Source organism: Chanodichthys erythropterus, chromosome 19 (assembly GCF_024489055.1).
Source record: "Chanodichthys erythropterus isolate Z2021 chromosome 19, ASM2448905v1, whole genome shotgun sequence".
In the NCBI taxonomy this organism is placed as follows: domain Eukaryota; kingdom Metazoa; phylum Chordata; class Actinopteri; order Cypriniformes; family Xenocyprididae; genus Chanodichthys; species Chanodichthys erythropterus.
Window position 1 is genome coordinate 11,435,883 of NC_090239.1, and position 63,774 is coordinate 11,499,656.

General features: G+C 36.3%; 4 protein-coding genes and 1 long non-coding RNA gene across 9 annotated transcripts in view; 4 read left to right on the forward strand and 1 right to left on the reverse strand.

Annotated features, from left to right (window-relative positions):
- adgra1a (adhesion G protein-coupled receptor A1a) overlaps positions 1–9,818 on the forward strand; it is a 15,150-nt gene extending 5,332 nt beyond the window's left edge. Inside the window, exons 2-6 of the mRNA XM_067370102.1 lie at positions 1,543–1,670; positions 3,551–3,674; positions 6,901–7,052; positions 8,048–8,143; positions 8,348–9,818. Of these exons, the coding sequence (XP_067226203.1) occupies positions 1,543–1,670; positions 3,551–3,674; positions 6,901–7,052; positions 8,048–8,143; positions 8,348–9,818 (1,971 nt within the window). The remainder of the gene's footprint in view (positions 1–1,542; positions 1,671–3,550; positions 3,675–6,900; positions 7,053–8,047; positions 8,144–8,347) is intronic.
- Positions 9,819–18,441: 8,623 nt separating this feature from the next.
- LOC137008227 (uncharacterized) lies at positions 18,442–25,978 on the forward strand. Of its 5 annotated transcripts, none has more exons than XR_010892773.1 (8): positions 18,442–19,491; positions 19,872–19,944; positions 20,079–20,230; positions 24,088–24,396; positions 24,525–24,582; positions 24,680–24,758; positions 24,969–25,021; positions 25,148–25,978. It is a non-coding gene; the product is annotated as an uncharacterized lncRNA (long non-coding RNA). The 5 variants fall into 5 exon arrangements; XR_010892774.1 differs by having other exon boundaries at positions 24,088–24,141; positions 24,232–24,582; XR_010892776.1 differs by having other exon boundaries at positions 19,872–19,966; positions 24,088–24,582.
- An 833-nt stretch (positions 25,979–26,811) lies between these two features.
- si:ch211-214e3.5 (zinc finger protein 518A) lies at positions 26,812–37,137 on the reverse strand. The gene is made up of 2 exons (XM_067369893.1): positions 36,341–37,137; positions 26,812–33,731 (listed from the first exon to the last, which is right to left on the reverse strand). The coding sequence occupies exon 2, from the start codon at positions 33,711–33,713 to the stop codon at positions 29,277–29,279; it is 4,437 nt and encodes a 1,478-aa protein (XP_067225994.1). The 5' UTR covers positions 33,714–33,731; positions 36,341–37,137; the 3' UTR covers positions 26,812–29,276.
- Positions 37,138–39,711: 2,574 nt separating this feature from the next.
- Positions 39,712–41,093, forward strand: mxtx2 (mix-type homeobox gene 2). The gene is made up of 4 exons (XM_067370295.1): positions 39,712–39,721; positions 39,915–39,959; positions 40,079–40,251; positions 40,389–41,093. Exons 1-4 carry the CDS (start codon positions 39,712–39,714, stop codon positions 41,091–41,093), a joined length of 933 nt encoding a protein of 310 aa, XP_067226396.1.
- Positions 41,094–43,019: 1,926 nt separating this feature from the next.
- bms1 (BMS1 ribosome biogenesis factor) lies at positions 43,020–60,579 on the forward strand. The gene is made up of 23 exons (XM_067369424.1): positions 43,020–43,149; positions 43,676–43,852; positions 44,014–44,204; positions 44,446–44,525; positions 45,304–45,492; positions 45,570–45,712; positions 45,815–45,936; positions 46,460–46,653; positions 46,886–47,025; positions 47,153–47,754; positions 50,127–50,228; positions 50,642–50,796; positions 50,874–50,955; positions 51,264–51,343; positions 51,450–51,662; positions 52,057–52,245; positions 52,406–52,586; positions 54,405–54,463; positions 54,600–54,722; positions 54,870–55,017; positions 57,480–57,655; positions 57,748–57,909; positions 59,626–60,579. Exons 2-23 carry the CDS (start codon positions 43,683–43,685, stop codon positions 59,851–59,853), a joined length of 3,729 nt encoding a protein of 1,242 aa, XP_067225525.1. The 5' UTR covers positions 43,020–43,149; positions 43,676–43,682; the 3' UTR covers positions 59,854–60,579.
- The last annotated feature ends 3,195 nt before the right edge of the window (positions 60,580–63,774 follow it).

Genomic DNA, 63,774 nt, shown 5'->3' on the forward strand with positions numbered 1-63,774 from the left:
TGGCTGTACTCCCAGAGAAGATTGAAGGAGGTATTGAATGAGGTCTGCATATGATTCACACATTTAAAGATAGAAACTAAGGGAAAGTGGCTGTTTTAATGTTGAGCGTAGAGTGTATTCAGTCTGTTGGAGTTTAAAGACATGCATGTACATCTGTGGTGCTGATTTCCAGAGGGGAAGGAGCCCTTCAGGCATACAACAAAGGAGCTCTTCGGGCTGGGTGATAAAATAGACATGCTGAAAGAGATTGATGTGTATGGGGGCGTAGTCTTTGACTCACAGGGACAACGCTCTCCTCTTCTATTGTTTGTCTTTCTTCTAGTCTCCCCCTCCCACTCACCCCCGTTTTCTTCCTCTTATTTCACATTTAAATAGATGTAACTTTTTTTACTGGTCAGTTTCTTAAAGGTGCCCTAGAATTAAAAATTGAATTTATCTTGGCATAGTTAAATAACAAGAGTTCAGTACATATAAACTTATATAAATCTCATTTGTTTAAAAGACCTTACGTAACAGTCGGGGTGTACGCCCCCAATATTTGCATATGCCAGCCCATGTTCAAGGCATTAAACAAGGGCAGCCAGTATTAACGTCTGGATCTGTGCACAGCTGAATCATCAGACTAGGTAAGCAAGCAAGGATGACAGCGAAAAATGGCAGATGGAGCAATAATAACTGATATGATCCATGATATCATGATATTTTTAGTGATATTTGTAAATTGTCTTTCTAAATGTTTCGTTAACATGTTGCTAATGTACTGTTAAATGTGGTTAAAGTTACCATCGTTTCTTACTGTATTCACGGAGACAAGAGCTGTTGCTATTTTCATTTTTTAAACATTTGCAGTCTGTATAATTCATAAACACAACTTCATTCTTTATAAATCTCTCCAACAGTGTGTAATGTTAGCTTTAGCCACAGAGCACTATCAAACTCATTCAGAATCAAATGTAAACATCCAAATAAATACCATACTTACGCGATTAGACATGCTGCATGACGAACACTTTGTAAAGATCCATTTTGAGGGTTATATTAGCTGTGTGAACTTTGTTTATGCTGTTAAAGGTAAGCGCGAGCTCCGTGGGTGGGGAGCGTGAGCATTTAAAGGGGCCGCAGCCTAAATCGGCTCATATTTAATGATGCCCCAAAATAGGCAGTTAAAAAAATTTATAAAAAAAAATCTATGGGGTATTTTGAGCTGAAACTTCACAGACACATTCAGGAGACACCTTAGACTTATATTACATCTTTTAAAAAAGATGTTCTACGGCAACTTTAAATCCAGCAACTTTATTCATGTTGTTTATCACCATCACTTTATCACCAAGAGACTAATTTTTTCAAGCACTACATGAACAAAATGGTATGAAGAGTCAGATAAAAGTCTGCAACCAAAGATGAACACTAACAATATTCATTCATTAATATATAGAAACAAATTAGCAGGCTGCCACCATTAGGGAGATTCACATATACAATATAAAGACTATTGCATTTTTATCATGTGACAATCACTTATTCTGATTTTATTGACAGGATTTAAAGAGGGTGCTGTCCTTTCCTCCATATCCAGGGGATTATCTGCACCCAGTGGTGTACGCCTGCACTGCAGTGATGTTGCTTTGCCTGCTGATTTCTATCATGACATACATTGTACACCACAGGTATGTACTTTAATTAAGCTGCACCATAAATTATAATATACAGCATAGATCTGGAAAAAAGTAAATTAGAGTTGAGCATGCACTGATGGTGAAATTCTTGCTGATATTATATCATATACACTACAGTTCAAAAGTTTGGGGTCAGTAAGATCTTTTGAAAGAAGTCTCTTATGCTCAGCAAATCTGAATTTGATCAAACTAACAGTAAAAACTGTAAGTTACCTTTACCATATACGTTGAAAAACTGTAAATGGTTTAACATCGCATTATATGTAATTTTGCTGTAAAAAACTGTCAAATTTATATTTTCTGCAAGTAAAAACTATGTATTACCATATAATTTATGGTAAAAAAAAACTTTGTATATATGACCCTGTGCACCATCTATATACAAAAATGAAGTATTGAGCATGTTTTATAACAGGCTTACAATGAACTGAACTTTGATTCATTATGTGGCTTTCTATTGTGCCACCTGTATTATTGTGGTGGTTATTAGTACATTTTAAGTTAAAAAGGCAGATTTTTGTTTAGTAGTTAAGTAGGTGTATTAACATTATATCATTTAACAAAATCTATGATTATAAGTTGTAAAATATAAAGGCATCGTGTAAAACTGGAAACATTGTCACAATATTTTTTATGGTGAATTTCTGGCAACCACAGTTGCCAGGTTTTTTTTACCATAAATTTAACAGGGAATTTTTATACAGTGTGTAGAATGACAGATGGATCAATATTACTTTTGAAATCTTCTATAGAAAACATTGTTTGAATGAGAAAAACAAGATTTATAATAGAGGTAGGATTTTTGGGATGCTTGCTTGGCTGTCCTTAAAAAGACTTTGGTTGTTATATAATAGTGTTTGTGTGTGAAATGTGTGTATAAACTCAAAGGCTTGATGCAGGACACAGTATGAATAATTACACTTATAAATGGATAAATAAACAAGGATAATTTGGAGCTGAGATGAGTTTGAAATGAATCCACAGTTAAATAAACGTTCGCCAATAAATCTCTATAGGCCTTCTGGTACTGATAAATAAAAATGATTACATCCAATACAGAATCCAATACAGTCATAATTAGGGCAGACCGATATATCACATGCCATTGTCACGCACATTTCGTCAGACTGACGCTAAATCGCCATCACCTGCTTTCAAATGGAGCGGCAGAATCGCCTTCGATAATGAACGCGATATTGCGTAACTTGTCAGTGATCTACGGCTCTGTCTATTAAATGCCGCTCCATTTGAAAGCAGATGATGGCGATTTAGCGGTAATCAGGGAACCGGCTTTACTGACGAAATGCGTGTGACAATCGCGTGCGATATATCGGTCAGCCCTAGTCATAATATATTTGTGTATTTCTGCTGTCGAATTTCAGCAATGAAGTTTACTAGCAAAAAGTTACGTTTTACATGGTGCCTCTTTGTATTGTTGAACCATATGCTTCAGTCAAAAATAGTCTAAAGCTTTCCTCCACTGAAAACATACAGCAGTCATTTGTAGCACCAGTACTAACACTGGAAGGTCACATTAGGGATTGTTTTTGGGACAGACTGCAACAATGGTGCTGTGTTCCTGAGTCAGACCGCCAATATTTATAGTATCATCACCCCTGACTGTCACAGTTATTTTCAGTGAGTAATGCTTGCTCTGTGGAGAGGGGACTACTTCTAACCTTAGAGGGTTGGTGCCAAATTTAGTAAGCCACTCTACTTTAAGACAATCTGCAGACGGGGTCAACAAGATTCTGTAGTCATAGCATTGTGCTTCAAAGGCAGTTACTTGTTCCCTTCAGTAGTTAGCTGTTGATGCATTACTCATGGCGCAACTGTCTCTTCATCTGATATGAGTGTGTGTGTCTCTGTAGCATAATCCGAATCAGCAGGAAAGGATGGCACATGCTCCTCAACTTCCTCTTCCACACTGCCATGACGTTTGGGGTGTTTGCAGGAGGCATCAACCAGATCAAGTACCCTGTGATCTGTCAAGTGGTAAGTCTCCCAGTTCTCTACCCTGTTTCTTTGGCCTGAGTGAACCACATTATTCATGCCCTGTGTCTGTGGCTCTCAGCTTAGAGTCACTAGCATATGGCCTCTTTGACTCTTGAATTAGCATGGTCGCCATTTACTAAGGCACAGAGGGCTTTGTTTGGCAGGGCTGCTCAGTGTTGAGAGGCTAATGCACCAGGGCTCTAGGATTGCCATAGCCTTTCAAAGTGTAGCACTTATTCCTTCATCACAGACCATTTCCAGCCAGAATCAGTGAGTTAGATTAATTTGATTATGTTTGCTGCTTCCTTATTAAACATATTTTACTTAATGACAGCAGTTGATTCACTGTCAGTAAAGCTCTAGGTTTAAAAGCATCAGGTTTATGACTGGACACATAATGAATATGCATTTGAGATGCAGCCTGTTCACAGTATATATGAACCAGGGCGGTGATGACTGTCAGATTCCTCCTCTTTCACATTAAAAATATAATTTGTAAAATGTATCAAAAACATGGAAATATCAGGGTTGTGAGTTGAATTTGAATAGGAATGACAGGAAGAGAAATTTACTGGATTGCAATTCACAGAAATTCAACACAGAATTCTGGGTAATAAAGTGTTCATCAGTACATTTATCAAATCTGATTAAATATATAAAATAAATCCATCCATCCATCCCACATCTGTAAGACCTTCATTCACGTTGAAACACAAATTAAGATATTTTTGATGAAATCTGAGAGGTTTTTATTTATCACACATAGACAGCAATTTAAATGATTTGTTCACTTTCAAATGACAATTAGCCCAAGCTTTACTCATCCTCAAGCCATCCTAGGTGTAAATTACTTTCTTCTTTCTGATAAACATAATGGGACCAATGAGTATGAGCTAAAGAAAGTGCTTCCACCCACACCCATCCATCATAAAAGTGTATTCCACACAGCTCCGGGGGGTTAAAAAAGGCCTTCTGAAGCAAAGCGATGCATTTGTGTAAAAAAATATCCATATTTATACAAGTTATGAAATAAAATATCTAGCTTCCATCAGACTGCCTTCAGTATTCAAGGTACGAAGAAAGTGTAAAACTCTTGAAGAAAACTCTAGCTTACGCTACATCCTACGCCTTCCCTGTTCAACTTACAGAAGAGTAACTGACACAATGCCAGTTTACACTTTCTTCATAATGTGAATACTGAAGGCGGTTGAATACTGAGCCAGCATTTTAACAATGTCTTTAGTACCTTTCTGGACCTTGAAAATGGTGGTTAAATTGCTGTCTATAGGGGATTAAAAAAAAAAAAAATCAAGGATTTCTTCAAGAATATCTTAATTTGTGTTCCGAAGATGAACGAAGGACTTACGGGTGTGGAATGACATGAGGGTGAGTAATAAATGACATAATTTTTGGGTGAACTAACCATTTAAATTCTAAATTTCATGATCAGTAATGTATGTAATCATGGCTGACAGAGGAAGTTTGATTGGAGGAACCTGTAATTGCGTCACACAATACAAAATGTAGTGTTTCATTGCTGGATGATGTCAAAGGAAGACTTGTGCCAGGTGAAGACAGAGAGCAAATGATGTGAAATATGCCAACATTTGGCCAGTTGAATGGGACACTGCCATGCATTTTCCCCCCAGGAATATGAATAGTCAGAGATGGACAAACAGTGTGATGTAGATGAGCACTTGTGGCCAAATGTTGCTGATTTGACTAGCATTGTGTGTTCATATCTGTGCTAATTGTGTATGGATGTATTTTATGGATAAATGTAGATTCTTAATTTTTGTTGTACAGTGCAGTGCAATGCAGTGCAAAGAAGGTGGTGGGCATCAGAGGGAAGGATGCGGAGGGCACGCCATAAAGTGCATGTCATCTTTGTCTGATAAACAGGAGTCATGACAGATGCAGAAAAATTAGCTTATCCAAGTCTGTAAATGTTGTTGTGTTTCCGTGATCAAATGTTCTCATTTCACAAAATATGAATAATGATTCATGTTAAAGGAAACATTTAAAACATTTGTTGAACATTTGAGGTTTATTCCATATATGATCCAGTGCTAGATTGTAAAAAATCTGAAATACATGATACACTGCCATTTATATAGTTTTTTTTTTTTAAAGAAATGTATACTTTTATTTAGCAAGTATGCATGAAATTGATCAAAAGTGACAGTAAAGACATTTACAGTATATGTTACAAAAGATTTCTATTTCAAATAAATGCTGTTCTTTTAGACTTTCTATTTGTCAAAAAATCTTATCATGGTTTTCAAAGAAATACTAAGCAGCACAACACTGTTTGTTTCTTGAGCACCAATTCAGCATAATAGAATGATTTCTAAAGGATCGTGTGACACTGAAGACTGGAATAATGGCTGCTGAATAGAGTAAAACGGTTAATTAAAATAGTTATATTTCATAATATTACAGTTTTTACTCTATTTTGTAATCAAATAAACGCAGCCTTGGTGAGCATAAGAGACTTCTTTCAAAAACATTTAAAAAAATCTTCCAAGACTTTTAAACAGTAGTGTGCCTGAAATAGTCTTGTACTTCTACTAGGTTTAAGTGTTTTAAGGTTGAAGTGTTTTAGGTGTGAATGTCTGCTTTTATGGTAGATTGAGTTGATTTTGAGATCTGTATGAAGTGTTTTGGTGCTTAACCGCTGTGTAAAGCTGTATGTTGAAAAAGAAAACTGTTTAAGAGTTTGGAAAAAGTGTTCTTCGTATTGAGTACACCTGTCTGGTTTCTGGAAGCATTCCTGCTAGATCATTCCATTCACATTGCTTAGGAATCATTTGCATAATATAAATATTTAGTTTAATATTAAAAAAGTATTTCATATATTTACGTGACAGTATTTACATTTTCCTAGATGTAAACAAAAAGGGAATTTCACATTCATTTTTTTGTATACATTTACACAATTTATTGAAAAAACATGACAGATACTCACAGCACATAATAATTTACATCCAGTTCCCCATTTCATATATGAACGGATGGGTAGGTTTCTTGGATGCAGTAAGTGCATTGGAGCAAAGAGGACAACAGCATGACCTCACTGTCTGAGGAGGATTACCTCAAACTCCCCCTCAGTGCATCCTTCCTCACACACCAAGGCGGCTACACACACACTTCTGTTTAGGTTTTCTGTGCCAGTCTGCTCTGAGTGAGCTTTCAATGTTTAATGTTTCATCTTGTCCGTTGACAGGTTGGCATTATCTTGCACTACTCCTCCCTCTCTAGCATGCTTTGGCTGCTCTTCACTGCCAGGAATATCTGCAAGGAGGTGTCCAAGGCTCCGCCCATACCTCAGGACAGGGACCCTCCCACACAACCACGCCCTAAAGCCACCATTTTCAGGTATGGAGAATGAATGCCCTTGAATTGACTAATGATTGAGAATTCTAGTTAAGAACTGGGTTTATTTTTCAAAACATTCAGGAGTATTTAGTATGTCATATCTCTAATTTTTTCACAGGCGGCATTTAAAAAAAAATCTAAATTACAAAAAAACTGTAATATTGTGATATATTATTACAATTTAAGATGACCGTTTTCTATTTTAATAAATATTAAAATGAAATGCATTCCTTTTATGGCAAAGCTATTACTCCAGTGTTTAGTGTCACATAATCCTTCAGAAATTATTCAAATATGCTGATTTGGTGCTCTAGAAACGTTTCTTATTATTACAACACAGTTGTGCAGCTTAATATTTTTGTGAAAACTGATTCATTTGTTATTCAGGACTCAAAAGAACAGCGTTTATTTTAACTAGAAATTCCTTTCTGCATGAAAGTATTTAAAAATTCTACTGACCCCAGTCTTTTGAACAGTAGTGTGTATTTTTTTCTTTTAAGAATGTGGTTTGATCTTAATGTTCAGTCAAATAAAAGGGATTTTATAATTAATAATGATTCATTATTGATGTTAAACTAGAGGAGTAAAGTTTGTGAACAAACTTTGATGTTGGCTTGAGGAAGCCCAAATAGAAAGTTAGTATTATAGTTTGTAGATAGATAGATAGATAGGTAGATAGATAGATAGATAGATAGATAGATAGATAGATAGATAGATAGATAGATAGATAGATAGATAGATAGATAGATAGATAGATAGATAGATAGATAGATAGATAGATAGATAGATAGATAGATAGATAGATAGATAGATAGATAGATAGATAGATAGATAGATAGATCAAAAATATATAATAATTTTTCCTCAAAAAGCACAAACCATTAGGGTACCAAGATACTTTACAACTGCCATCCCTAGACAAGTATCATTTTCATCAGATATGAAATTCCTTATAAAAATGAAAATCTGTTTCACCTCTTTGACCTCTTTGTCAGGTTTTATCTGGTCAGTGGTGGGGTACCCCTAATAATAGTGGGTGTTACAGCGGCTGTTAGCTTGGAAAACTACGGCAGCAGAGATGACGCTCCTTAGTAAGTATCATATTTACTGGTAGTGCCCAGTTAGCTGTCAATTTTAATATGTTTACTCCATTTTTTGTATGCCAGTTAAAATCACAAATGTCACTAATTCCGGGAGATGTCTTAATTAATGCTACAAATTAACATGAGGTCTGTAATTAGATGTGGGTGGTAACAACACTGTCAGTTAAATCATTGTCACTGTCTGTGCTGCAGCTGTTGGATGGCCTGGGAACCCAGTCTGGGTGGCTTCTACGGACCCACTGCCTTCTTGGTCTTGGTAATGTGCATCTACTTTCTATGCACATTCGTGCAGCTAAAGCGGCACCCGGAGCGCAAGTACGAGCTCAAGGCCATGACCGAAGAACAGCAGCGTCTAGCCGCGGCTGAAATCGGCCACTGCCATGCCGTCAGTGGAGAGCCAGGTGAGCACGGTGATCACACAGGCTGCACAGCCATCACAGCCTCTATGTTGGCCAACGAGCACTCTTTCAAAGCTCAGCTGAGGGCCACTGCCTTTACGCTCTTCCTCTTCCTGGCCACCTGGGTTTTTGGAGCACTGGCTGTATCACAGGGCCATTTTCTAGACATGATCTTCAGCTGCCTGTACGGAGCATTTTCAGTCACATTGGGGCTTTTTCTGCTGATTCAGCACTGTGCAAAACGTGATGACGTGTGGCACCGGTGGTGGGCCTGTTGCCCCAACAAACCAAAGGTGGAAGTCAATGGGGAAGCGGCGGGGAACGCTGTCCCCGCCACCCAAAGTCACAGCCATACCCCATCCCATGGGCAGAACCAAATCCACTGCCAGGTCGACTCGTCCTGCCTGGGAAAACCTCTGCTCTCCCCGCACCTCCACTCCCCATCGCCGCACTGTAAGTTGGGTACTCTGCCTTCCACCCAAAACCACACGAGCACCTGCTGTGCCACGCTTCACAGTCCCTCCTCCTTGATCGGGAATGTGACCCGTCCGCAGTCCCTCCCTGATGACCTGCCCCGGCCAACCCTTCCCCTGCAAAGCTGCCTAAAAGACAGGTCTAAGACTCGCTCCTTCAACCGACCTCGGCCCTGCCTCAGGGACTATTCTTACCACATGACCTCCACCAGCATGGATGGCAGTATGCACAGCTCCCATTTGGACAGCCCCCACAGCGTACACCTGGACAACCCTCTCACCTGCCACACGTCACACTTGGATACTCAACTCTCTTGTCACAGCCCCCATCCGGACAACCAGCTACGCTGCCCCAGTCCTAGTCCTCACCTCGAGAGTCTGGCCTCGCACAGCCTTCACGATAGTCTCTCCTGCCATAGTGGGCACTTGGACAGTCAGCTCTCCTGCCACAGACACATGTGCTGTGCCAAAGCAGACCCGTTCTCGAGCATATGCTGCCCTAAAGCTGAACCGTTTGTCAGCCCTTGCCAGGCGGAGGATCCTGACATGGGTCCGCTGATGTACAGTTGCGCAAAAATGGTAGATAAACAGGACGAAGCCATGCTGCACTTGGATATAACACCTCCGCGGGCACCTCTGTCGTGCTCCCAGGCCACGCTTGGCAGGAAAGGCACCCTCAGCCGGAGAGGGACACTGAGTCGGAACAGTAGTCAGCAGGAGGACTACCTACTTACCTCTGATTCCACAGGTAACATTAGGACTGGACCTTGGAAAAACGAGACAACCGTGTAGGCTTGTGAATGATGTGCAAACCTGTTTCTCTCGCCTGAGCTAAACTACTGTGTAGTCCCAGGGCTGTTACCCAAAGGCCCTCTCTTCTCTGAGCTAAGCTACTGTGTAGTCCCTCTGCTGTGACTTCCCTTTCTCACCCACCCCATATACCTTCTCTTCCCCTTTAAAGAGGTTTGAACCTCTGCTTACCTCTTCTCAGACTTCATTTCATGTCTCATCCCTGCTCCATTCGGTTGGTTCTCTTGCCATTTTGATATGGCAGCAAAGATCACATGCCATACATTTTAATTTGGATGGTATTTTATAATCAAACTGATTTTTGTACATGTGTTTTTGGGTATGGTAACATAATGTGCAATTATGTTGTTGTGGATGTGTGTGTGTGTGTGTGTGTGTGTGTTTAGCAGGTAAGAAAGAAGCGAGTGCATGTGTTTGTGTCTATTTGCATGTGACAACATGCTTGTGTGTATATACCAGATAGCAAGATTTCCATTCGTGCAAGATGAGTCCTCTCTTTTAGAGACAAAATCTCCCACATTTCCATTTTGTATTATAGTAAAAAACTCTAAATGATTGCCAAGTGTAAAAAACACCAGCACTTAATTAGATTTTCACTTCTAAAGAAAACTGTGAATTATCACTAAGGAAATTAAGATTAATCAATGAGCATATAGTATGTGAGTTATATGTGCCAAATAGTACAATAATTAAAATAAGACTTTTAAAACTGAGATCTACCCCAAAGTACCAAGCAATCTGTGATATGTGGATAATGGTGTGTGGTTGTCAAAACGAAGCTGTCATTTTTTTTCTTCTACAGACATAAAAACAGCAAACAAATAGTCTCCCTGTGTTTCCATGGTGACAAATAATGAAGAGAGGTACCCAGTCAGAATGCATTTTGAACTGCACATGTGATGTATGCACATACAGTATTTAGTTACTGGCACTGAGGTGCAATCAGTTCAAGTCAATGGCCTTACAGAACCCGTCAGTTTTGCATTGATCAAAAGTCTTACGTTGCACTAAAGCATGTTCACTATAATCTAGGAAGCAATCATTTACACATCTAATGAGCTACATACATTCATGTGATTGACAGGAAAGCATCTTAGCTTACTGGAAACACTCATGGTATTTATTCTGAGCCAAATATCGAGGGCTTCACTTTCTACGTTAGAAGAAATGAGACTCATTAACAGCTTATATCACTGTGCCAACTCACTTTGCTCATAAAAATTGTCTGATTTTAACATAATTTACCCACTGCTCGTTTGACCGATGAGCTTCCATTAAGAAAAAAAAATAAAAAATCTGCGGCAACTCATATTGTAAGTTATTATCGGCAGGGCTTGACATTAACACTCGCCAACCCACCAAATCCGGGTGGATTTCAGCAGTGGCGTGGGTTGAATTTATATATATATATGTATATATATATATATATATATATATATATATATATATATAAATTCAACCCACGCCACTGCTGAAATCCACCCGGATTTGGTGGGTTTTTTGGCGTGGGATTGCACGTATTGTGCATAATTTTAATCATTCCTGCAGATTTTGTATTTGCAACCAAATTACGCTCACATAAAACCACCTCAGTACTAAATTGAGCTATTTTTCATTGCTTATTGTGCTTAAACAGTGAAATACATACAAAATAATGTCAAAATACAACTATTCACGTCAGTTATGCTTTAACATAAACAGTTCAGAAAGAAATCGCATGTGTAACAGTAGCATCAGGTCTTCAAGTGACAGCAGCCTAATATACCTGATGCCAAATTATAAGATAATGTTAAAAATATCTATATGGCAGTTTTTCCCCATGGCATCAATGTCAAAATTGTGGCCAGTTTAAATGCTGAGAGGCTAATAACTTTGGAAAACCACTAGTCACAGTGGCTGGTGAGCAAAAAACTTAATGTCAAGCCCTGATTATCGAGCACATTGATTAAAGCTAGTGAGTCATATAATAAGTTCATTGAAACATTAGGCGTGCAATATTTAAATGTTTTACAGAATTTTGATTCAAGAAATGAATCAAATTTACATAATGCAACTAAAAAGTAAGTCACTAAAGCATTCCAGTAAAACTGTTGATCATTAGTTTTTGCTTTCTTGGTTTCATTTAACTTGATATGTAATTTGGTTATTGAATGTTAATTATTCTTGATTTATTTTTATTTTTTTTTTTTTCATTTTGAAGCAACACCTGATTTATAATATATATGTTGGCGCAGATGCAACTTTGTCTTTTCATTCAATTTAATATGTGATTTGGTGAGCATATTCTATGTTATTTTTGATTTAAATTAAGGCAAACACATGACCACCGAAATTAGCAAATAGCTACTTGTTTCTGTGCACATTTAAGGGGTATATATCTTTTTTTTTTTTTCAATACCATGTGGTCGTATTTGTCTCATTTTGTTTTGAATACTCTGTGCCATTATTTAGTCAGAATGCCAACAGAAGGGTCTTGTGGAACATCTGGAAAATTCTTTGTTGTGTTTCTTTGTGAGCTCAGGGATCATGTTACATTTTTCACAAGTACAACCACACAAGATATAAATTTGCATGGAATTAATATTGGCTATTGCCCCCCAGAGTGTGTCACCAAATAATAATAAAATAATTTTTTAACTTGAAATGCCCCTCACCAGCCAACCCATGCTTCTGCAGATGTGTAGCAAATGGATACTATTAAGCCTTCCCTTGAATTCCTGGAGAAAATGAATTTTGTCTAGCTGCCTGATTTGCCATGTGTTGTGCTTTATCTTCACCCACATGACCCACCTGTCATTTATAGCATATGAAAGAACTGCAGTGATTTTTTTTTTTTTTTTTTTTTGAGTACATGTGATTTGTGCTCTGACCTGACCCAAAGCCTTTTTTTCTTCTTCTTTTTTTTACGTCACAATTTCCAATAAATGTATTTTATCACCTGATGCTGTGTTCCTGTTCTCTCTCTCTCTTTCTAGAGGCTTCAAAGTATTGTGTGAAAATGCAATGCATAATGCCCAAAGTTGCCTGAGTGCTTCCCTAACTAGATCTATTTCTCATTCCGCCCATTCGCAGTGTTGTGTGAAGGCCAGTGCGCTTTGTCAAAATCATTCCTGAATTCGGCAGGAAGAAAAGGCATCGCCTTTGCCTTGAGTTGGGCGTGTGCTTATCGTGGCTGTGTCTCAGCTCTTGCTGACAGTCTTCAGAGCTGCAGGGCCTGGACGATTGTTTATTCATCAGTCCTCCCCGTTCTGCAGCTGATCCCTGCTCACGCATTCTGTTGTCAAGGTCTCTGACATCAGCTCGGAACTGTAGGAACCAAGAGATGATGAAGAACTGCCAGCTTATCCTTACTGAACCTCTATAGGAGTTTTTAGCCTGAAACTCAACAGCTCTGAGAGATTACCACTGGTACATGCTTGGGAACTTCAGAGTTTTATGCTGAACATTTGCTACAACACTTAGTTGCCCACAAGGCTTCTTGAGGTCCTGACTAGTAGACTTCTTGAAACACAAAAAAGCCCTATATTTAATTGAAGAGGCCTTAAGTCTACGTTAGAATTCAGATCAAAAAGAATGCAAATGCAAGGGGCAAACAGGTTATTTGTTGAAGTGGAAGACAAACAGCAAAATGCATTCGAGCCACACAACTAATTCACACGGCTAAATGCGTATAAGCAATGTCGTGTTCACTGAGTAACCCATTGGGTGTTGTCGTTAAAATGTTCTGTGGAGATGAGCGCCTTCGCTTCCAATCGCGTCAGAACTGCAGGGGAGCTGCTCCTCACTTCCATCTGCTGGTGGATTTCAACACTGTCCGACGGAATGTAGGCTTGACAGGCTCAGGTCAGGGAGTTATTGGGCTAGTGTCATGGGATGACTTGCTTGAGCTGATGGGTTTGAGTCCATATTTGGTCCTAAGACTGTGGCAGAGTTAATCTCTTCAACAAAATTACTAACAAATTGTTCATTATCAAAGGATTCTTTGATTTCATAATGATAGCAAGGACGAAAAATGTGCACTGTGGCAATAGTTAAATTGAACTAAAAGATTCTGTTTTACAAACATATCTACACTATAATAATAATAATAAACAGCTAAAACCATCCTAAGCTGGTTGGCTGGTCTGAAGATGATCTTCTAGCATGGTCATATCTGGTTTTAGAAGGGTTTTGACTTCTTTAGTTGGTCCCGCTGGCCTTAGTTGGTCAGGCTGGTCACCCCCCGAAATTACTTAACCCCACTTTTTGATGAAAAACACGTAAACCAAAGGCTGCTTGCTTTGGCAGTTGACGGAACTAATGTGCAAATGCTAACCCCACAGACTTGTATTCACCATTCACCATTTCAAATGTATCTGAGCAGCTGACTATATGCAATCTATGAGCAAAAACTTTGACTATAACAAGTTAAAGGGTTAGTTCACCCAAAAATGAAAATTCTGTAATTTATTACTCACCCTCATGTCGTTCCACTCCTGTAAGACCGATGGCTCAGTGAGACCTGCATTCACAGAAATTATATTTCCTCTCTCAAGATCCATAAAGGTACTAAAAACATATTTAAAACAGTTCATGCGAGTTCAGTGGTTCTACTTTAATATTATAAAGCGCTGAATATTTTTGTGCGCCAAAAAAACAAAACAATGACTTTTCAACAATATAGTGATTGGCCGATTTCAAAACACTGCTTTGGAGCTTTGCAAATCGAATCAGTGACTCAGAGACAAAGTCACGTGATTTCAGCAGTTTAGCCGTCCGATCCGAGTCGCTGATTCGAGCTCCGAAGCAGCGTTTTGAAATCGGCCAATCACTATATTGTTGAAAAGTCGTTATTTGTTTTTTGAATGAAGATGAATGAAGGCCTTACAGGTGTAGAATGACATGAGGGTGAGTAATAAATAACATTATTTTCATTTTTGGGTAAACTAACCCTTTAATGTTGTTAAATAGATTAAAAAAAAAAAAAAAAAACATTTAACATTTAAAGGGATAGTTCACCCAAAAATGAAAATTCTGTCTTTTACTCTCCCTCATGTTGTTCCAAAACTGTATGAGTTTCATTCTTCTATAAAAAACAAACATAGATGTTTTAAAGAATCTTGGTAATCATACAGTTGATGGCACCCATTGACTTAATTTTTATTTCCTACTATGGAAGTCAATGGGTGCTGTCATCTGTCCGGTTACCAACATTCTTTAAAATATCTTCTTTTTTGTTCAACAGAAGAAAGAAACTCGTACAGGTTTGGGGTGAGTAAGTAAAGACAAAATTTTCATTTTTGGGTGAACTATCCCTTTAAGAAACTTTTAACGTATTCCTAATGCCGGACCTTATGATTTTTAGTCTTTTTCACAGAAACCCTGAATGACCAATCAAGTTCCACCACCAGCCCATAGTTCTATAAGTTCTGTTTGATGTCCAAAATATGCATTTTAATGTATGACATAGCTGCAAAAAATGTTTTAGTTTTCATTTTTAAGTTCTATTAATTAAAAAAAAAAAATGCTTGATTAACTGACGTTTCTTAAATGTTATGTTGTGCTTTGAAATATTCATAGGAAGCCTTTTAAAACTACTCAGTGAGATCCCTGACAGCAACATAGTGTCGGCCCAGATCCGGTCCACATCTGATCCGCGTGTAATCCATATGTACCAGGTGTGGGCCAGATCTGGGCCACAGTATGTTGCTGTCTGGGATTTAAGTCATGCAGCGTACCCAACTCAACTATTCAGATCATTCCTATGCTCCTTGCTTATTATAGATTATTTTGATTATAAACATTAAAAAATGAATTTAATTTTGCACTTTTTCATAGTATATCCCCCCAATGGCCACAAGTTTCAGTCCCTCCCCTCAAGCATTCTGTCACTCCACAACTGTTTGCAAACTTGCATTCAGATCTACCTCCATCTAGTTTGCAGCTTTCACTTTCTAATATCCAATCAATTCCTGATTAACTAAATTAAGTCTTGCCCTAATTTTTTTTTTCTCTCTCTTTCTTTTTGATAAGCCTTTTCACAATTTCCAATTCATGCTGACACTGCTTAGTGGTTATATGACAGTCCACACCCAGAATCACACAGTATTTGAGTAGCACTAAAACATTACAATTACTTCACCCTTTGACATTACTTATTTAGAGTTTCATGGGACTGTGTGACCTATTTTTATTTTATTTTTTTTGTATGTGTGTGTGCCTTATATAGATGCGGGCATGCGGTTACTCTGATGTTCTAGTTTTGGTTTGAGTGGTAATGGACAGATCGTACAACTGAAAGTCAGATGACAAACTATCAGAGAAAGAGAGAGTAGGAGGAAGCAGTGAAAATGAGGTACCGAAGAGGAAGGAGGATAAATAGATCCATAGGCGGGGGATGGCACAGGATAGGAATAGAACAGTGTGGTGAGCTGGAGAAGTGGACAGGTATCTTATAAATAGCCTCCTTTGTTAAAAATGTAAGGATGGTTCTTTTTTTAAACATTTTGGAATTCTTGACTATATGATGTCAAATGTATCACATCACCAGTTATTGATTTATTTATTGAACATTTATTGATTAGTTGGGTTCTTATTAATCTTGACTTCATCTGAACTGCAGTATTTGTGAGATTTTTCCATCTTACCATTTTCTTCAACATTGAAAAATGACACATGAGGTAATACTTCTGCAGTCACTTACTAAATATCCTAGTTAATTTGTTTAAATGGAAGTTACAGCAGAATTTGTCTTTATTTGTTTCATCGAGCAATGAAACAAAATGGTGACTGTATAACAATAGCTTAATCAGTGAAGTCTGTTCTCTTTTTCCTTGCTTTTCTTATCTTTGTGTGTTAATGCTTCATTTCTCGTTGAATGGGCTGCCATCCTTCCTTACCGCAGGCCATTCCATGGCCTGAACCACTTCAATGGCAGGAAGTCAGAGGCAGTCTGCAGACAGCTCTGGTACAAGCCTGACCTATTTAAATCCTGTCAAAGCGAGCCGACCTGTCTCTCACTTTCCTGCTCAGTGATGGTCCACAGGTTTTCTGAAGCCCAGCACTGAATGCCAGCACATACAATCAATCAGATGATCCCAGACTAAACAGTCAGTCTCAGATCTGTGATCCTTTTGATTGTGGGTGTCATGTGATCCGCTCATGAGGCTCTCCTGATAGAACGCCCCATTTACGCATTTCAAATATCCTCATCATGACATAGGATAATGACTCACGGCAAATAATAGCCTGGGTAGAGATTTTGCCCTTATTATGATGACAGAGCCTTAATGAAAATGAAGGTGAAAGTCGAACCAGGCCTAGTAAATTAAAGCGTGTATGGGACGGCATCTTAAATAGTATAATAAATACATTCATTTGGAGTGTCATGTACACATAGCCTATATAGATTCTCTTGTTTAATTTGATATGTAACATCAACACTAGCTTTACCAGATAGAGAGGGTTGAATGGCTCTTCATAGTACAAGATCCACAAAGATTGCACAAAATAGCCCAGGTTATAGGAGAGACTGGGGCTAGTTGTCACAATTTATCTCAAGTTTTGAGTCAAAAGCCCAGTGATGCATGTTTTCTCTAGCTGTGGTTTTGTGTTGGTTTCAGAACCATATTAAACTCTAAAAAATGTTGGGTTGAAAATGGACAAACCCAGCAATTGGGTTGTTTTAACCCAGTGGTTGGGTTAAATGTTTGCCCAATGTGCTGGGTAGTTTTATTTAACTCAACTGTTGTATAAAAATGACTGTATTGCTTGCTGAAAATGAACCCAAAATATGCTGGAATTAACATTTATTAATATGTTTAATAAATGAACATTCATTAATAAGATAATGAATAATAAACAATAAACATGTATTAAATTGCTTATTAATAAATGTACACCTTTTGATTATTATTGTTGCCTCTAGTAATTATGTCTGATTTTTAATTTCTCACCTATTTTGGATTCATTTCAAGCCAGCCATATAGTCATTTTTAATCAGTAGTTGGGTTAAATAAAACTACCCAGCAGGTTGGCCAAACATTTAACCCAACCACTGGGTTAAAACAACCCAATTGCTGGGTTTTTCCATTTTCAACCCAACTTTTTTTAGAGTGTAGAATTTATTTATTTAAAAAAAAAAAAAAAAAATCTTTATACAAGAGAACACAAAACCAACATTCAGGCAAGTATATAATGAAGGCAACTTTTATATTTAGAATTTATAAAATTACAATATTTGTTGGCCCAAACAATAATGTGATGTTTTGGAAGGTTATCTTTTGCATTTTGATTTTTTTAATCATTTATAATATAAATAATAGTTTTACTTTTAACATTATGCTGAAAAGCTTTTATTAGGTGGTGTAATGGCAGGTTCCCATTGTGACAACTTGGTCCTCGTGTTGAATTTGATTACACAATCAAACAAATTGACATACAAATTTTTAGTTTAGGGATGAGTTACTAATATGTAGTTGTTAAAAGGATAGTTCACCAAAAAAATGAAAATTCTGCAATCATTTACTCCCCCTCAACCTGTAATCAAAGGAAGATATTTGGAAGAATGTTTGTAACCAAGCAGATCTCGCCCCCCATTGACTACCATACACTCTTAGAAGAGGTCGAACCTTTGGAGTTCAATAAAGAACTTTACAGTGCAAATATGAACTTCTAACTATCAAAAAGGTTCAAAGTTGAACTTACAGGTAAAATGGTTATTTGGAAGTTCTTTTTAGAACCTTTGTTGTGGTAACAGGGTTCATATTAGAACCTGTGTGTAGTTAAGGTTCGTTTATGAACCTTTTCTAATATGATTGGAGTGTACAGTCGATACAGTGTTTCATCTGTACCCCGGACCTCCCCGCACATTTCTATAAATTGCATCATAACATTGAAAGACACCATGTTTTTTGTCCATTTTTAAAGCATAAACTAAGAAGACCAAGAATAAAAATTCAGTTTTACATTCATAAATGGACAAGAAGCTGTTCAATGTTAAATGGAGAGGTGACGTGAAATTCTTAGCCCTAAAAATAGACTGTGTTCAATATCTTCCGCTTAGACAACCGTATAAATATTCCCCAATTGAAAAGGACACTATGCAGTTTTAGAGCAAAAATCATGAGTAAAGTGTGATGCACAGGCAATTTATTTTATGTTTCATCTCTCCTTCTGTTCCAACTTTATCTACTTTGTTATTAGCTCATGTTTTAGAAAACATTTCATAATTGTATTGTGTAAGGTTTCATCAGGAAGATTATTTTTTTCTTTATTTAGTTTATTATTATTATCATCATTACTACTACTACTACTACTACTATTGCTTTTACTACAGCTGTTGTTAATCATTTATGTGCTGAGATTGCTTGTGCCTAAATGTTTTTACAAAATAAGAATACTGACAAATAACTAGCAATTCAAAAGTACATTATTTTCACTCAAAGTAAACGAGATTATTAATATTGTTTCGTTTTTAAGCATGAATAAGCAAATCCTTGAAAATGCTTTAAATGTTTTCTGTATCTGGGCTTTGGTACGCAACGCAATGCACTGAATCTCCACAAGTCTCTCTCGCGCAATGATGTCAGTGGTCACGTGGAAAAAACCGTTACAAATTTTGAAGCGGCAGCAGCGGGACCGAGTGGGACTGAGCGGAACGACACAAAAATCTGAGGTAAGACAACATAACGTCTCAAATAAACTATTAACTTTTTGAAAAGCTATGAAACACCTATTTAATGTCATAATAACTTTAAGGTGTGTGATAATGAATAAATGACGACGGGCCTAAGCAGACACGTCGTGTTAATGCGGCCACAATATTGTCAATTTAACGGCCTGGAGAAATAATTCCGGGTGTACCACTTACTACACCTTTTCCACATGTACTATTTCAAGATATTTTGCCGTTTTTTATCCTTACTGTGTGTGCGCGTGTGTTTGCGCACACACACAGAGAGAGAGAGAGAGAATTTAGTAAAAAATGAAAAGTTTATTTTTATTCATATTTTATAACGCATTGTTTTCTAAATTGCAATATTTCTCTGCATATAGAGGCAAGAATGAGCTCAGAGCTGATTCACTGGAAAATCCATGTGGCTGACTGGTTGATGGCAACAGTTTCCAGGTGATCATCCCTACATTTCAAGGTTTATCTCACAAAAATGCACACTCTGTTTAACTTCCCTATTGCAGCAAAACAGACATTTTCACAGTTAAGCAGATATGACATTCTACTATTGAATCCTGTTGTTTTAACAGACAATGGAATTGATGCAGACACTTGAATGAACCTAACTGAAAACTATGATACCTAAAATATTCCCTAAATTGAAGGATCAAGTTAAATTCATAAGATTAGAAGAAAACCTAAAGACTGAGATGCCTACCAAGACCACAAACACCATTCATGTGTAAGTTTATTACATCTACTCTTAAAGTTTTAAAAAAGTATGTGGACACCTCTATTAATTATTATTAACATTTTTTAATTACTTAATAGGTTGTACTGAAGAATTCAGTGACTAGCATTTTCTCACATGTATGTATTTAGTTGACACTGTTATCCAAAACAACTTACATTGCTTTAAACTTATATTGCATTCCCGTTTTGGAATGGGATGCCCATCAACTTGTATAGGTGTGATGGTTAGGTTTCCACATACTTTTAGCTAAACTATATTGCTATCATTACAAATTACTGAGCTGTTAGTAGTACCATTATAACATGCACCTCTCTGCAGTTTTTTGTTTCTGTAGGACTTGATTTGGTATTTCACATGGATCAATCTCAACACAACGTATTGCTCAAACAGGGTGACCAGAAATTTATCAGCTACCCCACTAGCAATACAAAAAAACTTAAGGAGAGTGGAGATTTTTTTTCTTTATAAAATGTATTTATTACTTTTTTTTTTTTATCACAAAGCAAATGGAGTTAAAAAATAATCTGTTTGATCAGATGTGCACATATATATGTTAATTCCCACAGTGAAGTACAGGTAAGTGCATAATTTTAAAGAAAGATGGAGGGTAAAATTGCCTCTCTTTAATTTCAGGTAAAGCAAGCAAACAATACAACAAGGTTAGTTTAGCCCTGGTTACCAAAAACCAGTCTTAAGTGACAAGACTGGAAGAGTGTATTTAAGAACGTGTCAAAGAGCCCTGCATTATAACATAGCCCAGCCTTTTATAGTATTTTAAATAATATTATTTTTAAAGGAGTCATGGTGTCACGGACAGAAGGAGACAACGTAATACAGTTCACAAAGGTTTATTATTGCAGGTGGCAGAGATGGGGAGAATAAACAGGTTAGTAGATTGAATGATGACAGGTTGAATGAAATCAGCTGGATGATAACAGTCTCTTTGTATTTGTAGATGATGGTGAGCGGATTGGTCTGGACTGAAGACAAAGGATGATGAAGGTGAGGGATCTCAATTATGAGACGAACAGGTAAGGAACCAGGTAAGTGACACATGGCATGAGATGCTTAAAAACTAATTCAAGAAAGATCACATTTGGCTGGTATTGAAAGACTAAATTAAATTCGTAGCAGGTTTAGCAAAGTAAGGAAATGGGTTATTTTACCAAGGGTCCAAGGACTTGTGACACTAAAAATATGGCAAGTATTGTAGATGTAAGTATGCCAAATGAAATAACACCTTTTCACTTACATAGCTAATATATATAAACTGAAGGGCTCTTTGACATGTTCTTACATACACTCTTCCAGTCTTGTCTCTTAAGAACTGTGCCCGGTTGCATAAAGCACCTTAAAGGGTTAGTTCATTTATTACTGACCCTCATGCCGTTCTACACCTGTAACACCTTCATTAATCTTCGAAATGCAAATTAAGATATTTTAGTTGAAATCCGATGGCTTCATAGCCAGCAATGACATTTCCTCTCTCAAGATCCATTAATGTACTAAAAACACATTTAAATCAGTTCATGTGAGTACAGTGGTTCAATATTAATATTATAAAGTGACGAGAATATTTTTGGTGTGCCAAAAAAAACTAAATAACAACTTATTTAGTGATGGCCAAATTCAAAACACTGCTGCAGGAAGCTGGTGTAGTATTTTTGGCACAGAAATACAGTACTCCGTCATTCGTCCAACTCGTGTTTTGAAACTTTGGCCATGTTTAGCATGAGAATCCAACCCTTTAACAGTGTAAATAAGTCAGAATATAGCATTATACCCCCTTTAAGCTTCAGAGCGTTATGAATCAGCGTGTCGAATCATGATTCGGATTGCGCGTCAAACCACCAAACTGCTGAAATCATGTGACTTTGGCGCTCCGAACTGCTGATTCGACACACTCATCATCACTATTTAAGTCCTTATTTTGTTTTTCTGGCACACCAAAAATATTCTCGTGGCTTTATAATATTAATATTGAACCACTGTACTCACATGAACTGATTTAAATATGTTTTTAGTACATTAATGGATCTTGAGAGAGGAAGTGTCATTGCTGGCTATGCAGGCCTCACTGAGCCATCGGATTTCAACAAAATATCTTAAATTAGTCCACTTTCAAATAAAATTTTCCTGATAATTTACTCACCCCCATGTCATCCAAGATGTTCATGTCTTTCTTTCAGTCGAAAAGAAATTAAGGTTTTTGATGAAAACATTCCAGGATTTTTCTCCTTATAGTGGACTTAGGTGGACCCCAAACGGTTGTGGGTCAAAATTAATTAGTTTCAGTGCAGCTTCAAAGAGCTTTAAATGATACCAGATGAGGAATAAGGGTCTTATCTAGCAAAAAGATTGGTCATTTTCTAAAAAAAATCAAATGTATATGCTTTTTTATAAACAAATGATCTCCTTCAAGTGGTTCCGGCAAAACCGCACTTCCGTATTCTTCAAAAAGCTTATGCTGTATGTCCTACGCCTTCCCTATTCTACTTACGGAAAAAACGGAACTGGTGCTGCATTCGTTCCATAAGTTGAATAGGGAAGGCGAAGGACGTATAGGGTATGCTGTTTGAAGAATACGGAAGTGGCAGAACCACTTGAAGGAGATCATTTGTTTATATAAAAGCATATACATTTTAAAAACAAATTAGAAAATGACCGATCGTTTCGCTAGATAAGACCCTTATTCCTCATCTGGTATCATTTAAAGCTCTTTGAAGCTGCACTGAAACTGTAATTTTGACCTTCAACCATTTGGGGTCCAGTGAAGTCCACTATAAGGAGAATAATCCTGGAATGTTTTCATCAAAAACCTTCATGTCTTTTCAACTGAAGAAAGAAATACATGAACATCTTGGATGACATGGAGGAGAGTAAATTATCAGGAAAATTTAAATGGAAAGTGAACTAATACTGTAAGGTGTGATTTCTCCTTAACTAAGGGAATGACTTAAGGGTGTTGTATAATACCTGTTTTCTTAGGTAAAAGAAACCGTTAAGTGTTTCACGACAGCAATCCAGGTTTTGCCATTATAAAATTCTGCTGTTGCCATGGACACGTTATTTGTTAATACTAAAATTGGGATTTCTGCCGTCATTCACTCACACTCATGTCATTGCAAACCCATAAGACATTCATTCATCTTTGGATAACAAATAAAGATATTTTTAATATTCTCTCATCATTTATGTCCATTCATTGAAAGACTGAATAAGGCTGTTTTGGAAGCTTGAATGTGCGCGCAAACACAAGAACCAATGAGATTTGTTCTTGCACGTGATGCACACATTTCCGCATCCGTTGACCATAAGAGATATAAATACGTATGTAATTCCATCAATGTTTATGTGAATAAACACCTAAATTACAATTTGTTCATCATATAAAGCAGTCGATCGTGTCTTGTTAGAATACTTGGATTGAACCTGCTCACTCCTTGTAACACTTGGGGAAAAAGGTGAAGTTTTCCAAACCTTATGTTATACTTAGGGAAATGACAGTTAAGGGGCTTTATGCAACACATCGTTTTTAAAAGGATTACTTAAGGGATATTCTTAGGGTTTATGATGTTTCGCCTAAAGAAACCCTTAAGTAACACTTAAGGGTGTTGCAGAAAATAACCGTTAAGTTTAAGGGAAACATAAGGGCGATCTTATGGGAAAATTACACTTAAGGTGCTTTATGCAACCGGGCACTGGTATTTTGTAACAATGGCTGAGCACACCTTGTTGAATTGTTCGCTTGTTGGAGACCTGGAAATATAGAGAACTGTTTTTACTCTCCACCATTCTCTAAAATTACACACTTGCTTAATAATATATTTCTTTTGTTTTTTTAGATGGACAATCTGTCTGACCAAGATGTGTATCAAAAGAGGTCAAGGGCAGTTGGGGTAAGTGTCCCAGACAGAATCAACTTAAGTTTTTTAAGAATAGCAGACATATTTTTGTGGGTAGATTTATTCAGGAGAAGATGATTACAGCATTGGGATCCACTTGGATAAAATGAAAACCAAATGCTTGGAGATCACCAAATCCTTTTAGAGGACTAAATGACACGGACAAAGAGTGAGAGGACAGACTATATGAAACATCACTCCACAAAGGAAATATTATCATTATATCCAGCCCTTAATGTCCCCTCAGTTGTGAGTAAAATTGTGTTTCAAATTGTGACTTAAAAGCAAATAATAATGGAAATTATGTATCATTTAATACGTTTATATTGAATACATACATGTTATACTGAATATAACATTATTCTCTTCTTGTTTAGGAACCACGTACACCCAACCCTGTGCTGTATATACTGTAAATGGTGCCTTGTGTAACAGGTATACAAAGTATACTAGTAAATATTGTTATAATTCACACAAAATTGTTCATATACGTTTTATGATACCTGATCTAAAGGTGCGCTTCTCCTTTAAGTGATGCGAGGTCACAGTATGACCTAATTTCCTGTCCTGTCTCCTCCTCTTCCCTTTTGAAATGTGATTCGATGGAAGAGGTAGGTTTCTTTTGTCATCCTGTTAATTTTATTTAATCCTAATGTTAATTATATCTTTTATATCTTTATTTCAACCCAATATGTATATGTAAAGTACTGTTTTATCTATCATTGGGATTATTTTTGATATTTTACATTCTTTGAGATATATTTCTGTCTTTATGTGAGACCAGCACATGGTAATGGAGGCGCACCATATTTGTTTTATAGAGTGTTATAAGGGCCACTCGATCTGAGGCTGCTTATTTGTCTCTGTTAAACAGGTATGTTTTCTATATTATTTTCCTTATGTTCATGTTTTCTTCCGCCCTTTTGAAATGTGATTCGATGGAAGAGAGTGTTATAAGGGCCACTCAGTCTGAGGCTGCTTATTTTTCTCTTTTACTCAGTAAAAAGATCCAGTGAATCGACTGCTTGCTGTCCCGTGTCTGTTTCTGCATCCACACAACGTAACAACGCAGACCAAGTTTTAATACCCGGTGTCGCTGGCCGCACATCACGCTGGGCATAAGCGAGCCGCACGGGTTACACTTGGATGCAGTCTGTTTTAGAAATAATGATGCAAGGGGAGAAGGTCTGTGAAGTAGACGATATGACCAGGTCATATGACCATGTTATTCTAATGACAATGTACTTCATCTTCAACCTTGAATATGCTTCAAAGCCGAGAAACACTCTAACATTATTTGAAAAATAAAAATGTCCTGTTTAATGTCCTGTTTAAACATTATCTTAAAAATTATATATAAATGAAAAATTTAATAATATAAAAATGATAGATATTCAGCTACATTCTGTTAAAAGTTGATGGAAATGTATAGATTAATGAATGAATTAATTTATTTATTTGATTGTTTATTTATTTATTTATTTGAATTATAAAAAACAATATTCCTTTTTTCTCTGTCCATTGGTGCCTGTGCTCACATTTTATATTTATGTATTAAACATTTTATAGACAATCATTGTGTTCTGTATTCAGTGTTTTGAAATGGGATTAAGATATAGTTATACAAGTTATATATAAGACATATAGTTAATGTATAATTTATATTATATTTTAATAATTATTATTAATATATGTTATTGCTATCTAAAAGGAAAAGGTTCAAAATGGAACCTTAATGGGGCTTTAATGCACCTTTAAGTGAAGGTTCCAATTAGAACCTTTTTAAAAAGGTTCAAAAATGAACCTTTAAGGTTCCCCCACAGTTGCAATCGCCAGGAACCTCAAAAGGTTCATTTTTGAACCTTTTCTTCTTAGTGTAGTATTTATTTTCCTACTATGGTAGCCACTGAAGGGCGAGATCTGCTTGGTTACAAACATTCTTCCAAATATCTTCCTTTGTGTACTACAGAACAAAGAAATTTATACAGGTTTGGAACAACTTGAGTGTGAGTAAATGATGACAGAATTTTCATTTTTGGGTGAACTATCCCTTTAAGAGAATATGAAAGTGATGAGTGAATTTATAACACTTAAAGACACAATAAAAGTTAATTGTGCAATGTTACAAGCTGCTGTCCATATAGGGAGTGGTTTTGTTACAATACACACAACTCGCAGATTAGCATAGTTATCTTAAATGCTTAATATGTCATGCATCTACAACTTGGTTATATATTTGAAAATTAAGTGAATGATTTATACTATTAGACATCACAGCAAATAATGCTTTGGTAAACATACATTTGCTGTATTTTGAATGAGAAGGCACAAGAGTAAGTGGAGTTGAGAATGTTTCTTACCAGAATAAAGATACTCCTTGTTTGCATCATACTGTTGAATACCAATGAAGTTAAAATTGTGCCAATGTGCTGGTAAAACACCCTCTGAATTATATTATAATGGCAGTACTAAATTACTAACTTAATGTAATACTGCCACCTAGAGGTGAGTGCTTCCTCGCATCTCCATCTTCAAGATTAAGAGTCCCATAAATACCAAAATATAAATAGGCAACCCCAGAGGCAATAAAACAGACAAACATTTTTACAGTCATAAAAAACCCCATCATCTTCAAAGGTATTTACATTTATTAAAGAAGGAACTGCAAGGAGGTAAATACAGTACAATATAGTGTCAACCTGGTGCATCACATTTTAGGCACTTAGCATAAAAAAATAAACTTGTCTCTCAGAATCCAATAAAACCTGTGTGACATGGGCCTTACAACAAAAAGGAAGGACATTTTTGCCTCAAGACAAACATTATTTGGTTGACAAGTGTCTGAGTGAGGAATATATTTTTGCTCATTCATGGCATAACATTACTTGTTTCAAGCTGGGCCATTTGAGCTGAATATTAGCCAACTGTTATGGTTTGCATAAACAATTCCACTACTTCACATGTATAACAGTGATTGTCATGTCACGAAGAGGGTGACGTACATACTGAGTGAATATTGAAAATTAAAACGCTATAAGCCAACAACAGTTCTCATGTGTTAGAAACAGTTAAAAGGACCAAACACAGGAAAGTAAAGCTACAGAGAAATCACTGATTTATCCTGACAACTATAATACACCTAACACTCGCTACTTAAATCAAGGATGGATTATTACCTCTCTGCCATCAAAGCTTCTTTCAAGCACAATGGACAGAAAACGCTTAATATACACAGACAAATGAATACATCTGTCCTTACAATTACAGAGATTTCTCATTGAGAGTTCAGCGTAGCAGATCAGAGCACTTGTGAGGCGTTTATCTAGAATTAAAGAGAAATTCTATAAAAAAAAAAAAAAATTCAAAAATTAGCAGATTGACAGATCAATTCAAAAGCACCATTGAGTACACTGTATCAGTTCTGGTCAGTGTTAACTGAGTTGACAAACAGTAGTTGGATCAAATGTCTAGTAAAGCATTCTTTTAATGTAAAGGATATACTTAATGTTAACAAAAACAGTTGTTCATATGGGACAGAAACCCATATCGAAAAGACTTGATATTGGGGCTATCAATGAGAAAACAGTGTCTCAAAAATAGTTTAAAGGAATTCTCAACTTCAATGGTTTACAAATCAGTTGAAAACAAAAATCAATGTAGTCTAGCGCAAATGAATCGTCAATCTTTGAACTCTGCTAAGCACACAATCTTACAAAAGTGGACTTTAAAATGAAATGAAACAGACCTTGTTAAAACTTTGAGGCAGAATGAGGCACTCAAGTATCACAGAAAATGAAAATACAGTTAGTGTTTGGTTGGCTATTTGAGGTTTGTTGGCTTGCATCTCAATACATCCTGTTTTATCTTTTTTTAGTAAAGCATAATAGTACATTTACAGGTGCATTTCTTCATTTCGAATAAGGGAAAGGACAACAAAAAGCACCAAAGCCATAACTAACAGATGTAGGTTCAGCATATCTTTACAGAGAAAAACATTCCAACTATTATAAAGTCCATTATTGCTACTGAAAGGACACCGGGTCTGATTTGATGTAATGAAGGGAGATGAATGGTACAGGCAAAACATAAAACTGACCCTAAGAAAACAACATGAGAAAAAAATTCAGCGTATTAATGGCAAACCACCTCAAAGGACACACCATTTCAAAAGGATGGTTTCCACAGGAACCAGTTGGGCTTGTTTTTAGGCAATATTCTAAAATAATACTTAATGGAATAGTTCATCCCAAAATGAAAATAGCCATTTGCTCACCCTTGTGTTGCTCCAAAGCTGTATGATGTTTTCTTCTGTGGAACATTCTGAAGAATGTTTTTTTTTTTTTTTTTTTTTTTTTTTTTTTTTTTCAGTTTTTGCCCATGCAGTGAAAACCAATGGGGTACAAAACAACATTAAACTACACTGATTTTCATTGTATGAACAAAATAACAAAAGAAATGTCCACAGAACAAAAAGACATAAAGGTTTGGAATGACACGAGGATGAATAAATTTTAATTTTTGGGTGAACCCTCTCTTTAAATTTGCAGATCAATGCATTTTGAACTTTTCATAATATCTAAGCCCCAAAGAACATTAATGTGAAATATGGTTCAGTGATGTAGGTATGACATATGTAGACAATTTAAACTGTACTTAAATGGTACATAATGTTTAAATCTACAAACACAGCTTCAGAATGAAAGATAATTACCTCTTTATCAACTGGACCATTCACTCATTCAAAGACTATGGAATTACCTGAGAAATTGGTTCAATTGTCTGCATTAAAAAAGGTCTATAAGAGACAGCACCATCTTATACCAGTGATCTTCTTGCTTGCACCATAAACATACAGTGTGTCCAGTTTTCACAGTTCCATTCTGTACATACTCAAGGGTTTCGACTTAAATATACAAGGGTGAAAATTATTTACATACAAACTTGTTTCAGGTACCAAACTCTTCTCTATAACACTATACCCTTTAAAAGCTTCTGGAGAAAAATCTATGGAAAAATAATATCAACAGGTTAACTGTATCTTACTGTACTATTAAAAAAAGATTACAAAAAAATCTGTTTTCTACAATGAAGGATGGCATTTGGCCCAATCCAGGGGCTCTGTAGTTGCATTAGAACAGCTTATTCCAGTCTCGTGTTGCCTCCATTAGATGCCGTTGACCATGGCCGATCCAGTCCTCTTGGTTGTTGAAAACTCGGCCACAAAACCAGCAACAAAATGTTGACTGCTGCTCTGAACCAGCGGATGAGGACCTCACCACCTCATACTTGTTTCTGCTAGTCTTTTTTAACTTTAGTTTCAGTATGAATCTCTCTTGAACAGTGCCTCCAACTGGCCTTGATCTTTCGCTCCCATTTCCATTGGAAGCATTCTGCTTTGAAAGTGTATTTGGGGACTCAGAGAGGGCTTTAACTGTACTTTGGGACAGTGCCACCTTGAGAACTTCACCTTTGTATTTGTTCACTGACCTCATGATGCTAGCAACTTCAGGAATGTCTGCATCTGGGTGGTTCAGCACAACCACAGGCTGGTTTCGACGGGGACATTTGATTTCTTGAAGTGGACTAAAGGGACAGAGCTTTAGCATTCTCACTGCATCTTTCGCAACAGGCTCCCAAATTGAGGTAGCATCTTTCTCAGCCGACTTGCTTGAGATTCTCCTCGTTTTGGAGGAGCGCTCCAGCATTTCCTCAAACAAAGCCCTTCGGCTCCGTTTCCTTTGGCTTCGTGGACGGATGGGACTGGGAACAAGTGGCAACTTCTGTAATGCTACATCATGATCAGCCCTGCTTTTGATTTGAACATTGGATTGGGGTAGAATATGTTTAAGCTGGGATGCTGGGACGAGTTTATGAGTGAGAGCTTGGGAATTAGTAGAGGTTTTCAGACCTGCCGACACACTGGTTAAAGATTTATTTGAAGACATTAACAAGCAAGGTGACTGTAAAGAGCTTGTGGCAAGGTATACTGACTTTTTGGATGTGGTGTATGGAGTGGTGGAGAGAAATCTGGTGCCGTTGGGACCTCTAACGATCTTAAGGAATACCCTGTTTTTGCCAGCCTCATTGACTTGGTTGCCCTGGTTCAAAGCTTTCCCATCTGAATTGTTTAAAAGTATACCTGACTTAGCTGGAGAAATGTATCTAACCAGGTAAGCTTGTCTCCCAGACTGCAAGGGACTGGTTTTATCCGCTGAATTCACAGGCATGGCCAATACAGGACGAGTTGCAAGCACAGTCTTAGAACTTGGACCATTTGACTCGCTACTAACTGGGGTAACAGGGACTGGTCTCTGAACTAAATAACAAGTCTGTGGCACATTGGTCGCCTGTTCTCCGGATGAGGACTTGACAGCACCTGACAAAAGAAGAGATGCTTTAAGAGCTGCAGCATTGACAAAGTAGCGATTTCCACTGCTGCTCGGTGCCATTTGGATAGACGTTTGACCTTTAGTTTCCAGACCTGAACTTTGCGCAGACATGCCAATTCTGCCTCCATTTAAAGTCAGAGCTACTCCCTTTGTCTTGCTGGCCGTCTCAATCCCAGGCTTCACATAGGACACATTAATGTTGGGAGAACTGGACTTAGTAATCAGCTTGAACCCAGCCCCACTTTTCAGCTGAACTGGCACAGCATATGGAGTGTCTGTAGTTTGTAGGAACATCTGCTGTTTTCCTTCAGGTGTTTGCAAAATCCGAAGTGTGGTTTTGGTCGGCCTAACAGTTTCTTGTCCTGTAGCTGAAGTCCTCATTCTTTCTTTCTCAAGCTGCTGGCTGATAATAGCATCTGAGTGCTTTTCAAGTATCTTGCCCAAAACAGCTGCACTAGTCAAGTTTGCCGCTGTGTTTTCGCTTGCAAATGTGATGCCTTCTGGTTTCTTCTCTGATGCTGATGAACAAGCCATTTCTACTCCTTTTTCTGGAAGCCCAGGAATGAGTGAATCATCAACAGTAGCTATGCACTCATCTACCTCGATATCGCTATCCGATACTCGCTCTAATGCTCTCTCTCCACTTTCAGAGAGCGGATCACTCTCATTAGCCACTGCCTTGCTGTCTTCTTCAGCCGGAAGAGGAGGCGATGCCGGCAGAGTTAAGCTCCAGTCACCAAAATCCTCCTCGCACTCTTCTTCCTCCAGCCCCTCCAGTGAGTCTTCCTCAGGCTGCAATGAATCAGGAGAGCTCCCAAAGGAATCTTTAGAATAATTGTGGAAACTAAAGACCTCTTGACTTGGGGAATTGAGTAAGTTATTTTCAACCTCTGTGTTACAATCTTTGGCATCAGGTGATGCACCTTTACTAGTTTCATTTTCTGAGTTTGCCTCAGTTGTTTTGTTTTTAGTTACTTCAGAGAACTTTACAACTACACTGTCTGAAGCTTTAGCCTGACTTGAGTCAGAAGGAGCATTTGGGTAAAACTGAGAGCTCTCTCCAACTTTTGCGTTAGAGTTCTTAATGTCAGTCATCTCACAAAAAGATGTCTCAACTTTGTCAGAATCCTGCCCTTCTGCAGCCACTGAACTGAATCGAGGTTCCTGGATAAGAGATTCTTCTGACAGCACAGAAAATGTTGCATCTGCAGTTGGAAGCTTAGCTTCCAGGATATCAACGTGTGTGAACTTGTCATCTACAGACATTTCAGGGTCAGATTTTGAATCGGAAGAGTCACAGGAAGGATGTGTGGTTGCATCACCAGGTGACTGTAATCCTGAATGTTGATCCATAACTGTAGCTAATGCTGTAGCCTCATATGCAGATGAGTCTACTTGAGCAATTTGCAAATTAGAGAGTGTGCTCTCAGAATAAGCAGAGGGAAGCTCTGATTTTGAAACATGAGGTGAGGCGGCTGGATTTGCTGTCTGGATATTATCAATGTAGCTTTTTTCACTTGAACAGAGGAAAGACCCCTCATGAAGATGAGGCGATGACCTCCCATTCGATTGGCGGCTCTGACTCAGGGAAAGCGCAGCATCTTTTGATGCTGAAGACAGTACTTTAACACCATGTGAGACTTCTGTATCCTCATTTGTAACCTGCTTTGCCTTGCTTGCAATCATAAAGCTAACTTTGTGCTCATCTGTCAGGGGGAGATGGTTGCCAATGTGATTTTCAACTTCTGGTGACTCTTCTTTTATTGAAGATGGCTCATTTGATTCTCCAGACTCTAAACTGAGGAGAGATCCTATGATTGGTGAGGATGAAGAGCAGGGGCTGCTGGTTGTTTTATCTTCATCTTCACCGAGGTGTGAATCAGAAAGCTCATTTTCAGTGGAGTCTTCTGGTTTTGTCGGTATGACTTTTAGAACTAAATGTTTTTTACCATCTACTATCTTAAAGCCCATGACTTTAGTGGTACAGTTTGGTGGAATAGATATCTTATTTTTCACCATAAGAACAGTCAGTCCATTGCTGTTGGTTGAATTCAGAAGTCCTGGACTTCCTGGACTAATCTCATGCTCTTGTAACTTTGGTTGTGGGGTTGTTGACGGAATAAGGTGCAAAGTTTGTGGCTCGCTTTGTACGGGAGACTTTGTCCATTTATTATTTTCTTTTTTAACCCCAACAGCTCTTTCAAGAAACTGCTGGGTCTCCTCCAAGGTTTTTTCAGGATTAAACAACCTGCCGTTATGATCGAGCAGACCTACACCAGGGAGTGAGTTAAGTTTTGACATCCACTGCGGTTCTCTAGATCCTCCAACAGGAGGAGACTTCTTAAGCAGGATTTTTAGTCCAGGTGAATTGATTCCAGAACTGTCCTCATTTGCTCTCCTCTTGTTCATCTCCTCACCATGAGCCACTGTAAGATGTTTGTTCAGGTACTCTTTGCGAGCTGCGCTATATCCACAAATCTGACAAGAGAAAGGAAAAGTCCCAGAATGCACCAAGGTATGCTTCTGAAGCTCTCCTTGCGTGGGGCTGCCATGCGGACATTTCACACATTTGTGATTACGTTCGTTGTGATGATGGGTGTGCTGAACAAAGGTTCCTGCATCTCTGGTGGAGAACTCACACTTTTTACAGCGAAACTGTCCATTACGGCTGTGGCAGTTGGTAAAGTGCCTGGTGAGCAAAAGAAGTGAATACTGCACCCCATCGTTGCAAATCTCGCACGTGACCAAAGTGTTTCGATGTCCGATGCGATGTCGCTGAAGAGATGAGAATTCATTGGTGACAAACGAGCACAGATCACAAGGATAAGTTGGAAGGGTTCCCTTGTGAGATCCTTGAAAATGTTTCAGCAAGTCGTTAGGGCTGTAAGTGGTGTCGTCTTTGCATTCAGAGCAACAAAAACTCAGTATTTTTCCAGAGAAGATTGCACCCTGCTGCATCTTACATGGAGTCTTTCCAGAAGATTTGCTGTGAAGATTATCAGTGACTGACTCCTCAGGGGGTGTTTCATCTTGGTCACAATGCTCGTTGCAAGAGGCTGTCTCTGGAAGCTGATGTGCCAACTCAAGAGGCAAAGTGTGGTCCAGTAAGGTATCATCATCCTGGCTCTGGTCATGGCTTTCAGGGGGATCATCTGATGCTGTCAGGTCAACCTCCATGCTTTAGAATAAAGGCTCCTACAATATTTGAAACAAAAACAAACAAACATTATTATATTGTAATATGTGAATAACACTACTGCACAGTTAATGTATTACAGCATTTAAGGAAAAAGACCTCTATTAAATACATTTTATAAGAGCTACTATGCTTTAATTTGCACTTTAAAAAACATATGCAACATGTTGAGTATATAAGTATTACACAAATTAATTTAAACAATTTTTTCACAAAATGACTTACGTTACTATAGACTACATATTTTCTCCAGCTCAGTCTACAATACTAGTATTTGTTTAAAAATTACATGCAACATCTTCTTGCCTTTCATGCTTGTTATCTTAAAGTTTGCTTCAAGAAAGCAGAACAGAAAACATGTTAATGCCATTCACCTCAATTGCTTACATCCGGAAAAACTGGATGTCACATTATAGCCCTTTACAGTAAATAATATACTACAGAGTAAGCAGTATGAAAAACTTGTAATTATGAATGTTGCAAAAATGTAATAATTATGAGCCCAAATGGAGTTAGTTGTCATTTTCTGTGCCAATTTTGGAGAATATTCACCAGAATGGATTTAAACATTGTAAAAAAAATAAAATAAAATAAACAAAATAATACTCAGATTTATAATCAACAAAGTATAATCAAATAATCCACACAATATCTGATAAATAAACTGATAAGGGGCATAGGATCTGAAGAATTGTGTGATTATTGGTTGTTCAAATTCTGTAAAAATCAGCAGAGATTTCCATGTGGACCTACACATCACAATTGTTATCTGTTTAAAAGATGTTCAGAACAGCATACTATCATACTACTGCAGCAGTTTATAACGTGTATACAGTGCATGGCATGCAAATTTTCTTTATGTGTAAAATATACGGACGATCCATTACATTTTCCAAAATGAGCAGTACACCATTTGCTGTGCAGAATATAGCACTTCCCATTCATTTGTGGTTCACAAAAGTGATGTAGTGTAGGTCATATAACAACAGCTGCTGTAATACCGTTTAATACACAATACTATCTGAAATGTTTTCTGTGAAGAATTCCAAGTGTCTAACCCTGAGAAATGCAAAATTAACTAAGTACATCGTAGCCTGTTGAAACTTAATAATTTAGAATAATTCTGTCAATATCTATCAAATTTATATATATATATATATATATATATATATATATATATATATATATATATATATATATGATTTTGGGATCCAACAGTTCTACAGCAATTAGTACAATCTGAAATCCGCCATTAACCATTTTAATCTCACTTGTAACATGTGGTCAAAAAAGTTGTTATACACATAGTTGTCAAATATTAAAATGCAGACTGTTTTGATTTCATGGAATCATTTTTACATGACTGGTGTAAATTGTCTTATGACTACAGCAGTTTAATTATAGTTTACACCTCTGAAAAAATAGCATCTGTCAAAGTTAAACAAAGAAAAAAATCAAGCATGTAAAATGTTTCATGATACACAAAGAACTAAGATATGTAAGACACAAAATATTAAAAAAAATCTATTATTAATGTACTTTTAAAATTGTTCTGGCACACATAAACTAGCATCATAATAGATGTAGCAGAAACATTCCAGTGGTCAAGTTTGTGAACAGTGGGAAAATCCAGAGATTTATTTTAAATAAATTCAATTTTAGATTTCAAATCATTGTTACAAAAATGAAAGTAAAATTCAATTTATTCTATTATTATTCCGCTTTTCTGCAGAATATCTTGATAGTTAAATAAATAAATACTATTGGGTCTTACTAAGCAATCTGACTCCCAATAGCTATAACTGTGACCAGCATCACTAACTTCAAAACTTTAGAAAATGCAAGCAGTTTATTTTACTGTGCTATCTATCAAGCTGGAAGAACATTGGTATTAAATGGATTAATGTTAGTATGATAACCTCTCTAAACTATTTTAAAAACAAGATGTGAAGTGATGCATGGAACATTGTTTCATTTCTAGCTTAAACTTCATCTGCATGATCGTAATCTCATCCGCATATCCGACCGTGCACATCTGTAACAGACAGCGTTGATTTTTCTTTACTCATTTTCCACATTTGCTATATTAGCCAAAGTTTCCACCAGAATTTCATTACTTCACAATCTTCCTACAGATGCGCAAACAAACTTTTTAAAAACACAATACAAAACCAGCAACACCCAACAACAAAGCCATGCATCTGCGAATGAATAAAGTTATTTGAATTAAGTTGACATTCACCAACTTTGTGCAACGCGGACACGCACAATGCACAGCCAACTAAAGGAAGTGCCATGTCAATCGACTCAACACGACAATTATGGCCGTGCATTTCTGGATGCAGACCGACTATCCCGCTACTCTCTTAGCGAACGCATCTACAAACGTCGCTCAAAGTAATTCACTCATAAGCCATGTTATTCATCCACATCAACAAAAATAAAGCAACTCGCCCCCACCCACGCTGGATGTAATCAACGATTAAAAACCAAAGAAGTCAACGCAAGAGCGCACTACTCAAAAAAGTCACAGTTGTATTAGAAATTAATGTCACTATGTCTTAATTAAAAGCGCTGTTTCAAATAGACGCTGTTTAGAGAAATTTACCTCTCTTTTCTCTTTAGACTGGCAGGTCGGTGACGGCAGCCATGACAGTTCCATCCGGGTTCCGCTGCCTTCAATGCGCGTGAGGCAGGAACTCAGAGCGGATGAATATGGATTACCTGAAACACTCATTAGGTCGTCTTTACAAACATATATTTCTTTTTAAACCCCAAAGCCAATTCTCTAAATGGAATACAAATTTCCTTTGGTTAATTAAGGAATAGAACGTGTTGTTTTAATTAAAGTCCATGTATTTTTCGGTCTGTTTCAGATGCAGTTGTGTCCATCTATAAAAGTGGCCGTGCATACTGCTGTTTTGTAGACTCCAGGGACGCCATGACTCACTCTAGATCATGGAGCGCCATCTTGACCTACAATATCATTACTCTGATAGAGTTAAAATAGTGTTTACTAGATTATAAATACTGGCGCACTGAGATCCGTAAATATATGTATGAATCATTGTGCTAGTGAGATGATGATGATAATGATAATAATACATTACAACCAGGGTAGTTATCTAACATTTATGAATCAAATGATCATAAAACACGCATATATCAGGGTAAACATAATTTCAATAGTAGACTAAGTAAAATTATTACTTCAATGAATGTTAATTCAAATATTCATAAGGCTTTCACACATACTTTTTGTACACCAAACAAACATTTCCAAGCTGTTGTTTTATTGTAAGTTGTTTATAAGTAAATAAGTACAACAGTGATGTTAATTGAAAAATCAAACATTGTTCTTAGAATGCATCTTCAGGCTTTACAATTCACATTTGAGGAATTAGATATAGCACACTTTTTCATGGTAGTTATGTAACATTTATGTAACAAATGCTCATACAACATATTATTACAAAGAATGTTAATACAATTTCAGTTAGCCTAATACAAGGTTTTTACATTTTTTCTACAATATAAATTAGCCTACATACAAACATGAATTTTTACACAAATCAAAGAAACATTTTCAAGCTGCTGTTGTTGTTTTTATGTAAATAGCTAAATAACAATGACGTGAATTGACAAATCAGACAAACATGGTCATTTTCAGAAAAATACTGCAACTTTTGGCTCCAAAAAGAAGAACTTTATGTAATTTATGCTGTTTGTCATTACAGGCCATAGGTAGGCCAAGAGAGTAAATGATGAAGGATCAGAAAAAATAACTGGGACAAAAATTACTTAAATATTTAAAATGTTACTCTGATATATTTCAGATATATTTTATAATATCCTGTTCTATTCCAGGCATTGAATAAAATGTCTACTATTGTATATTTTTAATATTTTAAATTCAATAAAGTGATCATAAACTATTTGTAAGCTGTATATAATCAGCGATTCATTTACAAAAAAGAAAAGAAAACGTATGTTAATATGCTGAAAAAAAAATATGGTAATGAACCTGCAAATATTGTATTTTAAATGTAGTAAGCGGTAATACTTGTAAGTAATGTTTCTATAAATAGTTTTACAAATTGTCTTGACATGTTCGCAAATCGATCAAGTGTTAGGAACAACAAAAGAGGATGGATGAATGGAGTGTAAATTAAGGTGTGGCATGTATGAAGGTGTGACTTGCCCATTAGAGATCATACAGCCCACTTACTACAAAATTCAGATTTGTGGTATTACTGTATTGAATGTATGTTGTTTGTAGGCCATAATATAAGATCCAGAATGAGGAATGATGACCAAGGAGAAATTTACTAGGCCTTGGGGCAATAAGGTCACCAAAAGTGACAAAAATGAAATGAATATTGAAAATATTATGGAATTTAATTTATTTCAAATATATTTCTTAATATTCTACTCTAGGCATATTATATGTTTAGTAGTGATTGTAGTAGTATTATTTTACATTGACATTGAAGCATATGAAAGATTTTAATCAGGAACATGAATTTTGAGAGATTTATAAAAGGTACTAAATAGACTTTCCTGAAATAAGCATAGCGAGGGGTTGTCAGGTATAATCCAGATGTTAGTCCATTCTAAACAAACAGATCAGCAGATTTATCATTTAAAAGATTTAATAGCTCTTATATTGAAATCTGTCCTGAAATCTCATAAAGGATTTGAAACATGTATGTGTTGAATGAACACTATTAGGAGCTACATAAATGTTGTTATTGTATTCATTGTTTCAATAAGAGCATTTCTTTTTGACATGTTTTTTTTATAGCCTAAGTATCTTGGGATATATAGGTGTTAAATTAATCACACTTTTATTATTGTCAACAACAACAAAAAATCATATAGACCTAAGCATCTATGACTGGGGTCTATTCATATTAATAAAGGCATATTCACAGCTGTTAAAGGGTATGAATTATCTCTATAGGAGCCATTGTATAGATTGATTGGAGCATATCAATCAAAGAGGTGTAAACAGATTCATCAAACCTATTCACACCTATGACAGAAGTCATAATCTTTTCAATTTGATTAGCACAAAATGTTGAAATTTGAGTGCAGATTAAAAATCTTTCTCTTTCTTGTATGATATGAAAACCCACTATGTTTATTTGTTCATCTAAAACAAATACAGTATGTAACTTCTTTATGTTTCAACACAGAATAATGTTTTAGTCCTACACTTGATACTTTCTAGGGTCATTTAATACAAACTTTAAGTAAAGAGTGATGAAAAACATTGTGGGATGATCATAAATATTTATATCAATATTAAATAATGAAACAATACTTTAAGCCTTCTTTAGAATATTACATACATGATTCAGTAAAAACATCACTGAGGTTTTACATTAAACTTTAGTGGTACTTAAAAATAGTGCGTAATCTGCATTTGAATTATATATAACTGTGTGCGTGTGTAATGATTATAAAATAAACACAAAAGAACATTTACTTTTATATTATTTTTATGTATATCCTTTAACAATATATTACTATAATGTATAACTAAAATAATAATAAGACATGTTATACAAGTAATAAAATGGATACATGTTTATAAATGTAAATTAGTATATACATATAAATTACATGTATATACTAATTTACATAAATTATATATTACCATTTTTATGTGATTTACTTAACAAATGTATAAACTAAATAGTATATCAATATAATTAGTATATACATATAAGTACATGTAAATTAGTATATGCATATCTGTAAAATTGTAAAATTTAAATGCATGTAATATCACTGTAAAAATATGGCAGTTTATCTGAAAATATATTTATTTTTTAAGTAGTAAACAGTATTATATCATAAGTAATATTTCTATAAACAGTCTTACAAATGTATTGACATACTTGCAAATTCTTCAAGTATTTGTGATGAACAATAAAAGAGGATGGATGAATGAAGTGTAAATTAAGGTGTGGCATGTATGAAGGTGTGACTTGCCCATTAGAGATCACAGAGCCCACTTAACCTTTAAAGTGTACAAGTGTTAGGACCGCCCCCTCTGGACCAAAGTGGGCAGGTATAAAAAGTGGTAACTCTCAGTTTTTGGTCAGTAGCACAAGGAGCAGTAAGAAAGCATTCAGCTTGACCTACTCAGTCCTTAAAGATTTACATTCTACAAGTGATAATCAAAACATCCTTGAAAGACATGTGGACTGACTGCATTGGTAAGTATTATTGTTTTTATTCATTTATTTTTAAGATTTTAAGGTTTTTTTTTTTTTTTCTCTGGAGTAATCATTTATTTTGTGCCTTTATAATAACATACATCTTTTTACTCTTACAGCTCAGGATGGAAACTCACAGGCCAGTAAAATTGCAGGCCGCAGGAAGAGAACCTGTTTCACCAAAGAGCACTTGGAACTACTTAAAATGGCTTTCAGTGTTGACCCCTACCCTGGTATTAGTGTCAGGGAAAGTCTATCTCAAGCCACCGGCCTACCCGAGTCACGTATTCAGGTATGTAAATAACAAAATAACAATTTAAAGTTTTCAAACTTTAACTTTAACTTCTTAAACTTTAACTTTTCAACTTTAAAAAGTATTAAAAAATGTATAATATATCAACACTCTAACATAAATGTTGTTTTTTACAGGTGTGGTTCCAGAACAAGAGAGCCAGAACCCTAAAGAACAGAGCTACTCAGAACTCACCTCAGCTAGACAGCACCTCTCCTCTGCCCAGCCCTTTCCTACCCCCTCACATGGCTAGCGTTGGGGTCAGTGGCCAACAGAGAGGCATTCAAGAGGCGTCCTTTAACATTCAGATGTCTCAAACGTCTCCTCAGCACTTTACTTTCCCTCCAAGTGACTATAGCACACCTGCCATTAAACCTCGGCAAAACAGGTTGATGGGAACCAGCTCTTGTTCTCCCTCTCTTTCCTCTGATCTGCAAGCTGTGGCAGACAGCTGGAGCTCTGGAGGAAGCACACAGACCTCTCCTGAGTCTACATGGAGTCTTCCAGCACAGAGTTTTGGGAATTCCTACAAGGATGAGAGTCATTTCTTCCTCTACCCACCACCTCCTTATCCACATGGAAGTGCCAAAGTTGGGTGTGTTAGTGGCCTTGAGTCACTTCCAACTTCTCCTGCCTCTCCTGATTCTGCATTTTGGGACATGGGACTGGAAAATTGCTCTCCATCTGTGCCAGACACTGACTGTGGAAGCCCATGGGACAGGGTTGCTGAGGAGCAGCCTGTGGCCCCACTTCCAGATCTGTCCTCTCAGTATCTGGAAGATGTTCTTGGGGAAATGGAGCCGGCCTGGTGGAACTTCAATGGCCAGATGGATCTACAGTAATCTAGCGAACTTCCATAACCTAAAGGAGACAAACACTGTTTTAACATAGGTTCAACTTGAGGGGAAGGATTCTTTCTTTTGAACTGTATTAGCGTGGTATTGTGCAAGTGCCGGTTACAGAGCAATATCAGATATCCACATTGGACAGTTATTTAATGGACTTTATTTATTTAAATTTTCTACCAAGGAGTAGATTGGAAACAGTAGCCTATGGTTGCAACATAAAAGTAACTTATTTATTCTTTATGCTCTTTTTAAGGTATTACAGTGCAGTTGGGATATTTATTTCTACATTTAATGAAGGTCACACAACCTATATTGTGACATTGTAAAATATTGGATATTTATTTGAAATAAAATTTTAAAATGTATGAATTCTTGTCTTTGGATTGCTTACACATTTAATTTTATTTACTATTTTGTATATTTCATCAAAAAGGGTCAATTCATTGATTCCGAAGCATTGGGAAGTCACAAGGTTAGATTCGACTCCAATGAAGGCCCAATATGCTCAGACGTATTACATTGATAACATACAGGGTGACTACTTAAAGGTACAATATGTAAAATTTTCTGTCTGCTAGAGGTCGCTAGAGGCCTGTTCAAAACAAAGGTGTAGCTTGATGATGCCAAGTTTGAGCGCGGAATCTTGGGACATGTGGGCTTCACATCACAGCCGGTGGAAAATAATCAGTATAGGACTCGGGCAGAAATCATGTCCATGGATGTGATTATTAACGTTACTGTAGTATGAAGCAGAGCAGGACCAAGTGTTGTGGGAGCTTAACGAGGTCGCTGTCGGGGCTGCTGGTGCGCAACACATGTATCACGAGCAGCTGAACCTTTATTATGTCGCAGTCGCCAGCGCCACTTCCACTTTTCCAGTCATGAGTATGAAGTAATGCAGCTCTGTTTATTATATTACATACATTTGAGTGTGTTGAAAATTATGTTATAACGTTACTCTGTGCATTTGCTCGGTGGCTTCTGTGAGACTCTTGTTTGAGACACACTGCAGTAAGATAGATCGATTTTAGAATATCATATTAAATTCTGGATGGCTCGTGTTGATAAATGGCGTGGAATTAATTTTAAAATGTATTATATGATGGAGAAAATGCTGTATTACTTTTACTAAAAATAAAGCTGCATCTGATTATGCTATGTTAGAAAATTAGATTTAAACAATAAGACTAAACGTTTTGAGCTATATAACAATAATTAGTTTTCTGAAATATATCAAAACAGTTGTTCCCTTGTCTATTAAAACATGTAACATATTAAAGCGTCTTTGGTGTTTCCATGGTTTCTACAAAATAAAACCGGAAACCGAGGGTAACGCGGGTATGATGCCATTGACAGGTGACTCCTCACACGTCCCGGAGCCATGGTTAAAATTGCAATTTTCTCAAGATTTACAAATAGTTGCAAACATTTGGGATGTTGTAAGTACTCAAGTGAATAAAATATATAACACTGGCCTAGTGTTTTTTTGGATATTTTACTGCAAAATTCTTACATATTGCTCCTTTAACAGTGAGTAGTGAAGATTCTGGTTCAGTGACTCGAATATTTGATTCTCTTCAGCAAAACGAGTCTTTCATTCGCTAAAAATATCAATTCATTAAAAAAAGTCCAGTAATTCACTCAAAAGATTAATTGAGAAACCAATAATAATATCTCTTGACTTCATTTAAGGCATTTCTCACCACTATTCGACATTTCCGTTTTACCTCAAAGACCGCATGCACATTTAACGAGTTTATGGTTTGCTAAACAACTTGTTCTATCATTCCGTTTTACCAGCACCATAAAATCAGCATTCAGGAAAAGTCTTTTGTATGCGGAACGTGTGACAAGATCCTTCTTTCCAGGGTCCTGTTTAACACGACAGACTCTGTCGAACGCAACCACTTCCGCCTCTAACCGGAAGTGCAGCACACGTGTAAACAGTGGAGAGATTCACGTTGTGTGCTTGATGTGATAACATGAGTTATCGTTTTGAATTCTGAGATCATATGTGGAGCGGATTTAATTAAACTGTAAACACAAAAAGGTGAGCCTGTATTTCCCATGCCTAAAAGTGACTGCATTGATGTTGATTTAAAGACAAACGTATTTATCCCTCAATTGTTCCAGCGTAAAATACCTGAAATTAAAATACAATAGATAACCAGTTAGTCCAAGTCGTATTCTGTACGTTGTTCATGCATGTCTTTTTTTTTGTAATTGCTAGTAGTTTGAAGGTTACCAGTGCGTGTGGCTGTAGAAACACATTGTGTAATTTATTCTGTCTTTAAAGCCAGTGTAATATTCACAACTATTAATTGTTATTGGAATGCTTAGGATCAGGTAATGTCATATTGATGCTGGATGTTCAATAGGTGTGGTTTGCTTTTTGATTTGTCAGATTTTAAAGTGATACAGGAGAATATCAATATGCAATACACTGCAGCTCTTGCCTTGCTTCCCATTAAAGTTAAGCAGGGTTTAGTCTAGTCAATACCAGGATGGGAAACATCTACATCATTCTATGAAGTCATATAAAGATCATTGCTGATAACCTGTCTTATTTCCCGAAGAGCAAAGATGGAGAAGCAAGAACATAAGCGGCACCAGCATAAGCACAGTGGGCCCAAAGCACAGAAGAAGAACAGAAAGAAGCTGCATGGCACTGAACAAGAGCAGGATGAGCGCAAGAGGAACCCACGAGCGTTCAGTGTTAAGTCAGCTGTTCGCATGGCAAAAACCTTCCATAGGTCAGTGCTCAGAAAGCTTCATTCAACATTATTAATGAGTATAATAGTTTCAGATTATTCCCATGCCATTCCCTTTATTCCAATAACTTTCACTTTTTATAATTGAAGTAAAATTAGTTGTCCTTTCATTGCTTTTAATCTCTTTTAACATTGTTTTGTAGGACTCAGGATATTAAAACAAAGAAACATCACATTCCCCTAGTAGACCGGACCCCCCTGGAACCCCCGCCTATTGTTATAGTGGTGATGGGACCTCCAAAAGTGGGCAAAAGCACCCTCATCCGATGCTTGATCAAAAGCTTCACACGGCAAAAGCTTTCTGACATCTGTGGACCTGTGACTATAGTATCTGGTCAGTTTTGTAATACACACACAGATATATATAATATATATACACACATATATATAAAACGTGTAGAATAGCTCCCATTTAATCCTGGTATTAACATCCGCCTTGGGTGTCACATGTCAAAAGTAATGTGTCACATTTTTGGTAAGATTGACATATTATTGGGAGCAACAGCATACTGACTTTGTCAGACAGAATCAATAAGCTGTGAGGTGACTTATTTTTTTCTTGTAAATGTTTGTAGGAAAGAAACGTCGCCTGACCTTCATTGAGTGCAACAATGACATCAACACCATGATTGATTTGGCAAAGGTTGCTGACTTGGTGAGTGCAGGCCTGCATCATCAGTAAAGCTGACTTATGAAAGCAATTCATAAGTGTATTAAATTATAACCTACTATGAGAAAAAAAACATGCATTGTTTTGCCTTGCAAATGTGTTGTGCCCCCCTTACTATACTGTTGTAAATTGATGATTTTTAAATTTTTTTTGATAGAATCTCTTATGTTCTCCAAGGCAGTATTTATTTGATACAAACACCATAAAAACAGTAATATTGTGAAATATTATAACAGTTTAAAATGACTTTTTAATTTGACTTTAAATTTAAAATAGGATTTATTCCTGTGATTGCAGAGCTAAATTTTCTCCATTTTTACTCCAGTCTTCAGTGTCACATGATCCTTTTTAAATCATTCTAATATGCTTGTTTGCTGCTCAAGAAGCATTTATCAATGTTAAACAGCTGTGCTGCTTAATATTTTTGTAAATACCATGTTACTTTTTTCATGATTCTTTGTTGAATAGAAAGTTCAAAAGAGCAGCACTTGTTTTAAATAGAAATAATTTGTAACATAAATGTCTTTACTGTAACTTTTGACTAATTTAATGCATCTTTGATGAATAAACTTTTTTTGTTTTGTTTTGTTTTTTTAAAGGTAGTGTACATGTACTAACTTAGATAACTAGTAGCCACAAAACTTAAATTAAAAAGTATTTATTTTTAAAATAAAAAGCTTTTATAGACAGTATTATTTAATTACTCAGTTGTTTTAATATTATGTTTTCCAGTAAGGCAGCACTGATATTTTGACTTTGTTAGGTCCTGATGCTGATAGATGCAAGTTTTGGCTTTGAAATGGAGACCTTTGAGTTCCTGAATATTTGCCAAGTTCATGGCTTCCCTCGGATCATGGGGGTCCTAACACATTTGGACACTTTCAAGAACAACAAGACATTACGAAAAACAAAAAAACGCCTCAAACACAGATTCTGGACCGAAGTTTTCCAGGTATGTCAACAACCCGGCATATAACTGATAAATCTTTAAAATGAACTGTTTAGTGTCTAAACATAAAAGTCTTGCAGGGTGCCAAGCTCTTTTACCTGTCTGGAATGGTGTATGGAGAGTACCAAATACAGGAAATAAAGAATCTTGGGCGGTTCATCTCAGTCATGAAGTTCAGGCCTCTTGTCTGGCAGACTTCTCACCCCTATGTGTTAGCTGACCGGTGGGTGACCTGAAGGAAACATTTCTTTTGTTCATTATCTTTCTAAGCATATGCTGCCTTTTATAATCAGGCAATGATTTGTTTGTTTGTTTTTCCGGACAGTATGGAGGATCTTACTGATCCTGAGGCGATAAGACTAAATCCCAAATGTGACAGAACCGTCTCTCTGTACGGCTACCTGCGTGGGACATTTTTGAAGAATAAATGTCAGGTCCACATTCCTGGTGAGTTATCAATAATGTTTGCAATATTCTTTACAGATATCCAGATGTTTTTTTTTTTTTAAAAACAGGTTTTGCTTCAAGAATCAGATTATACAATATACATGTATCAACCTAGTATTCTTTTTACAAAATAGAATTTGGTCGATTTTATGCGCTTGTTAGCCAATAATTTGCTGCACAAACCACACTGCAGCAAAATAAAGACTATGGAAACCCATTTTTTGTCTATTCTCTTTTAAAAGTTGATACACCTACACTACCATTCAAAAGTTTAGAGTAGAAAGATTTTTATTTGAAAGAAATTAATTCTTTCATTCATCAGTGACACATTTAAATTGATCAAAAGTGACAGTAAAACCTTTAGATTGTTACAAAAGATTTATATTTTAAATTTACTTTTGAACTTTCTGTTCCTCAAAAAATCCTCACAGATACCAAACAGAAGTGTTTATTTTGCTCTGCTAACTATGCATGATTATGAGGTTGAGAACTACTGGTAAATGTCATATAACTCCCTCTACAGGTGTGGGGGACTTCTCTGTGGCGGATGTTAGCTTCCTGCCAGACCCTTGCCCTCTTCCAGAGGTGATTAAGAAGAGAGCACTGAATGTGAAGGAACGATTATTATATGCCCCCATGGCCGGCGTAGGTGGATTGGTCTATGATAAGGATGCAGTCTACATCGATATGCCCTCTGGACATGCCAAACAGCAGCAGGTCAGATTTCAGTCTCAGCACGTCCCAGATGACAGCATTACCTACAGTTGATTTAATACCAGATGCAATAATCTCTGCAGTTTACAGGGCAGTCACAGCTTATTACACCAAGTAATAACGCTTTTTACACCCAATTTTGTTCCATCAGCGAATATGACCTTGAGGTTTTAAAGACGATTTGTGATCTGATGGATATTAAGTGTTTTAATGGTGTGAGAAATGTTTGTCCCAGGAGGAGGTGCGGCCCACCACTGAACTCGTTCAGTCTCTTATTGGAACGCAAGCCACTTTGGATGCAAAAATGGCTGCCAGCAAAGTGTCACTGTTCACAGGAACTGCTGCACTGACAACGGAGGAGGTGCAGGAAAATGGGTAAGATTTGTTTAATAACTCTGATTATGTTATTGTAATGCAAACAGAGATTGTGATGTACCTAGAATTGACGACAAAGTTTGATGAAAAAACATTTTTGTATGCATGCATTTGAATTCATCAATAGGAAGCAGAACCCTATGGAAAGCCTTGAATGGGATGAAAAATCACAGAGAGAGAGGAGGAGAGCTGTCTTTGTTGATCAAGATGATGATGATGATGATGATGATGAAGGTGATGATGAGGAAGAGAGTGATGAAGATGAGGAAGAGGGTGAAGAAGAGGAGAAAGAGAGTGATGAAGAGGAGGAGGATGATGACGAAGAAGAGGGTGAGGAAAAAGAACAGGGGGTGGCAACACTGAAAAAGCAAGATAAGAAATCAATGGAGGTGGCAGGTCCTCCTGTGAAGAAACAGAAAGTTGAGGAGCTTGCAGAGATGCCTGCATTTGCTGATAGTGATGATGAACTGGAAAAGAGTGAAGGGGAGGAAACTGAAGAAGATGATGATGAGGAGATGGAAAAAGGGGAGCCTGCAAAAAAAACCTCAGGTCCAGACTCTGGTCTCTGCTCAGAGGAAGATGATGAGGATGAGGAAGATGATGAGGATGAGGAAGATGATGAGGATGAAGAAGATGGAGATGAAAATTTAAAATCAAAGATGTCCTCCAAGCATCCAGAGGAAGAAGAGATGGACACAGAGGATGCAGAGATGGGTTATGAAACTGCAGGTACTTTGTCTTCCAATAATTCCAATTTCTGAGTGTTTACAAGCTCAAAAAGGACACAATTTTGTGCCTAATTTTATTAATAAAATTAATTATTATTAATTTTCTAAAATGTACATTGCTCAGAAACTATAAACAACTACAGTATAAATGAGTACACTCCCTCTGAAACTTCTGAAAGTCAGCAATTGCTTAGAAGACGTGTTAGGGTTCTTTAGAGATATAATGTTCCAGCAAGTCTGCTTAATCAATTACCAAAGAAGCATGTCAAAATTATTCAGGACACCCTCCTAAAAGTTACTAAATAAAACGAAATAAAAAATTTCTGGTGTAAGTTTAAGGCAATGTTTGATCAACAGGAAAGTATGTTGAACCAAACCATTTAAAGAGAAGTATTTTCTTGACAATTAAGTGTTATATAGCCCACTGAATCATTCTCAGACTTAATGCTGACAACAGTGGAACCACTTGAGAGAGAATCATCAGGAGACTTATTTTTTTGCTACAAAAAAATGCTACAAGAGGATTACCCAATCATTGTTCTAAAGGTGCCCTAGAATCAAAAATTGAATTTACCTTGGCATAGTTGAATAACAAGAGTTCAGTACATGGAAATGACATACAGTGAGTCTCAAACACCATTGTTTCCTCCTTCTTATATAAACCTCATTCGAATCTCAACATAACACCGACTGTTACGTAACAGTCGGGATCATTAATATTTACGCCCCCAATATTTGCATATGCCAGCTCATGTTCAAAGCATAAGACAAGGGCAGCCAGTATTAACGTCTGGATCTGTGCACAGCTGAATCATCAGACTAGGTAAGCAAGCAAGAACAATAGCGAAAAATGGCAGATGGAGCAATAATAACTGACTTGATCCATGATATTTTTAGTGATATTTGTAAATTGTCTTTCTAAATGTTTCTTTAGCATGTTGCTAATTTACTGTTAAATGTGGTTAAAGTTACCATCGTTTCTTACTGTATTCACGGAGACAAGATTTTTTAAACACTTGCAGTCTGTATAATTCATAAACACAACTTAATTCTTTATAAATCTCTCCAACAGTGTGGCATGTTAGCTTTAACCACGGAGCACTATCAAAATCATTCAGAATCAAATGTAAACATCCAAATAAATACCATACTTACGCGATTAGACATGCTGCATGACGAACACTTTGTAAAGATCCATTTTGAGGGTTATATTAGCTGTGTGAACTTTGTTTATGCTGTTCAAGGCAGTTGCGAGCTCGGGGCGGGGAGCACGAGAATTTAAAGGGGCCGCAGCCTGAATCGGCACATATTTAATGATGCCCCAAAATAGGCAGTTAAAAAAATGAATTAAAAAAAAAATCTATGGGGTATTTTGAGCTGAAACTTCAGACACATTCAGGGGACACCTTAGACTTATATTACATCTTTTGAAAACATGTTCTACTGCACTTTTAAGTGTGAAAATATAGCAAAAGTAACACAGAAATTCAAAAACAATGGGCTTGTGACAAGGCCCCTGAAATAATCAGGACTTAATTTTAAGTAAGATGCAGAAATGACATGCATAGTTGTTGTTCTCACTGGAACTACCTACTGTAGCCAAAGCACAGTAAAGTCAGTTAGTCATTTCCAAAGCCCATATTTACAAAATATAGATTCTGGGAATCAATGCTCTGGTCTCATGAGACCAAATCAATCATTTTGGATCTAATAGCACCCAAAAAGTTATGGTGTTGCTAGAGGAGGAGTACAGTGAGAAGTGCCTGGTTCCCACAGTAAAGTTCAGTGGTAGTAAAGCTCTTATATAGGGATGTATGAGTGCTAAAGGTGTGAGGGAGTTGTGCTTTATCAATGCTGTCATGAATTCCCACACCACTGTGTAATTTAATACACAAACTTGAAACAGATGTTACCCTTTCCTCATTCCCTGCTTTACTAAAATGCATGTTTTAACTGAAAGCAACTTAAAATATCTTAAAGTATGTCAGTTTTGTTTCAAGATGCACACCAGTAATGTTTTTTTCTAAGGCATTTTTATAAAAGCTACTTAAATGTCCTAATTGAACTAGTCCTGGCCTAATCCTGGCCTAATCCTTGAACTAGTCCTGGCCTAAAAGGCCTAATCCTGGCTTGATCTAAACCCTGTTTGTGAAACCAGGGCTTTATTTTCAAATAATCTTGATTTTTTTTTTTTTTTTTTTTTATTTTTTTTTTCAGATTTTGGAATTCTGTGTCTTCACTTGCAATAGCCTAACCTGCCTTTACTCATTTTTCCCCATATTCCCCTTTGTGCCTGTTTTATTATTATTGAATTTCACTGCTCTGAAAGCCCATTTTGAATGTATCCTGTTTATGTGGATGTTTATGTTGAAGGAGCACTACGGTGGAAGGAAGGTTTGGCCGAGAAAGCAACAGAGGCATATTTAAGACAACAGCGTGCAGCTCCAAACTTGCGCAAGCTAGTGTACGGCACAGGTGAGGACAAGGAAGAGTCTCTGATCATCTAGTTGACTCCAAAATTAAAAACCTGACATTATTTACTTCCCCTAATGCAATTCCAACATGTTGCCTATTTCTTTAGTAAAACAAATTAGAAATTTTGAAAACCATTAAATTGGCTTGTTTCCATATAATAAATATTTCCAGTGATGACAAACTGCAAAAAAGGGTAAACGCACTGTAAAATTAGTCCATGTGACCTGTGTGCTGCTGAATACCAAGTCCTCTGAATCTGAAGCCATAATTGATGATGATATGTATGAGGAGTGACATTTAATTCACTAACTGAAAATAAGCCGCTACATAAGGATGAACATTCATTTTCATAAAGCTTATGAACTGCTAGTGCATCTAACCTATAATGCATCTGATATTTGTATGTTTCTCAGTGGCGGAGGAGGAAGAGGAGGATTCTAATAATGAAGAAGAGCTGGGTGGTTTATTTAAAGTTAGCCGACCAGAGAAGAGTAAGAAAATACGAGGAGATGCGATGGACTGCTCTCGCTTTCATCCAGACAGCAGCCATGACTGGGATCAGGAGGAGGTGAGAGGCAGGATATGCTGTATAAATATGCCGTTTGTTGTCCATGTTTTGTTTTCTTAAAAATTGTGTGTTTTCAGATGCTAGCATCTATCAGGGACTGTTTTGTGACTGGAAAATGGGATGAGGATAAAGATGCTAGAACACTGCTTAAGGAAGATGGTAAGAAATCTAAATGCACCAGACATCATCAGCAGCTGATAATTCTTGCCGCTGTTTAGTATGTTATTAACATTAATAACAATGATATTGACAAGAAAATCAATTTGTTAGCCCTCTAGAATTGAACAAGTTTAAAATGTATTATTATTTATATTAATGTAACCTTTTAAGTAATTGAGTGCAATTCAATTTTATTGTCTTTGCCCATGTTAGAATTGGTATTAAACTGGTTTTGATATTGATTACTGACATTTTGGTACTGTGACATCCATATTATATCATTTATTTCATCCCTCTCATCTTTCTAGATGAACTCTATGGAGATTTTGAAGATTTGGAAACAGGAGAAGTTCACAAAGCAAAGGCTGGGAATAAAGACCAAGCTGAGGTATTAAAATCAAACTAGTTTTAAAGCATTATCTTCTGATTGCATCTGATGTGTGTTGTGGTGCTTTATTTATTGCCTATTTTTTTTTTTTTTTTTATTTAAACAGGGAGGGAATGATGATGAAAAGAATGATGGTGATGATGATGATGATGATGAAGAAGAGGAGGCTCCCCAAGTGAAACTTGATGATGATGAAGTTCAAAAGAACAAGCGTTTGGAGAAGAAGAGGCGGCTGAAGGAGAGGTTCAATGCACAATATGATGATGGCGACGCCACATACTTTGATGACCTGAAGGAAGAGATGCAGAAACAGGCTGAGGTCAGAGGTCATAGTTTAGTCAGTAACGGTCAGACTCGTAGTAGAGGAGAGCAAGAATAAGTGTAACACTTAATTTTTTTGTTCTAGTGTTACAAACCTGTTTGCATTTCTTTGTTTCTGTGAAACACAAAAGAAGATATTTTGTAAAATCCCCCCGTTTATTTATTTTATTTTTTTTGCCTATACAATGAAAGTTGGGTCCAGTGATGTTTTGTATCTCGTTGACTTTCACTGTATAGACAAAAACAGTTGAAATATTCTTCAAAATGTTTTCTTTTGTGCTCCAAAAAAGGAAAAAAAATTCATACAGATTAGTAAATGATTTTCATTTTTGTGCAAACTATCTTTCTAATCGAGAATTTAATTTATATCGACTCTCCCCTTCATTTTGTAGCTGAACAGGCAAGAGTTCGAAGACATGGAGGATGAAGTTCGAGTTCAGTACGAGGGCTTCAGGCCTGGCATGTATGTGCGTGTTGAGATCCCTGCTTTACCTTGTGAATTCGTCACCCACTTTGACCCCCACTATCCCATCATCCTTGGCGGTTTGGGAGCGAGTGAGGGCAATGTAGGCTACTTGCAGGTAAGCCTATAAGGACTTATTTGGACAATTGTATATTTTACAACTTTTAGTGTAGTTGATAACCTTGTGAATAAAGTGAAGGACACTTGTGACTCCAAGCCAAATGTCATTACAAGGCAGGAAAAAAAATTCTGGTGCTTTCTTTATCTCCTCCACACAGATGCGTCTGAAGAAACACCGCTGGCACAATCGTATCTTGAAAACCCGTGACCCTCTTATCCTGTCTTTGGGCTGGAGGCGCTTTCAGACCATCCCCCTCTACTACATCGAGGACCATAACGGGCGTCACCGTCTCCTCAAATACACACCTGAACACATGCACTGCGGTGCCACCATCTGGGGTGAGAGACAAACCGTACACACCTCTCCGATATTGGACATGTAACATGCTCATTTTCCCTATTTCTACATTTAGATTATATTTCCCACCATCTAACGCTCATTAAATTTAATATTTAAAAAACTAATATAAATTTTATAATTGTAAAAAATGTAATCTTTGTCAAAATGACAATGTCAAAATGAATATCTATTTTCATACTGTACATTAAAATGTGATGCCTAAAGTTAACTTGCAATATTTGAAGAAAAAATTTTTTTTATTTTCTATGTAATTATAAATAGTATATAATGTTATTATTGACTATTTATGGATTATTAACCATAAAAAGATTTACTATTGGTGCATCTGTAATATTTTTCTTTTTTTAATAAAATGTATAATAATATATTTAATAATAATAATAATAATAATACTTAATGCCAATAAATTTTCAGTTTGATTATAAATTGTAGAGATTTTTAATATGGATTATTGGCAGTGAAGATGGTTATCAGCATATAAGAATTTGGTTACTCTATTTTACAGTGTTCTTGTTTCTGTAGTTACTGCAGTAATAACTATAAATTACGCATATTTATATGCAACTAACCCTAAACCGAACCCCCAATCCTAATCCTATCCCTGTAGTAAGTAATTATTATTACACAGTACTTAAATGCATAGCGTAACCCTTTATTTTAAGGTGACATGAAATAGTTAAAGTTTACTTAATCAAATAAGTACTAAGTAATATTATTAACTACATGTACTTACTATAGGGTTAGGGTTGGGGTTTGGATTAGGGTTAGTTACTTGTAATTATGTATAATTTACTGTTATTACCGTAGTATCGACATGTAGTAATAACTACATCGCCTTAAAATAGTGTTGCCAAGAATTTTAATATTGGTGCATCCATATTATTATTATTATTATTATTAATAATAATAATAATAATAATAAGATTATAATATAATATAATATAATATATAATATAATATAATATAATATAATATAATATAATATAATATAATATAATATAATATAATATAATATAATACAGCTCCTGTTTGGATTTTAATTAGCAAATACTTAAGAAGGATCATTATTGCACTGATTATTTTGTTTCTAGCATGTTATACACTGCCCTCCCAAAGTTTGGAAACACCCCTGGCAAAGTGTGGTTTTGGACGATATCAGCATACATTTTTTGGTGCAAATACATTACAGTAACTTGACATTATCATTGAAGACCAGCAATAATAATTTTCATTTTGATTACATAATAATGGCAATATATACATGTCAAAGTCAGACATGCCCTTTTGCCAGCTGTGATGCCTGGTTACTGGTTTAAACTTGACCGAGGTTTGTAAAAGATTTTTGGGTCAGCACACCTTAATAGCTTCAACAATTGATTGCCAATTAGGTTTAGAATACAATGAACCAATTAGAATCCAGTTTAGGTCAGATAGCTGCTAATGGTGGATATTTTGATGAATCAAAAATTTAAGTTTTTTTCTATGTATAAACTGTTAATGTAATAAAATGTTTTCATAGTTTGCGTTGTCATGCCAATATTGTCCAAAACCCCACTTTTCTAGGGTTCTTCTAACCCTTAAAGATGGAGTGTGTAGCTTTTTATTTCTTGAACCATGTAGGAAGACACATCATGGCCATATTCCAGGATGACAATGTCAATATTCACCAGGGTTAAAATTCTTGAGCAGTTCGGCTCAAGCTTGCTGACAATTAGTTGTGAAGCTCTACTCTGTCTCTCACTTCTCTTTCTTGTCATCTCATGCACATTCCACTCTTTCTTTCTTCTCTTCTCCAGGACCTATAACACCCCAGGGTACAGGCTTCCTGGCTGTGCAGACGGTCGGAGGTATTAAGGTAAGACACCAGCATATGATGGTTGCACAGGAGCAGCCTGGGTCACAGCTTCAGTCCGAGTCCCCAATTCAACAACCACAGCCAGATGAAAGGCTTGCCTTTTCTGTTGGACTCATCCTATCTTATTTCCCCTCAGGCCAGTTTCCGCATTGCTGCCACAGGAGTGGTTCTGGACCTGGACAAATCTGTTACTATTGTGAAGAAACTCAAACTGATTGGATACCCTTATAAAATCTTTAAGAACACCTGCTTTATCCAGGTAGGGAGTCTTGCAGAGTCAGGGGTTTCTCTGTAGCGTAGCGGCACAGCACACCAGGGAACTATAATAATATACTCCTCATCCTCTCTCGGAATATTTGGACCCTCTCATCTTTGGTTATAACATTGTCTTTTTTCGGACTCTAAGGGAATGTTTAACACCGTCCTGGAGGTTGCGAAGTTTGAGGGCGCGTCCATCCGCACAGTCAGTGGCATTAAAGGGCAGATAAAGAAAGCCTTGCGCACCCCACCAGGTGCCTTAAGAGCCACGTTTGAGGACAGACTACTGATGAGTGGTGAGTCAGACTCATTTCTCTGTTTATAAATATTTTTGTTGCCTCAGTTTTTTACCACAGTATTTATTTATTTATTTGTATTTGTATATAATGAGCTGTGCTTAGGGACTTAAATATGCTTTATTTATCAGAAAGTCTACAAATGTAATGATTCCTAAGAAGATCTGTTGTACATAAACTACCACCTTGTTAAAATGGAGGGTATTATTGCTGATTATTATGGTCCTCTCTCGAGAGAGAGACGGGCATGTGGAAAATCTTGCAGTGAGGCAGTTTGCGGATTCGAGGCTTGTTAGGTCTACTGTATCTTTTATTATATGATTGTTTATATTAGGGCTGTGAAATTAATCGTAATAATAAAACAGAATCATGTTATGGCCTTGTGTGATTATTAAAACCCACAAGGCTGTGATTTAATTAAAATATGAAAAAAAAAAAATGTATGCATGCACTGTGTTTCAAAGTGAAGGTGCATGATTCTGTGGTATATGTATTGTGCTACACATCGTTTACTCCAAGCACAGGCAAAATGCTCACTTTGTATAATTCCAGACATTTTGGCTGCTACAAAGAATTATACAAATCTAATAACATGACACCAGGGGCCTGTTTCATAAAACAAGTTTGCCAAATAAGCTAGGCTTATTTCAGTTAGTCTGATTATTTTGAACCAAATCAACTGACAATAAATCAGACTTACTGAAATAAACCTGGATTATTTGGTAAACTTGTTTTATGAAACAGGCCCCTAGTCACAGAAAAGGAATACAAAAAACAAACAAACAAACAAAAAACCTTCAGCTACACAGAAATATTTTTCTTCAGTTTCCCAACAAGACTTTTTTTTTTACGTTTACTATTACTACTACTAACAATTGTTAATAACAACAATAGTTTATTCATAATAATTTTGTTGTTATTATTATTAATATAGTCTAATATAACATTGTTTAAAAATTTTTGGTTGGTAAGATTTAAATGTTTTTTAAATAGTTATCTTACCAAGGCTGCATTTATTTGATCAAAAATACAGTAAAACAGTGATATTGTGAAATATTATTACATAAAAAAGAATAACTGTTCTCTTTTGATCTATTCTAAAATGTATTTCTTGTGATGGAGCTGAATTTTCAGCAGCCATTTCTCCAGTGTTCAGGGTCACATGATCCTTAAAGGGATAGTTCACCCAAAAATGAAAATTATTAAATATTAAATTATTATGGATGTTTTTTGTAAGAAAAATATCCATATATAAAACTTGATAAATTCAAATAACAAGCTTCTGGTAGACGATCGCACACAGAATGCACAAGTTGATCAAATGAGTAATCCTCTGACGCGATGTATGACGCAGGATGTAGGAGTATCGTAAGCTTAGACGCCTCTCACGGTTCAAACAAATATGGCTGGGCAACAAACTCAAGCTCCTCTTCTCTTATATCGAAATCCTCCGACATCTTTAAAATTTCTCGTTTTTGACTTGTAATTTGTGACCAGTGTTTTGTTTTGCTTTCTCCTCTTTGCCTCCACGTTCGTGCGTCATTGCATTCAGGTCAAAAGTTGCTCTTCCGCCCAAATTGACGTGCACAGTATGCGTAAGGTCATCTGCCGGAAGCTCGTATATTTGAATTTATCAAGTTTTATATATTGATATTTTTCTTACAAAAACACATGCCTTTGCTTCAAAAGGCCTTTATTAACCCCCTGGAGCCGTTTGGATTACTTTTTTTTTTATTTTTATGGATGGATACATTTTCTCTGTCTTCAGAATGTGTATTACCATTCACAACCATTATAAACCTTGGAGGACTAAGGATATTTTTAAATATATCTCGGATTGTGTTTGTCTGAAAGAAGATTGTCATATAAACCTAGAATGGCTTGAGGGTAAGTAAATCATGGGATAATTTTAATTTTTGGGTGAACTATCCCTTTAAGAAGTCAGTCTAATATGCTGATTTGGTGCTCAAAAAACATTTATTATCAGTAATAATAAACAGTTGTTCTGCTTAATACGGTTGAAACAGTAATACATTTTTCTTTCAGGATTCTTTGATGAATGGAAAGTTCAAAAGAACAGCATTTAATTGAAATGGAAATCTTTTGTAACATTTTAACATGTTTTTTTCTGTCACTTTTGATCAAATTAATAAATATATATAAAAAATCTTATTGACCCCAAATCTTTAGAATTGCAGTGCATATAATATAAATAAATAAATAAACAAACCACTTTTGTGGTTGGGAAATCCACCTGTTCCAATGCCTTTTTTATTATTTTAACTAATGGCTCCAGCAATGTAAGATGTTAAATGTTTATTATATTTGCAATTCAAAACACGTGTGTGTGTGTGTATGTATATGTATATATATATATATATATATAACAGTTTATAAAATAATTGCATCAATTGTTTATCAAAGAGTGCAGTCTTGTATTTTATATGAATGTGTGTCTTTAGATATTGTGTTTCTGCGCTCCTGGTATCCGGTCTCGGTTCCTCAGCTGTATAATCCAGTGACATCTCTACTAATGCCGGTTGGACAAAAGGATACATGGGCAGGTATGAGGACCCTTGGACAGCTTAAACACGATCTGGGAATCCGCAATAAGCCCAACAAGGACTCTCTGTACAAGGTAAGCCCTCTTCCAGAAATGTTAAGTCACCAGTTAGTTGTTGTTATTATTCGCTGTTGTCTTCATCTTCAACCTTGTCCTTTTCCCCACAGCCGGTTGAGAGGCAAGTTCGACACTTCAACCCGCTCCACATTCCAAAAGAGCTGCAGAAGGCCCTCCCCTTCAAGAGCAAACCCAAACTGAGGCAGGCCAAAGGCAAAACCCCACGGGACCTGCAGAGACCGGCTGTCATACGAGAGCCCCATGAGAAAAAGGTCTGAAGAGCTATCTGACTCGTCCATCTCTGTTTTACATATGTCATGCCTTTGTGAGCTTTTTTTAACTGTCATTATACTAAGACGGTTTTAATATCCACTATTAGTCTAAAGTTAATCCACCAAGGAAACCTCCAGAGTGTTGGCTGCGAAATATCATATTTTTTTTAATCCATGTCCCTGGCAAATACCAAGACAGCTTGCTGGCCAATTTCTTTACCAATCCCCGTTGAAATCCTCTTGTCTGAAAGATGACACAGGGGGTTACATTTTTAATCAATTTCTTCTTCTACTCCTTGTTCCAAGATATGGTAGGCATTGACGTGAGAAAGTAATAAGGAGTTTTTAATCATCGCCGTCATTTAATCTGGAAGACTTTTTTTAATCATTCTTTTAGAGGTTGGTGTATTAATTCATACAAGTAAAAGGTTTTATTCAGTTACAAAACAGTAATTACTTGGACAAGTCGCTCGAAGGAACACAAGGTTAAGAGCCCATAATTTTCCAATTTTTTGGTCACTCTCAATGCAACCTACTGTCTTTTTGTGAGGATTCTGGCCCATTAACCAGTCAAGGAATATATATATAAATGGAAAAATTACTATTTTTAATGTTTTTGAAAGTAGTCTCTTCTGCTCATCAAGCCTGCATTTATTTGATTAAAAATAAAGAAAAAAAAAGTATTATAATAAAATATTATTACAATTTAAATGAATGGTTTTCTATTATAATATACTTTAAAATATAATTTATGTCTGTGATTATTACTCCAGTCTTCAGTGCCACATGATCCTTCAGAAATCATTCTAATATGCTGATTTATTACTATATTTATATTCTGCTGCTTAATATCTTTTTTTAACGTGATTTTTTTTTTTTTTTTTTTCAGGATTCTTTGAATAAAATGTTAGAGCAGCATGTATTTAAATTAAATCTTTTCTAACAATATACACTACTGTTCAAAAGTTTGGGGTCAGTATTTTTTTCTTTCTTTTTTGGAAGAAATTAATACTTTTTTTCCAGCAAGGATGTGTTAAATTGATAAAAAGTGATAGCAAAGATTTATTTTGTTAGAAAATATTTCTATTTTGAATAAATGCTGTTCTCTTTGACTATTTATTCATCAATGAATCCTGAAAAAAGTATTAGAGTTTCCAAAAAATATTAAGCAACACAACTGTTTCCAACTTTGATGGTAACCGAGTATCAAATCAGCATATTAAAATGATTTCGTAAGGATTATGTGACACAAAAGACTGGAGTAATGGCTGATGAAACTTCAGCTTTGCATTACAGAAAAAAATTATATTTTAAAGTATATTAGAAAAGAGAACCATTATTTTAAATTGTAATAATATATATATATATATATATATATAATATAGATATAATATATATTATTATAGTTAGGTATATGTATTATTACATTTATTTGTACTTATTACCCTTTTCTTTTCTTTTCTTTTTTTGGTTCAAGACCTCTGTAATAGTGATCAAGTCTGTGGTTAAAAATGTAAAGATAGTTGAGATCAAAGGTCCAACATCATGTGTTTTCCTGGTTTGATATTTTCTTTTCTAATACAGTGAAGTTTGTTTTGTTAAGAGTGACTTATTTTTAAGTGTCCAGGTGCTTTTGGGGACCCTGATATGTTATGTTTTATCCTTCAGGGCTCATGTCTCAGCTTATTAATAAAACCTCTTAACCTTTTCCACCAGGTGGCAGCATTGCTTGAAGCTCTGAGCTCAGTCTACGCATACAAGAATAAGAAGGCGAAAGCAGAACAGAAAGCCAAGCACAGTGAATTCCTGAAGCAGAAAGAGAAACAGGATGCAGAGAGGCTGAAAAGGCTGAAAGAGCTGAGAAAGAAGACTTTCTCTGCAATGGGACAAAAAGAGAAGAAGAAACTCAAATCCAGCCTGAAGGGAGCTTCCAAGAACAATTGAGTCTACCTCAACTCGCACCTGATTCTGTTAGACTGTGACTCCAGGCCCATCGGATCAGGGTCTGTTACGCTCTTAATGAGATTGTTTGGAATGCGACGTAATTCGATTCTCACACCAGCTGATGTTTCTAAGCTGGTTTAAGAGTTGAGATGATGATACTGCATGAGACCTGAATATGGGTATTGTTGAAGTTGAAATGATACAATCTCACCATAAACAAGAACAAAACTGCCTGGTTAACTTTAAGTGAATCTAAAAGGATTTTCTATATATATAAAAAAAAAAGATAAAATTTGAACCTTATTGTAAAGAGTTAACATTAGTTCAAACATTAGTGCATTCGGTGTAACAGTGAACATTTTTGCTGCATTTATTAATCTAGGTTAATTCATAAATATATTTTTGATAGTTCATTCTTGTTTGTTCATAATACATTAACAGAAGTTAATTTGTACAACTTTGTACAAAGTGTATTAGTGTATTTATAAATTAACTAAATGAGGAAATGCTTTAAAATTGTTTCATTGTAAATTCCCATTTGCTATTGCATTCACTAATGTTAATAAATTTAATCTTTTTTTTAAAAAGTGCTACTAAAAAGATCCACAATGCATCAAAAAGCCATTTCTTAAAGATATTTACCAGTCACACGAAACAGCTTATACTTGTTTTATTATACTTGTTTTCAATAAAAATTGATGGGGAAAAAATGGTAAGGAAATTATGTTTGCTTGGTGCTTGTCATCATTCATTGAAATCCGCTTGTAATGAATTCTTGAGCAGGGGATGGATTGCCCACTAACGTTCTTTGTTATAGCCTACTCATTGGCCCTTAAATTTTATCCTGCAGGCTCTGATTTTAAGCAACAGCCTTGTTTTTTTTTAGCCGTTATTAATGAGTCGGTGTGATTTGTCCATTTTTGTTTTTGTCAGACATAATCCGCTGCCTACTGCTGAGCAGTTTCCAGATTCCATGTTGTTGTTTTTGTTTTTTCACAAAGCAAAGCGGCAGGTTGATGAAAAGCCTATGAATAGCAACTGTACTGCAATTTGTCAGCATCAGGGATTGTACGGACAGATGTTCAATAGTGCGGGGAGTGTCTCCATATGTGTGATTGAGATTTATTGATGGTGGTAATTAAGCGTGTGAGGTGTTTTGGTGTCTTTAGAGGAAGAGAACATCACTGAGATGGTCCTGCAAAACCGAGTGTTTCTCAGGACTAATACAAGTCTGTCCTGAACCCGTCTCTATTCTGTAGCAATTAACAGCTCGGTTTTGTTCTTCAAATGTCTTCTGCTTGAATCAGCTGGCGAGTAGTCACACACTCCAGGCAGACCTTTGACGTATTGACTTGAATTCTGTTTAGGGCGGGTTTATCTAAAATGGATTATACAGTAATTATAGACTATCATGGAGGAATTAATTGAAATGATGGCATTCTCTGTGAACAGCTGCACAGAAAACACTGGAAAATATGTCTCTTATCAGAATCTCTGTCTGGAATTATAAGAATACGCTATTTCACGGACATAACTCAGAAAATGAAGTGTACTATACAATTTTGCTGGTGGATATGTAGTTACGTATACTAGCATCACCAAGTGCAAAAACAAAACTATGGATCTCTGAAGATTTGATGCCACTAACCTGACTGTGACAGTGCTGTTACTGTTGACTAAAATTATTAAAAATCATTTTTGTTACATAAAATGAAAATGAATTGAAGTAAAATTACTAACATTTAAACTTAAAACTTTCAAAATATTAAAAATATACTACAATAGCATATTAATAGTATAACACTAGACCGTAAAGACTATAAAACCCAATCATTAGTTCCTTAAACATGACTGTTTTCACACAAACTGAGCAATTTGAGCAAACTAAATGGTGTATTTGTGTCATTATGGGACAAGCACCAAAGATGTATAGGTCCTAATGTGTTTTGTTTGTTTGTTGTGGTTGCTATTCTGTTGTCTCTGGCTGAGATTGTGTGATAGCCCATATTGAAGGAAAGCTGATTGGAGAGGGTCTGAAAACACTTCAGGCTAATCAAGCTGGAAAAGCCTAAGATATGTCTAAGTCTTTTATTATTATTATTATTATTGACAAGTCTAGATATACTGATTTTTCCCAAGGTTGCCCATTTTGTCTCACCATGAATTTGAATTACTTTGCTGCAAACTTCTTTTTTTTTTTTTTCAGTGTATATACAATGTTCATCTTTGAGTGTATGAAGTCAAGCTTCACTGACATGTTCTAAAGGTACCTGAGCAGTTACCTGAATATAATTCTTGCTACTTTTACAGGTTGATTTTCAAATCATGGCCAAAAAGAATCTTTTATTTTATTATTACAGTGTGGTTTGGTAGCGAATGTGCATTGCAAAACATAATAGTTTTGCAATGCACATTCTTTATTTTATTCTTATTTGGCCACAAGCTCTGCAATTGTTGTAACTGCAAAAGTTTTTCTTGTATTTTCTTCCCCTTATTACATTATAATGCTGAATTATATATATATATTTTTATTTATTTTTTTGTTCAAATTTTGGTAGCAGGTGCTGTGAAGATCACTGGGTCAGTTTAATGCCTGACAGCATTATATTACATTGGCTGGTGCTTGACAGGAAACATTTGTGTCCAGGGTAATTGGTTTGTTACCATTTTCTGACTGTCATCGGCTGCCTGGTGTATCAATAAGTATATCATTTTCTTCAATCCCCCACAACACAACAGTCTTATCAATTGCTGATGGCCATCGGAAAAACACCCGCTTGACTGGAAATATATGGGTAAACTGAAACTCTTTCCCATGATTTTTTTTCCGTTGTCTTTCATCACAGTTTGTCACCCTGCACCCCTACTTCACTGTACACTGTGTTTGTCAGGTCTTTGTCAGCGCTGCTAGCTGAAATCGCTCCTTCCCCTTGAACAATGTGTAGATTGGCAAGGTCAGCCATGCACTTCACAGAAACCTGATACTTCTTTATCCCTCTGTGTGAGTGTGCTGGAAGTCAGACGGTTGTCTGTAGTTGTTGATGCTCAGGGACATGCGGAATCATAGAGGGACACCTGTGTAGGCTGGAAAATTGGTGGAAAGACTAGTACTTGAAACATTACGAGGCTGAGGTGGTCACACTACACTTTGCATATTCAGTTTTTTACTGCGATCCAGTGTTTCCATTTGGTTAACTTATATTTGTGACCAATATTTGACTGGTAGAAGACCTGCACAGCTGAAAACTGCTTAAACCAGCCTAGACTTAAGCTTAAAAAAATGAGATAAAAATTTAAAGGTGCCCTAGAACTTTTTTTAAAAAGATGGCCATTATAATGGCATAATTAGAAATGAGCCAATTCAGGGTGTGTGGCCCTTTAAATCTGGTGCTCCACGCCCCAAGAGCTCGCGCTTGCCTTAAACAACATAAAAAAAGTTCAAGCAGTTAATATAACCCTCAAAAAGGATCTTTACAAAGTGTTCGTCATGCAGCATGTCTAATCGCGTAAGTACAGTGTTTATTTTGATGTTTACATTTGATTCTGAATGAGTTTGAGGCTGTGCTCCCGTGGCTAACGGCTAATGATACACTGTTGGAGAGATTTATAAAGAATGAAGTTGTGTTTATGATTTATACAGACTGCAAGAGTTTAAAAATGAAAATAGCGACGGCTCTTGTCTCCGTGAATACAGTAAGAAACAATGGTAACTTTAACCACATTTAACAGTACATTTCAGTACATGCTAACGAAACATTTAGAAAGACATTTTACAAATATCACTAAAAATACCATGTTATCATGAAACATGTCAGTTATTATTGCTCCATCTGCCAGTTTTTGCTATTGTTCTTGCTTGCTTACCTAGTCTGTTGATTCAGCTCTGCACAGATCCAGATGTTCTGCCCTTGTCTAATGCCT

Coding starts and splice junctions, on each gene's coding strand:
- si:ch211-214e3.5 (XM_067369893.1), bottom strand. CDS start 33,713: ATGGAGGTTGACCTGACAGCATCAGATGATCCCCCTGAAAGCCATGAC.
- mxtx2 (XM_067370295.1), top strand. Junction 39,960..40,078: donor CATGTGGACTGACTGCATTG/GTAAGTATTATT, acceptor TTACTCTTACAG/CTCAGGATGGAAACTCACAG. Junction 40,252..40,388: donor TACCCGAGTCACGTATTCAG/GTATGTAAATAA, acceptor TGTTTTTTACAG/GTGTGGTTCCAGAACAAGAG.
- bms1 (XM_067369424.1), top strand. CDS start 43,683: ATGGAGAAGCAAGAACATAAGCGGCACCAGCATAAGCACAGTGGGCCC. Junction 43,853..44,013: donor ATGGCAAAAACCTTCCATAG/GTCAGTGCTCAG, acceptor ATTGTTTTGTAG/GACTCAGGATATTAAAACAA. Junction 57,910..59,625: donor GAGAGCCCCATGAGAAAAAG/GTCTGAAGAGCT, acceptor CTTTTCCACCAG/GTGGCAGCATTGCTTGAAGC.